Genomic DNA, 70,869 nt, shown 5'->3' with positions numbered 1-70,869 from the left:
CTGGCAACCAATGATGTTTTCTTTTCCAGTAAATTTTCCTTTTCCCGAAAATCATACAAGTGGAGTCATAGAGTACATAGCCTTTCGAGTTTGGCTTCTTCACAGCACAGAGCACTAAGGTATATCCATCTATCTATAGTGTTTCTTTTTGTTGCTGAGTAATATTCCATTGTATGGATGTACCACAGTTTGTTCACCATATGAAGGAATTTCTGGGTTTTTCTTTTTACAACTCAAACTGCATTTATTTTTTCTAAATTTTTTTAATTGAGGTATAATCAGTTTACAATGTTGTGTCAATTTCTGGTGTACAGCACAATTCTTCAGTCATATATGAATATACATATATTCATTTTCATATTCTTTTTCACTGTGAGCTACTACAAGATATTGAATATATTTCCCTAGCTATACAGTATAAACTTGTTTATCTATTTTATATATACCAGTCAGTGTCTGCAAATCTCAAACTCCCAGTTTATCCCTTCCCACCCATCTCCCCCTGGCAACCACAAGTCTGTTTTCTATGTCTGTGAGTCTGTTTCTGTTTTCTATTAAGTTCATTTGTCTTTTTTTTTTTAAGATTCCACATATGAGTGATATCATATGGTATTTTTCTTTCTCTTTCTGGCTTACTTCACTTAGAATAACATTCTCCAGGGCCATCCATGTTGCTGCAAATGGCATTTTTATCATTTTTATGGCTGAGTAATATTCCATTGTATAAATATACCACAACTTCTTTATCCAGTCATCTGTCAATGGGCATTTAGGATGCTTCCATGTCTTGACTATTATAAATAGTGCTGTTATGAACATTGGGGTGCAAGTGTCTTTTTTTTTTTTTCATTTAAGACAGGGAATACTTTATTCAAGTCCATCAGAGAAATGGGTAGCTTGGGCCTGTAACAAAGTGTTGTGTTTTAAAGCATAGGTCAGTAACTGTATATGAAAGTATACACTGCTACATACAAATTAACTGATCAGATCACAACTTTTCATTGTTTAAAACCGAATAAGCTTCCCTGTAAAAGCAGTGCCTTTGTGACGTTTTAACTTGAGTATTCCTCTCCTTCTTCCTCTCCCTCTCCTTCAACAGAATCTACACCAACCTCCTCATAATCCTCCTCAAGGGCAGCCATGTCCTCACGGGCCTCAGAAAACTCTCCTTCCTCCATGCCCTCACCCACGTACCAGTGAACAAAGGCACTCTTGGCACACATCAGGTCAGACTTGTGGTCCAGGCGAGCCCAGGCCTCAGCAATGGCTGTGGTGTTGCTCAGCATGCACACAGCTCGCTGTACTTTGGCCAGGTCTCCACCAGGTACCACCGTGGGAGGCTGGTAATTAATGCCAACTTTGAAGCCAGTGGGGCACCAGTCCACAAACTGGATGGTATGCTTGGTCTTGATGGTGTCAATGGCAGCACTGACATCTTTGGGGACCATGTCACCACGGTACAACAGGCAGTGAGCCATGTATTTACCATGGTGAGGGTCACATTTCACCATCTGGTTGGCTGGCTCAAAGCAAGCGTTGGTGATCTCTGCTACAGAAAGCTGTTCATGGTAGGCTTTCTCAGCAGAGATGACAGGAGCATATGTGGCCAGAGGGAAGTGGATGTGAGGATAGGGTACCAGGTTGGTTTCGAATTCTGTCAAGTCAACATTCAGGCCTCCATCAGACCTCAGGGAAGCAGTGATGGAGGACACAATTTGACCTATCAACATATTCAGGTTTGTGTAGGTTGGGCGCTCAGTATCAAGGTTTCTATGACAGATGTCATAGATGGCCTCATTGTCTACCATGAAGGCACAATCAGAGTGCTCCAGGGTGGTGTGGGTGGTGAGGGTGGAGTTGTAGGGCTCAACTACAGCTGTGGAAACCTGGGGGGCTGGGTAAATGGAGAACTTCAGCTTGGACTTCTTGCCATAATCAACAGAGAGACGTTCCATCAGCAGGGCGGTAAACCCAGAACCAGTTCCCCCACCGAAGCTGAGGAAAACCAAGAAGACCTGTGCACTGGTCAGCCAGTTTCCGAATTCGGTCCAAGATGAGGTCAATGATCTCCTTGCCAATGGTGCAGTGACCGTGGGCGTAGTTATTGGCAGCATCTTCTTTGCCTGTGATGAGTTGCTCAGGCTGGAAGAGCTGGCGGTAGGTGCCAGTGCGAACTTCATCAATGACTGTAGGTTCCTACCCTGGGCACCTGCTTGCCAGCGCCTGTCTCACTGAAGAAGGTGTTGAAGGAGTCGTCTCCTTCCCCAATGCTCTTGTCACTTGGCATCTGGCCATCGGGCTGGATGCCGTGTTCCAGGCAGTAGAGCTCCCAGCAGGCATTGCCAATCTGGACACCAGCCTGGCCAACATGGATGGAGATGCACTCACGCATAGTTGCTCTTTTGCGGCTGCTGAGGAGATGGCGGAGAGGAGGAGGAGAGGTTGTTGCATCTTACAGCGTGACTCTTAAGCGGTCGATGTGAGAGAACCTGCCGCAGGTGTCTTTTTGAATTCGAATGCTTATGTAGGCGGGTGGCCTTTTAAAGACTCCCACAAATCACTGCGTACCGAACATGCTCCTGGGCACTTGATGTCTCCAAGCCAGCCTCCAAGATGACTCCCAGTGACTTCTGCTTCCATGAATAGTCCCCTCCCACACTGAATACGACTATGACAGGAAATTGTGGAAATAAATGTGTGACTTCTGATGTCAGGTCATAAGACAGTGTGGCTTCCACATGCTCTCTTGGCTCACTTGCTCAGGGGGAAACCAGTTGCCATGTTGCGAGGCCACTCAAGCAGCCCTGTGGAGAGGCCCGCAGGATGAAGAACTGAGGCCTCCTGCCCACGGCCAGGACCAGTTCGTCAGCCACATAAGTGTGCCCTTTTGGAATTGGGTCTTTCAGCCCCAGTCAAGCCTTTCGGTGACTGTAGCCCTGGTCAACATCTTGACTGCAGCCTCATGAGAGACTCTGAGCCAGAACAGTGCAGCTAAGCCTTCCAAATTCCAGATCCACAGAAACTGCTAGAAACAATAAATGTTCGCTGTTGCTTTAAGCTGCTGAGTTGTTAGTCATTTGTTACCCAGCGGTAGATAATGAATACACCCTGAAAGACAGGTCCACATCAGTCCATTGAAAGCAGTGTCATTCTGTTTAATGCCGGACAAAGATCCCATGGGCGTATTTTAGTCCTTGATTGAATGGGTCTCTGAGCAGCCTGAACACAACCTGTCTGTCTCCCACTGAAGCATCCCTTGGCTTCACCCAAAAGACTCTCTCCTCACTTCCTTGAGGCCCAGCTCCCTGGTTCATATTCCCTGTGGGTTTCTATTCCACCCTTTAAGCCCTGGGGCTTCCTGGAGTTCTATCCTGGGACCCCTTCTCTCTCAACAATCATGAGCCATCTCAAATGACCAGTGGGTCCAGTCTCTCCCCAGCCCCTCATTATGCTGCCAGCTCCCAACCCCTTTCTCTATCTCACATCTCTCTAGAGCCCCAGATAATCATCTCCCTGGACAGGGGCATCCCACAGGAACCCCAGGCTTAGGAGTTAAAAACTAAATGTATCTTTTCCCCAGTCCTGCTCATCCACATGCAAGTATACCTCTAACTAAGAGATGGCCCTGCCTCCCACCTATAACCTGATTCCATCCCAGACACTTCCTTCTACCCAACAATAGCCACCCATCTAGCCCTGTGGATTTTGCCTCTTGGAAAGTTAGTTTAGCATTTCTTTCCTTCTCCTCATCTGTCCAGTCACCATCTCCTCCCACCTGGACCACCACAGCAGCCTCCTCACCGGTCTTCCTGCTGCTGTCTGCTCCATTCTCTGAATGGCAGTTGGAAGGCCCTTTAAAATCTACATTTGACTATGCTCCCTCCTCTGCTTAAGCCTTTTGCTGACTTCTCATACTTCCCAAAAAGAAGAAAAAAAATTCTTATCATGTCACCTAAGCTCCTCCTTGAGTTGGCCCCTGCCAGACTTTCTCCATCTCACTTCTGCCTTAGGACCTTTGCACTTGCTTCCTCTTCCCAGGACATGCTCCACTCAGATACTTTATGACTCACTGCCTTGCTTCCTTTAAGTCTCCACTAATGGCCATTTTCTCCCAGAAGCCTTCCCACTAGCCCTTCATGAAATAGGAACCCCCAACCTCTTAGCCAGCTTTATTAGTCCTCCTCAGCACTTATCACCTCGTGCATGTTATGCATTTATTTGGTTGTCAGTTTGTTTTTCTCTCTTTCCCACTAGAATGTAAGGTCCATGAGGGCAGAGGTTTTGTCTGCTTTGTTCACTGTGCCCAAAACCAGCACCTGGATAAGGTCCAGCATACAGTAAGCACTCAACAGATGTAATTAGTGAGTGAAATTCTTCCTTTTTGGACTCTAGTGACACTGTACTGCTTTTGGCTGTCCTCACATACCATGCTCTTTATCACCTCCATGCCCTTGCCATGCCGATCCACTTTCCGGGGGGGCCTTCCTCCTTTGCGTAGATATTTCTTATGTTATATGCAGAGATTTTTGCATAGATAGTTCATATGATGCCAAGATTTTGCTTGGGTTATCACCTCCTCCAGGCAGCCTTCCCTAATTACTGCCCGTCTGTCTGGTTAAGTACCCTTTCCTAGGTTCCTGTAGTATCTTGGACATTTCAATGGTAGGACTTTTATCACTGTGCTTTTGAAGGAATTATTTGTTGTTTGTTTGTTTGTTTGCTTCTCGTGAGTATCTAGTTAGCAAATCCTCCTTCTGGTAAATCCTTAACATATAACTGGATATAATCAGTGCTGAGTGAATGTTTTTATGACTGAATGAATGAATGAGTTGGCTTGGGTCTAGCCATAAAACTTGCTCTGTGACACTGAGCAAGTCCACTCCCCTCTGTGGACTGCAGTTTTTCTCAGTCTGTGTAACCAGGTGTCTCGCCAACCAGCTGCATTTATTAAAAATACAATTTCCGGTCCTAGCCCTGGGGGTTCTGATTCTGGAGAAGGGGACGTCTGCGTGCAATGCACCCCTGTGGGTCATTCTGATGTGGCAACAGCTGGACATCATGGCTTCTGAGGCCCCTTCTCGCTCTGCAGACCTGAGATTCTGCTTTGACAAGAAACCAGAAGTGGCACTTGATGGCCCTGGAGGACAGTCCCAGGGGATTCCTGAGGGGTGGAGGCGGGGAATGGTATGGAACACAGGCAGGAAGAAAGTGGACCACCCTCACCCCCACCCCCCCAATCAGAGCTGCAGATCGAAAGGGGGAAAAAGTAACACAGCTGCACAGGACAATTTAGCCCTTTCATTACGAGCAAGCTCTTGGCTGGCTGGCGGGGAGAGGCCGCAGTATGACCCTGGCCCCCTCCCTGTCTCCACTGCCTAGCAACATCTGCCCAGTTTTTTTCACAATGTCCAAGCCTTTTTACCCCAGGAAGGGGTCTGGGATGTCCTTGAGAGACCCTAGGGCCTTGAAGTGGGCCCACAGAGATGGAGGGGCCATCCTCATGAGAAAAGAGGGAGCTAGAATCTGGGGGAAGGAGACATTTCAGTGATGAGAATCCAAGGAATGGGGGTAAATCAGGTTAAACTGGCTGCTGAGGGCATATGTGTCTTGGGGAGCCCCCTTTCCTGTTTTTTTGTTTCGTTTTGTTTTTGCAGCCCTGCCACTCCAAAGTGGTGCGGGAGAAATTCTACCAGCCCTCTGAGCCCGACTTACCTTCTCTGTGAAATGGGTATCCCCACAGTGGTAGCGCTGATCATGCTGTAAATAAGCCTGTTGAGTGCCTCCCATTTCCAGCACCCTGGAATTTGTGGGGAGACCCCTGGGCTAGAGGTCAGGATAGTGAATTTGAATCCTGTTTCTGCCATGGACACACTGTGTGGCCTTGGAAAAGACTATTGCCCTCTCTGAGCCTCTTTGCAAGGTAAGTGACAGCAGAATGGAGGGTCTCTAAGGCAACTTATAACTCAATTACCTTAGCCTTGCACACACATCAAAAACATTTACTACCAACAGGATTTTATCACGGTTGATGTTGACCTTGATCACCTGGCCAAGGTAGTATTTGTCAGGTTTCTCCACTGTGGAGTTACTCTTTTTTCCTCCTTTCCATGTTGTGCTCTTTGGAAGGAAGTCACTATGTGCAGCCCACACTTTAGGGGAGAGGAGTTATGTTCCATCTCCTTTCCTTTCCCGCACTGAGAACACAGGTTCCCAAATCAATATACTTACTCACTTCTTCTGTCAGATAATATAGACAGTAGTTTCAGAATCATAACACCACTACCTCTGCCGAGTACTACTAAGTAAAGTTCAAGATTTCTTTGTAGTTCTCTCTTTGTCCTTAGAATACATCCCACTATGAGGTTAGGGATCGAAGTCCTGTGGCCAAAATTACTTAAATTAATTGTCTTCTTCGTGTGGTTATATCATGAATTTGACATACAATTAAGCTCATTTTTTTCTCTTTGTTTTCAAGTTTAGGGTTTAGGTTTTCACTTTTTCATCTAATTTTATTTTTGAAAATGTAAAATGTTTATATAGTTAAGAAGTCAGAACGTATGAAAATACATTTAGAGAAATTTTACTCCCATCTCTTTCTTCTCCATTGCATTGCTACTTCTCCTTAGGAGTCGCCATTTTTAGTAAGTTTCTTATTTGTCCCTCCTGCGTTTCTCTTGCACAATCAAATAAATAGGTACATGCGGAAATAATTATTTATTTGTTTGTTTATTTAGGGGGAGGTAATTAGGTTTATTTCTTTATTTATTTTAATGGAAGTGTTAGGGATTGAACCTAAGACCTTGTGCATGCTAAGCACATGCTCTGTCACTGAGCTATACCCTCCCCCCTGGAAATAATTTTTAAAAACTTTTCTTGCATGAAAGGTAGCATACTGTACACGATTCTTTACATTTTGGGTTTTAAAAAAATTTTTTTTATTTATTATATTACTTAATTATTTTTTATTTTGGGAGGGGAGGTAACTATGTTTGTTTATTTTTAGAGGAGACACTGGGGATTAGAACCCAGGACCTCCTGCATGCTAAGCATGTGCTCTACCACTTGAACTATACCCTCCCTCTCATTTTGTTTTTATTTTATTTTTTTTGGTTTAACAATGTATGTTGTCAATCACTCCATACAGGTTCATAGAGATCTTCCTCCTCGCTTTCATGGCTGCATAACATCCTCTTGTAAGGTACCAAAGTTCATTCATCCAGTTCCCTATGGTATTTCTAACATTTTGTATTTACAAACAATACCTCAATGAATAATCTTGTATATAAATTTTTAAATATTTGTGTAACTATATCTTTAGAATAAATCCTAGAAGTGAAAATCCTGGGTCAGAGGGTACAGCATATGTCACTGCTAAATATTATAAAATTCCTACCAATAATGTATGGGAGTGCCTGGTCACTCAAAGGCTCCTCAGCGTGTGTTGCCAAGCTTTAGAATGTCTGCCGATTGGATAGATGAGAAATGGCATTTCAGTGCAGTGGGATTTGCATTAAAACTTCTCATATGTGTCAGTCCCATTCGGATATACATTTCCCCAGGAGAAGGGCTACATCCCAGTAGACAGATTTCAGGCTGGTTGGTGGCTGTGGCTCCCATCATGCACAGGGGCCAGTGGGGTCTCCACAGAGAATTGTAGTTCCTCACTCCCCTTCTCTGGTTCCTCACAGCCACCAGCCCTTCCCTCAGCCCCCCACCACGCCAACTGCCTCCTCCACACAAAGAAGACTCTGAGTGAGGAGAATGACTTGGCCTTTGAGAAATGCTGAAGTCTTGACCTCCCCCACAGCTCAGAGAGCCAGCTGGGCCGAGGAATGACGAAGTCAGGGCCACAGGGTGCAAAGGATTGGGGTGGGACTGCTGCTTGAGGAAGCTGGATTTGGAGACACAGGGCACCCAGTCTCCCCGGGATGACTGACACAGCCTCTTGCTTACCTCTCAGACCTAAGGCTCATCAAGTCCATCCTCCCCTACCTGGCTGCCTGCATGACATGCCTACAACTTAGAGGTGGCCAAGGCACTCGTGTATTACAGACGTCTTTTAGCTTCCAGTTGGGATCTGACCTCTACTCATTTTCTGAATAGAAGCTCCCTCCTTCCCTTCTTATCCCATATTCATTCATCCTTTCATCCATCCGTCCACTCATCCATCCATATTAGTCAGATGCACAACAAATTACCTCTAGCTCAGCATTTGAAATGAAAACAAACACTTATTTTTTTACAGTTTCTGGGGATCGGGTGTTTGGAAGCAGCTTAGCTGGGTGGGTCTGGCTTAGGGTCTCTCATGAGGTTGCAATCAAGTTGTTAGCCGGGGCTGCAAAGCCCCAAAGCCTTGACTGGGCTGGAGGGTCCACTTGCAAGATGGCTTGCTCACACAGCCACCAAGTTGAGCAACATGGCTGTTGGCAGAAGACCTCTGTTCCTTGACACATGAGCGTTTCCACAGAGCTACTCGAGTGTCCTAACAACACGGCGGCTGGCTTCCGCCTCACTGATTGATCCAAGAGACAGCAAGGTGGAAGCCACAATGTCTTTTATGACCTAGTCTTACAAGTCACACACTATCAATTCCTCCACATTTGATTCTTTTAAAGTGAGTCTCTAGATCCAACCCACACTGAAGGGGGCTCTACTTTGGGAAGGGGTGAGTGTGAGGAAATTTGTGGACATGTTTTAGAATCACTGTGCTATCCATCCACTTAGCCAACAAATGTTAATTGAGCACCTGCTGTGTGCCTGGCCTTGTGAGCAGCTCATAGTCTAGAACCTTTAAAAGCATATCATTCAGATCAGAGATGCAAACTCAGATGTCTGCAGGGTAGCACGAACAAGTAAAGTGAACCAAGCAGGGACTCTGGTGAGCTGGCTACCACATGCCTGGATGCAAGGAGAGGTTGATGCCCTGCTTCAGAAGTTTATGTGATGCATCCTTATTTTTAGACACTGACAACTAATGTGGTTTTGGGTTTCTTTTAAAACTTCTGTATGGGTTTGGCCCATATGCCACCAGCTTGCAGCCACACGAAATTTCTCAATGTTCCCCCCAAATATTCATTTATTCATTCCACAAACATCTGTATACACTGAGCCCCTTTCACACACTACAGCAATGACCTGCAGTCACGCCCTGCACACTCTGTTTCCTTGGCCTGGAGTGCCTTCCCATCCTTCTCCCCATAGTGAACTTCTATTCCTCCTTCACAACCCAGGCCTGCGTCCCTGCCTCTGGGAAAGTCCCTTGGACCCCACCTCTAGGGGGTGTTACTGGTTCCCTCCTCCAGGCTCCCATCAGGTTTGTGTCCACAGCTCCATTATAGCACTTTCCTGTTTCCGGAGCTCCTGAGGGATGAATGAAAAAACAGGTGCTGCTGAGCAGAGCTAGGGAAGATCACCTGGGGCCACTGGGCAGGGCTTCCAGGAGGTGGCGGTCCTGGGAGGATGAACAGGACTTGCACAAAGGGGATCTCTTGGCACACGGAAGAGGATGAGCAAACCCCAGAGGCTGGAAAGCGTGGGTCGTGCCTGAGGCTGGCAGAGGACCAGCTCCTTCCTCCTTGGACCTCCCAGCAGCCGGCGGGCTCTTGGCGGCCTCCCCAGATGATGAGGGGCGAGGTCTACAGGCCCCGAGGAGCTCAAAGTAGCCGGGGAAGGGGAGACGGCTGGAATAAGAAACCCAACTCCTGGATGAGTCATCCATGGAGTCCGTCCCACAATAACAAGGGAGGGCTGGACCAGGAGGAAAAGAGAGGGCACAGACGGGTGGGGGCTAAGGGATGGAACAAGGGAAGCCATGGCCCTCGGTGCGCGCTGCATCGGGACCTCCAGCTCCAAGTTCCCCTGGGGCCTTGGCTCCTGGTTTCTATTGCTCTTGGAGCTCAGCTCTTCCCTAGCCCTCAAGAGCCCCTTTGCTGGTGGGTTGGTCTCCTTGCAGCCTCTGCCTTCCCTCTACTGTGTCCTCCACCCAGAGCTAGAGGAATCTGGAAAAAAAAATGATCATATTACTTCCTCTTTAATTCCTTCCCTCCATGGCTTTTCATGGTTCTAAGGAGAAAATTCAAGCTCTCTGTGATCTGCAGAACCTGGCCCACCTCTCCCACTTCTTCTCGTGTCCCTGTCCCTCTCACTCTGCCTCTTTTCCCTGTCCCTCTCACTCTGCCTCTTTTCCCTGTCCCTCTCACTCTGCCTCTTTTCCCTGTCCCTCTCACTCTGCCTCTTTTGTGCCCTCAACCTGCTCTCCTGCCACAGGACTTTTGCATGTGCTGTTCCCTCTGAATGTAATGCTCTTCCTTGACTTCCTTCACCAGTTGATTCTTCCTCTAAGGCCAGATCTCAGCTTAAGCCTTCAGGGCAGCCTAGAATCTTCCTATTCTTTAATAGGTATACTTTTTTCCCTTTGACAACTGTATCACCATTTATATGATGCACTCGTTATTAAGATTCGGTCCCTTCCTTACCACACTGTGAGCTACACGAGGGCTGCCAGTCGTGTTCACCCTGCTATTCCAGCACCCAGCACACACACTGTGCCTGGAAGAGAGTGGGCCATCAATCAGTGCATCTCAGGAACTGCTATCCCATGCTGGACATGACAACTGCTCGTGGCTATTGCCTCACAGCAAGCAGGGAAGGAAGCCAAAGCAGAGGAGGTTATTAGTTCCATTGTACAGCTGAGAAAATTGAGGTTCAGAGAATTTAGGCAAAACCCCATGATCTCCCAGGGAGGTGGTGGGCAGACAGGGACTTGAACTCAGGGCCCCTACATATATATCACGGGCTTCTCTACCAGGAAGCAGATTTTTTCCCCCACAATATAAAAATATTTATTAGCAGGGGACTGCATGTGCATCTTGCCAGGTAGTTGTCCTGGCTGGGCAGTGTGACACAGTGCGAGTCACCCCTCTCTGGGTAGATCTCCCTGCTGTAAATTAGGACAGTTGAACAAGTTAGGTTTTAAGTCTCAGGGGTGATAAGAGGTTTTGTTCTCACGGGTTTGGGCAGCCTCCCCAAATCTCTGTCCCTGCCACCAGATTGTAGGCATCCTAGGAGAGGGTGGGACGGTGTCTGAGGTAACTGTGTATCCATGGGTGTCCACCACTTCCGTCCCAACACCTGGTATCAGGGAGCTCAGTGAAGCACCGTATTTTCTCCTGCAAGAACAGAAATTCATTGAGGGAGAAAACCATGTCAGTTCCATCTTTTTTCATCCCAGTATTTATGAAGTGGGCCATGATCATCAGAGCTTTTGTTAGCTTAACCTGTGTTTCCATCTTCTTCTTTCTGGTTTCTTTCAAGAACTTCTCCTGACTCCACGGAGTCCTGGTAGAGCTACGATCACGTGTTCCCACCTAGGGGTGAGCATAGAATCTCTTCTGGCCAATCAGGGTATCCTTGTTACCCTGACTATACTGATTGGTTCAGGAATAGACACGTGACCCATGCAAGGCCAATCAGGGTCTTCTCTAGAATTAGTATATGGATGTAGGGGGAAAATGTTGTCATTGTACCAGGACTGCAGAGCTGAGACCGTGTAAGCCTGGAGCTCCTGGAGGCCGTCTTCCCTGGCCACAGAGGAGAAACTGCCAGAAGAATGATGACAGGGCTCTGGCACCAGTCTTATTTACTTTTAAGACCTCAAAGTCCTTTTTCACTTAAGCTAGGTTGAGTTGAACTTCTGTCACTTACAATCAAGAATCCTTGATGGGTAAGGCCAATTTCATTCAGGGGAGGCCATGGGTTATGTTACTGTGCCCTTCAGCCTCCCTGTTCTGGGTCGCTTTTGGCCCTCAGCACTCACAATAATCTCTGTGCCAACCACTACTGTCACCATCAGAGAGGTGGAGCAAGCCACTCCTTTCCAACCCAGACTTACACAACTCAGTGCTGTGTTAGTTGCAGCCTCTGAGAAGCAGAAGCCAAAGACAGAGTTAGAAGTACAAGAGATTCATTGGGGGTGATGCCCATGAGGATAAAGGGGAGAGGAAGCAGGCAAGGAAGAGCCTTCAGACCACAGGTCTGACATCTGTGAAAGGAAAGGGGCAAGAAAGGAAGACTGGGTAGGAAGAACTTCGGACTGAGGTGCAGCACTGAAGAAGTCTCTGCCAGCCCAGTGGGGAGCTCTGGTGCAGACGCTGTTTATGGAAGAACCCCACATCTGGCAGAAGTGGGGAACCCTCACACACGGTGTGCTCAGTCGGCGGCTGCCCAGCAAGCATGTGTTCTCAGCCACAAGCTGTATCCTGAGGCATCCCCAGCTCACTGAACTCCCTGCAGCGGGCTCTCTCATGAAGGGAGATGTGAGAGGCAAGCTCCATGGCTGATACAATGTCTCGGTACCTACTCATTTTGTAAGGGTATATAGGGGCTCCTAAGGCAAGATTCAAACCCAAGTCTTCTGCCGCCAGAGTCTGTGTCTTCTCCAATGTCAATCTTCATTATACACTAGGGACCACAGACAGTTAAAAAAAAAAAGCATTGTCTCTAATGCCAACTCATACTGATTGGTAGCAGCTGCTGGGGCTCTGTGTTGAGGAGGATTCTGAGGCTGCCTTCTAGGTTCAGCAGCAAGTTCCATGATTGATTAGTGATGTCTACCAGGTGTCATGGGTAGGAGAAGTGTGCACATACACGTGTGCCAAGTATTTAGTATCCTGATAGTAGGAAAAAATACACATTTGTTGAATGAATGAATTCTGAATCCCATGACATTCTTTTAAATTAGGCTACTCTCTTCCCCCCAGTAAGACTGTCCTCTGCTGAGGTGTTCTGGCACCTGGCCCTAGGAATCTCAGAATCTTAGGGAGAGCTGCCAGGGACCTATTATATGCCAAGCACTATGTTAAGCCCTTTCAATGCATTATCTCACTGAATTCTCACAAAAGTCTCGTGAAGAGAGGCTTCTAACCTCCGTTTTCTGCCGAGGATACCGTGGCCTCAATCTGTGCAGGGCTACACAGCAAACCAGGAGTAAAGTCCATCCCGCCATCACTTCCCCATTTTCTCTACTCCACCATATGTAAGACCGGTGATGGATTTTGTTATTTCTCCAAATTCAGTGCAGCAATTGGAGCAAGATTCGGTTATTCATTTACCAACGAGAGAGGAAATGAATACTTGAATAGTCCTTGGAAAACCCTCTGGAAAGTTCCTGAGTTAAGGCTGTGTATTTAGAGGCTGATTTCACAACCATTGGCTCCTAACATAAACAACACCATTTTAAGTGTTGTATATTAATTCTACAGGGCACCAGACACAGTGCAAAGCACTTTACACTCATTAACTTATTTAATCTCCTCCGTAGTCCTATGAGGAATTAAATATTATTCTGCCTTACGAAGGATGAATCGGAGGCTCAGGAAGGCGAACCTACTTGAGGTCACACACAATATGAGGCCAAGGCTGTATGGATAAATGCGTGTACTTTTTGGTTGCATGTGGAATTGTACCATATAAGTAGGAAGTATTTTTGGAAGTACATGTGATGGGAATAAAGTTGCAAAGGATGTCAAGAGGCCCAAGCAATGAACTTTAAAATGAGCACTTGTGATTTATAAGCCATTTCAGACCCATCCCACCCTTTATATACAACCAAATTTCCCTTTGCGTGACCAACTATTCCTGAAATGTTCAGTGTTGGACCTTGGGCACATGGCCCAATGAGAATCTCTCTTTTAAGTCTTTGAACCTTTTGAGGAGAGCGCTCGGCTTGAGATTCATTCTGGTAGCACAGGAAGGTAGCTCACACCATAATTTCTGGAAATGGATAGCCTTGTCTAATTCTGGACTCCACAGTTACCTAGCTGTCCAACAATGAGCAAGCTGCATAACCTCTCTGTGCCTCAGTTTCTTCCTCTGTAAAATGAGGACAGTAATAGAATCTACTTCATAACTGTCACATGCTTACAGAAGTGCCTGGCACATGGAAAGTTCTACTTTGGTGTGTTTGATTATCTTGATGTAATTCCTTTAGTCTTCAAGTGTTTACAACTCATTCCTGCCAAGGAGACCCCTGGAGCATCTCGCTTATCTTGTGCTTTTCAGAGATGGACCCCAGTCTTCTCATTGATTCTGATACTCCACCAATCCTCCACTTCTCTGCTTAACTAACACAGAGTCAGTCTGTGCTGTCTGCAAACCGAGAATCCTAAATGTCATGTCAATGCTGTCTCACTGCAAAGTTGGAACTCTAGAACCCCCAAGCCATGATCCCCCCAACTCCCACCAAAACCATCCAGACTGGCTCCTGCGGGTTGGAGAGGGTTTATTTGACTGCTGAATACATACCACTGAGGGATCCTCCGGGCTGGATGGCATGGTGGAGCTATTGTTAGTCCTGAATTAACAATGAGCAAACGGTGGTCCAAGGATGTGAAGGAACTTGTTATAAGTTACACAGCAAATGAGATGGCTCCTAGTTCGTGTTCTTTCTGCTAAAAGACTAATTCACCTTTGTGGGTTGGGAGATAGGCTGTGAATGATGCTTGGACTTTGAACTTAAACCTTTCCTACTCTACGTGTCTGTTTTCAGTTTTTCACTTACTCTCAATTTCCTTAAGCTTAATACACTATCTCAGGGCCTTTGTACATTCTGTTCCTTTTGCCTGGAACTCTGTTACTCCCACCCCCACCCCCCATCCCCCACTCTTCATTTATTCCTTCTCCCCTTTCAGATCTAGACTTCTCTCCCACTTCCTAGACCACCAGCGGTAAGTTGATCCCCCTACTGTGCCCAGTGTTAACATCTGTCTGTTTCCTTCGTAACAGTTTCCACACTCAGGTTTTTTTTTTTTTTCCAGTTTTTCTGCTTCTTGCCTATCTTCCCTACTAGACTGTACATTACCTGAGGGCAGGGGCTCTGACTTGTTCTGGGTCAATGCTTTACACAATGTTTTGACAAAGGAATGGATGAATCCCAGAGTCATCTAACCAGAAGTAACTTCAGCTGTCATCTGGTTTCCCAGTTTCTCCCCAAAGCTGAGGCCTAGGAGAGAACAATGGCTTGGCCACAGTCACACAGCCAGTCACTATCTGAAAGAAACAAGACCAGAACTTGCAAACAGCCAACATCATCTCAGGTGGTCATAGTGGAGTGTGGGGTGGGCTTCACAGAGGAAGGGGGTTGGGACATATGCTTACTCCTCGCCACCAAATCTAAGAGGCAGGTACTGTCATCACCACCACCATCATCACCACCATCATCCCGCTCTTACAGGTGAGGAAACTGAGACATGAGTTCGTGACTTGTCAGAATCCTTCAGCTGGCAAGTGGACGAGGAAGAGGCGCCACCCCAGCTCTGGCTGCGAAGTCAGCTTGGGCTCCACGCAGCGCCTGGACGGTGGCGCGGGAGCCTCTCTCTGCCAGCCTGCACGATGGGGGCTGCTGGGACCGGCAAGCTGCGAGGCGGAGGCTGGAGCGCGGGGGAAGAGGGAGGAGCGGGGCCGGCTCAGCTCCCCTTGGCAGCCGGCGCGGCCCTGGGCCGGGAGGGGGGCGCCTGGTTCTCATCACGCGCTGCGGCGGGCGGGGCGGGGCGGGGGCGCGGCGCCGGCTCAGAGGGGCCGCCGCCGGCCGCCGCCGGGTCCCACGCGGGGAGCAGCCCCCGCCGCGCCCGCCCCGCCCCTGCCGCCGCCTTCGGTGGTGGCCTGGCCAGCCCGCCCGCGGCTCTCCCCTTCTCTCCCTGTCTCCAGTCTCGGTCTCCACAAGTCTATCCCACACCCCTTCTCTCCGCCTATCTCTCTCTCCGTCTCCCTCGCTCCCCTCGGAGATGAGGCCGGGGTCGGCACCCCAGGCCAGCCCGCTCAGCCCTCTCCAGGGATAGGCCGGGGCGGGGAGCTGCACTGGACAGACTGCACTGGACAGCTGCACCGACCGACTAAGCCGGAGCCCAGCCGGGGAGAGGAACACGCGCCAGCCGTGCCCCGTCACCATGGTAACGCCTGCCAAGGCTTGGACCACCTTGCTTTTTCCCCTTCTGGTGGGACACAGCCCCCAAGGGGGTGTCCAGGGCAGACCCCTACCTTTTACGCTGAGACAACCCTAAGTTCCTGGCCAGGGCTCTGTGCCTAACTGCCCCCACCAGCCAGGGTCGGGTGGAGGGTGCAGGATCCCATCTCCTCTCTCCTTTCCCGGCCTCCATCTGTCCACGTGTGAAGTGGATGGAGTAAGATCGGATGTCTGATAGACTTTGATCCTGCCCCATCCCATCACACAGGTCAGAGCTGGAATCCTAGCTGTGGGCTGTGGACAAACTTGGGGTGGTGTTGCATTTCAGACTTGGGCCGAGAGTCAGATATGCCCACTGTTGCCACAGGGGCTTGGTGAGGATGGGGATAAAATCTCTTCAACCCAGTCTGGCAGCACAGTCAAGGAAGGTTAAGGGTGCAGAATGGAGGGGAGGGAGTTGCTCACCAAAACTTGTGGTAGTTCTGCTACTTTAAACTCAGGGCAGCAAAGTCAAATCTGCACATTGTCCCGGCGTGAGATGCTCCATGGGAATTGGGTGGGGAGGTAGACCTAGGGGAGTGGGGAGTGGGAGGGCAATATCCCCACCCCGTGGTTTCCTGGGCTGGCACCTCGAGAAGGTTGAGGTGTTGTGTGTGTGTGTGTGTGTGTGTGTGCCACGATCTGGAAACAGAGAATGAAAGGAAAGTCTGTTTTCAGGGAATCCCAGCCCAGCTCCAGACAGGAGCCCCGGGTGGGTTCATAGGAGCGGTGGGGATTTGGAAAAGGGCTGTGAGGACAGGCCATGGCTTTAACCCCTTGACTGTGATCCACACGTTGAATTTGTGTGGTTTTCACTATGTGAATATGCACATATAGAATTCTACATAGACATGTTCACACACACACACACACAGAGCATCAAAACATGCTCCTACTAACTCACATGGCTGCACACATGTACCCTCTTACACACACAAGCCTTGTCCACCTGATCTCCCAGACCACTAACATGTGAGCATACACCTGCTTACACACCACAGACATATTGCAAAACAGGCTTCTAAATCCATACCCCACAGGGCAGATGTACACACACGTTGCTCTTGGAGCTGTTTGACAATAATCATAAGCTAATGGTTATTCACCTCTCTCCGCAGGCAAGGCCCTGAACTAAGCTATTCACATGCAGGAGATTTTGTAACTCACGTCAATTCTAATAATAAACCTGCTGGTGTCTCCACCCCACAGATGGAGACCCAGAGCTCTGGGGGCTTAAGTGGCTGCCCAAGGTCACTCTGCCAGGAGGTGGCAGTTCGGACAGCCTGAATTCTGAACCTGAACTCAGAGCCCACCTGCCCCAAGCGATGTTTGCCAATCTTCGCCCAGTTTCAGACCTATCCCAGTTACTAGTTTCAGAATCCAGGAATTCCTCACAGAGGCTTAGACCCTCAGATCAAGGGCCAGGTGCTTGGTGGCTCCTCTCAAAGAGTGAACAATTCTTTCCTGAATGGGAGTGATGGACAGATTTTCCTCCCACCTTTGTCTTTAGCTATTAAAGGTTGTCATCTGCCTGCCTCTCTGGCCTCACCTCGGTACTTAGTACTCAGGCGCTGCAAACTGGTCTGTACTGGCCCCTGCCCAGCCCTGGAGCGGGCAGAGCAGACTGGCCCCAGGTACCAAAGTCACTCTGACTTTCATTCAGAACCTCTCATGTTTCATGCTGCCTGCTGCCACAGGGCCTCTGCACATGCTGTGCTTCCTGGGTGGAACACCTTCCCCTGCTGAATTCCTATTCGGGCTGTAATTTTGTGGGCTGATTTGATTAGTGGCTATTTAGTGTTCTGGGGCAGCCCAGTGTCAGAGCATCTTATGACAGGGCCTTAGAGTTTACCCAGTCCCTCGTTTCTGGAATTTCATTATCATCATAACAATTTTTGAATATCACCTTACTGGATAAGGTATTACAAAGAAACGATAAAATTTGCTACTTATTATTTGCTTAATATTTTTCTTTAAATCAACTTACTTTATAAACTGAAGAATATGTTTAAATAGGAAATTTCACATCATGACAGTGATAATCAGTATTCATTGTCATAAACAGAAAGTAACTGTAAAAATATATACCATGTAGGCAAATCTACATCAGAAAATCCTGGCTGAATCTAAGTGGAAGTGGATGATTCTAAGCCCAAGAACTATTTTCTTTTTCTTAAAAGGAGTAATAGCTAAATGTTGGAGAAGGGTTCGAGGAAAACTGGCACTGGACTATCCCTTTGGTGTCATCAAGAGGACTGGGAGAGAATTGGGGTACCTTTCTTACTGTGATTTCACATCAAGTCCGCTTCCTCCCCCAAATCGTCCTGTGATCCCATCCCACGTTTTGAGAAAAACTGATTGAGTCCAATTCAATTCATTCAACGTTGCCGAAGTACCTATCTCATGGTGGTCCCCCAAAGTACCTACTGTGTGCCAGGCCCTGTGTAAGGACCGGGGCATGGAGATAAGTAAGCTCTGGTCCCTGCCCTGGGGGCTGGCAGTCCGTGGGAAAGGCAGACCACTCACTGAGGGCTCTCCCCTGGACCCCTTTGCCTGGAAGCACATGCATCATGAAAAGAGAAGAGATGTAGGTCAGGCAGGGCTCTGAAGGGTGGGAAGGAGCTCATCCCATCTGGGGAGGGGTGCAGAGAAGTTCTGGTAGTGCTTCCCAAAGTGGGGAACCAACCGTGGGTCCTAGGAGGGGAGACTTTCAATGGCATTTTTTTTTACAATATTTTTTTTTACAGCTTTTCATTTTATTGAGTGTTAGGAAGTGATTTAAACAGCACAAATGCATGATAATGAATACAAATAAATTTAAGTTGAAAATGAATTGACAAAAAGATGAATATGAAATAAATAATTAACAGTAAGGAAACAATAGGTGAGGTGAACAGCAAGAAAAACTCATAAATGCAGTGCATGGGACATTGAGAAGCCCGGAGCTGGAGTGGAAAGTGTATTAGACACAGGAAGGGTGTGCTAAGTGTAGACTAGGCTGCTAATGCCAGACTGAGTTGCTCGGGCAGTGGGGAGCCACTCAAGATCGTTGAGTGGTGGAGGGTCCAAGTTGGATCTGTGTGTTAGAAAGGCCATTGTAGTGGCCAGAGGGGAGCCTGGCCTGGTGACAGGGAGCCTGAGGAAGGGGCAGAAGAGCTGGTAGTTGTGTGTGCAGGTTCGTACCCCAGCTCTACCATTCACTGGTGGGAGAACCTTGGGCTCAGTTTCTTAACCTGTAAAATGGGAATAAATATACCCAGCCCATAGAATTGTTAGGAAGGAACAAACCCAAGTCTAAGGCCCAAAGAGGTGAACTAACTTCCTCAAGCTCATACAGATGACATATAACAAAGCTGGACTTGAACGTGGGTCTTCTAATGCCTACTCGCTTCTCAGTTCACTGCATCTGGGTTGTTTTTCCAGTTTCTGAAAGTTTTTTTTTTTTTAAACAAGGAGCCAATTCTCACTCATACCTCCACCCACACAAAACTAATAAGGATTTAAAGAGGGAGATGCTTTAGTTGGATGTGAGCAACAACTTCCTGGCAGCCAGAGCAACAAAACGCTGGGTTTGGACTCTCCAGCCTGGAGAAGTTCAAGAGGAGAGTCTGGGTAGTTGAGCCTGGTGGTCACAATCTAACACCCACTGGGCTGCATTTGGCTCACAGATGTGTTTGCTTTGACCCACCTTTAACATATTGGGAGGTTCAACTAAAATATCAATAGACCTGGCAATGCTGGCCAAAGGCAACACTTGACAGGAGCTGATGAGATGGGGTGTGCACCCCAGGCCCCACTGCTCCCTGTTGCTTCCCTGACGTTGAGACTGACTATCAGGGGCCACTCACCGAAGGGCTCGGGAGCTACTTCCTCACACTTGGACCAGTTCTGTCTTCCATGTCGACTTTCAGGCCCCTGTAGCACTTGCCTTTGTGGCTGCCAGTTTAGACCCTCCCTGGGCCTGAGTAAGGAGATGGATGAGACAGATCTTTGTAAACTTTCTCACCAACTGAGGCTTAACTGATTTCATTTGGGAACCACATACCAGGTTCAAACCTTCCTGAACCTGATTGTGCCTTGAATTCTAGAAAGACCCCACTGGACGGGCCCTTAGAGACAGATAAGCCCAATGCCCCTATTTTACAGATGAGGAAACTGAGGCCAATATGATGCAATGCATCAAGGGTGAAATCTCCCCTTACCCGGGCATTCCTGCCATGGAGGAGCGCAGGGGTTGAAGGCAGTAGCCCTAGGACCCTGCCTGCCTCAACTTTCCTTAATCCTCTCTCTTCCCAAGCTAGGAGGTGTGATACTTGGTGATGCTAACATTTTTGCCTGTTGGAGTAAATGGATAAATCTGAACCTTTAAGAAGAACTCAGCCCACATCTCAGAAGGCCCAACTAACAACATCTGGTGAGACCATTTAAAAGGGAACCAGACTTAAAAAAAACATGCACAATCACACTTTTATTCCACCCTCCCCCCCCCACCCGCCCCCAATTATAAAAGCTCTGTAGGCTGGTTACAGAGTTTGGAAAATCCAGCAACTATGAAGATAATTAAAACTGTGACTTACAAGGCCCCTGCCCCTCGCAGCCCTCAGGGGTAACTGCAGTTAACACTTTATTTCATGGCCTCTTGGCTTACATTTTTACACGATGGAGATCATACCGTACAGGAATTTTTCTTTAAAAAAAAAATTCCAGTGGTCAGAAGAGTAGTTACCACTGGGGTGGGGAGTGGTCTGGGAGGGGGCCTCTTTCTGGGGTGGTGGAAATCTTGTATTTCAGTCTGGGTGGTGCTTACAGGCGGGATGTACAGAGGTAAAAATGCATCAATCTATGCACTTTATATTTGTTTTGATTCATAAAGATAAGACTTAAAATTGTAATATGAATAATGCCTCATTGCAAAGACATTGAAACAGAAGTTGACAAACCCCCGTCCTCCCCGCCCCGCCCTTATCCAGACAGGATTGCTGGGAACAGACACTTTTCTATGTCCTTTGGCACCATACATGTTTCCTTGGATCGGTCCAGAAGGTCTGTGAGCATCGTTTAGGCCCCAGCCCTGTGGGCCAGTCGTGTGAGCTGGTCTTGTCAGCCCCCTTGGTGGCCTCCTTCTCTGGATTGCAGGGGAGGGGGCTGGAGGGCTGTAGACTGGCTCTGGCCTGTGACACCCTCTTCCTTTTCAACTTCACGATGTCTCCTGCCTCAGCTCCCGCCCAGGAACAGTTAAAGGCCCAGACAGGCTGCGCTCACTGGGGAAGAATGGAAACACGTTGATTAAGTTTCACGGAAATCATTTTAAGGGGCCCACGTCTGGCCGACGGTGTTTGGGTTCCTGTGGTCCCAGGCTGGGCTGCCCGGTTGATTTGGAGTGGAGAGTGGCCAGCTCTCCTCCCTGCAGCCGTCACCCTGTGCTTCCCCCCATACTTGGACAGCTTTTGAGCCCCTGGGGTTCAGGCCCACCGCAGGTAATGCTCTGGCCAAGAGCTCCGAGACCCATTAACTCGGAACATTCTTCCTTTTTCCTGGCTGCCCCTTATATGGTTACAGTGTGCAGCCGGCCGAGCCAGTTTGCAAAAGCCAAGGCGTCCCAGTATGTGAGCCTTGGTCTGTGAGAGGTAAACAGCATCATTAGGCCTCACTCGAAACAGTGCAGGACAGGCAGCGGGGAAGGTGGTCCCCAAGGCTGGTGACTGCTGGTGGCCCCAAGGCAGATGAGGCACCCGTCTTATTTATGCTCATCTTACTTTAACTCCCTCAGCGTTAAATGGACCCAGAGCTTGCAACCAGTCTGGGGCAACCAGAGTGGCTTTCATCAGGCTTTTGAAGAGTTGAAAATCATTCCGCAGGGATTCTATTACCATCTCTGGTTGGGAACCTGAGGTCTTGTCCCACTTGCCAATTTTTCAGATGGAAAAAGTGTGATTCAGGCAGAGCCACTTTATTCATCCTTTTACATTTCCTGAGCACCTATTTCGTGCCAGGCACTGAGACCCCGGAGGAGAAGGAGCCAGTGCCTGCTGTGTTAGTTTCCATTGCTGCTGGAAGAAATGATCCCCAATTTAGTAGCTGACAGCAACATCAATTTGTCATCTTGCAGCTCTGTAGATCAGAAGTCCAACATGGGTCTCTCTGGGCTCACATCAAGGCCTTGGCAGGCTGCGTTCTTTTCTGGAGACTCTCAGGGAGAATCTGTTTGCCTTTTCCAGCTTCTAGGAGCCGCCCAGATTCCTTGGCTCTGCCTCCGTTTTCAAAGCCTGCAGCATCGCCGCTCTCTGATGATTCTTCCACGGTCATATTTCCTTCCAACTCTCATCTCTTCTGCATTCTCTTCCCCTTTTGAGGACTCTTGTGACTGGATTGGGCCCACCTGAATAATCCAGAATAATCTCCCTGTTTAAGGCCAGCTGATTAGCAACTTTCATTCCATCTGCAACCTTAATTCCTCTTTGCCTTGTAACGGGACAGAGTCCTGGGTGCCATAGATTAGGAGGTGGGTGTTTGGTGGTGGTGGTGGGGTGCATTATTCTGCTTACCACCCCTGTCCTCAGGGAGCCCGGGATCCATGGAGGGGGATAAAATCAGTGTGGGAACCACCGGGGAGGCTTAGAAAAGGGGACATCTGACCCAGGTCGGACGGGAGTGGGAGATCAGAGAAAGTCTCCTGGAAGAGAGGAAGGTTGATCTGAATCTTGCAAAAAGAGAAGGAGTCAGCAGGTGACAAGGGAGTGGAAGGGGAAGGTATTCCCAGGGGAAGGAACAGCCTGTACAGAGTCCCGGAGGTGAGGGAGAGACTGTATGACTGCATGGGTCACTGTGGGGGAAACCTGGGGAGAGCAGTGAGGCTAGAGGCAAGGCTGGATGCTTTCTGAAGGTGGTGACACATCCTTGAGCAGGTTTTGAGCAGGAGGCTGACCAGGCCAGATTTGCATTTGAGAAGGGTCACTCTGGGGCCTTGGTAGAGAGACATGGCTGGAAGTGAGGAAGACTAGATTGGAAAACAGTGAGGAAGGGATTCAATGGAAGAGGTGATGGGAGCCTGGATCAGGGCGGGGCAAGGGAACAGAGCAGAGGGAATAGGTTGGTGAGCTTTTGTAGGTGAGAAGACTGTAGAACATGGCTGAGGGTTGTTTGTGGGCAGGGGAGGCAGGAGGAGGTGGCAGGATGATAAGCAGATTTTTGACCTAGGAGTTTGGGTGGTAGGGCCATCACTAAGGTAGGGATGCAGCAGGGAGGAGTAGACTTAGAGAGGTATTGCATTGGGTTTATGTGTTGGTGTTCTGTGCCTGATAAACATCTAGGGGGAGCATCCTGGAGAGATGAATATGGAGCTCATATATCAATTATATCAACTTGTATCAGTTAGTTATTGCTGTGTAACAAACCAACCCAACTGTGTGGTATAGAAGAGCAATCACTTATTATCACTCATACATCTGCATGTGGTTTGGGGCTTGTCTGATCTAGGTTGGGCTTTACTGGCAGCTTAGCTTCAAACTGCAGGTCTGCAGGTCAGCCAGGTGGTGGGATTTGGGGATGCTGACCTCCCTTTTCCCCTCTGGTCCTGACCTGGGTGCCTTCCCCAATTCTTCTACTCCACCTTGGACCAGCAGATGATATGTGAGCCAAGATCTGCAGGAGATGAGGGAATGAGGAAGTCTTAAGGAGGAATGTTGTATGCAGAGGGGACAGCTAGTGCAAAAGCCCTAAGGTGGGATTGTGCCTGATATGTTTGAAGAACAGGAAAGCAGGCCATTACGGCTGGAGGGAGTGTGTGAGCCGGAGGGGGTTGGAGAGGAAGTCAAGAAGTTAACAGAGTCCTCAGTCAAATGGGGCCAGGAAGGTCATGGGGAATGACCCTATCCTTATTATTATTGTTGCTATCACTTTTTATCCTCTCCTCCTGTCCCCACAGGACCCCCCATCCCTGGACACAGCCATCCAGCACGCCCTGGCAGGCCTCTATCCCCCTTTTGAGGCCACAGCACCCACCATCTTGGGTCAAGTGTTCCGTCTCCTGGATTCTGACTTCCGGGGCGATGGGCTGAGCTTCCTCCTGGATTTCCTGATCCCTGCCAAGCGCCTGTGTGAACAAGTGCGTGAAGCAGCCTGTGTAAGTCTGAAGGGACATGGGGCCAGGGGACAAGCTCTCCCAGAAGGCCAGGGGCTGGAGGTGAGCAGAGAAGGAAGTGGGCTGGTGTGTGTCTTGTCTCAGAGCAAGAACTGAGGACGTGAGTTCTTAGGTATAACTGCTTCCCCAAAAAGAGACTTCCAGCACCACAAATGGACAGGAAGGTCACTTGGCCCTTTACCCTCTGACATCGAGGAGTCAATCATGTTTGCACTTTGTCTAGCAGGGAGGGAGGCTTGGATAAAGCACCCTTGTGGGTTCCCCAGCCCCTGCGAGCTGGCACTGTGGGCATCGCCAGCCTGCCTTGGCTGAAGTGGAGCAGCTTCGATGGAAACAGCAGAGAATGTCCCAGACCTTCTCTGGAGCCCCTGTAGCATCAGGAATCTTGCTTTCTTCCCTGGAGACTCCTTCAAACCCAGAGCTCAGGGAGACCTCTCCTGAGGCAAAGTGGAAAGAAAAGTGTTTCAGGCAGGACTCATTGGCTGCAAATGATAAACCCTTAGTCAGACCAGGACAAGGTGATCCGGACCCAGACCCAAGCTGATCTACTGATCAAAACCCCTTGAGGACTTTCTGTCTCTTGTCTCCACTTCTAGAACTTGCCAGCATCATTCTTATAGGCTGAGTGTTCCCACAAGGCTGGAGCCCAGGGCAGCACTGGCATTAAATCCTACCCTGGAGAGGAAAACGAACACTTTCCCATTAGTTGCAGATTGAAAATTATAAGGAAGGATCCTGATTGGCTGGGCTTGGGTCCTGTGCCCACCCCTGGACCAATCACTGCAGTGAGAGAAAGGTAATAGGACTGGCCAGGCTTGAGTCATATGCCTACCTCTATAGTCAGAGGGTGGAGATTGTTTTAAGGAAAAGGGCAGGGAGAGGCCTTTGGAGACCAAAGCCTCAGATGCCCACTGCTGGAGCTTTCCCACACCCTTCACAGAGTTGCTGACTGTGCCCTGCTCTGCTGTTGTTCAGTGCTCACCCACTGCTGCCCCTGCCTGAAAAATCACTAGGAGCATCTTAGGCTCCACCAGCTTTTCCTGAGTTGCTCGTGCTTGTCAAGGACCTGGCCCAACAGGAGCACAGAGTAAAAGGAGGGGACCATGCACATCATTTCAGTGATAGAAAGAAATTGAATGTAACAGCTAAAAGTTCAGGCTTGGGAGCCAGAATTAGAGATAATTGGAACCAGAAGGAAACAGATCATTCATTTAATGTGCTTAGCACAGTGCCTGGCACATTGAAATAGCTCCTTACCCATTCACTGTTCTTGTAGGAGAAGGGTGAGTCTCATTAAAACACTGCCGCCAATTTCCACGTATCCACGTTAACATTATTTAACCCATATCCCTTCCCCATCCTTATTTCTTTTCCCTGACAAGCTATGCAACCACCTGCTTCCTCTATTTGGCCATTAAAACTGCATTTGCACTGTTCCTTTCCACATTTCTTCCAGAGACAAGGGTCACAACATTTTGATTTCTCTATTTTTAATTACAGGCAACTTTAGTTGTAACTATAGGTGAATTCACATCACTTCAGAGCAAGGGGTAGTAGCATGGGATTAATACATGCCCTCAGAGGTCAGGTGCCCCAGGGTCAAATCCAGTCTCCATCACTGTGAACTTGTGGGATCCATGTCACCTCTCTGAGCTTCAGTTTCCTTATATGAGAAGTGGGAATGTTAGTAACCCAGGACGTACCTCGCCGAGATAATATACACAGCTCAGCACGGAGCCTGGCATGAAGTAATTGCTTAGTAGCTGCTGCCTGTTACTGTCTCTTTTCTCTCTCTGCAGCAAGAATATGCCAGCCTCAAAGTCTGCCTTTGTAACCGCCAGCACCCAGACAGTCAGCCCCCATCAATGAAGTCTAGTGGGGGCTGGGGACAGACACAGCCAACTCCAAACGTGAAGGTCTAGGCACAGTCTTGCTTTTGCTGCTTTTCAGCTGGGTGACTATGAGCCAAAGCTTGCACCTCTCTGAGCCCCAGTTTCCTCATCTGTAAACAGAGAATAATAATCCCCAAGCTGCCCACCCCACTGAGTTACTGTGAGTCAAAAAGGATGATCACAACAGTCATTCCTATGGTGCTTTGCTATTTGCAAAATACCGCTGGGCCGTTTCATCTTCACTGAGAAAGTGAGGGAAAGGATGTTGTAAACACCAGAGGGCTAAGTGAAAAGGAGGGACTCACTCACAGACTCGTGAGGTTTATAGATATGAAGTCCCTTGGAGACAGCCGGATCTGCAGTGTAACTGAAATGAACTGGTTTATCAGCGTGATCAGTACAAGTATGGTCGAACCTCATTATTTCCCCAATTAATAATTCTAGGAAACACCCGCTTAATTAGCAGGAATTTCAGTGTCACTCTGTGGAGGTCTCCCACATACACCGCATCCACATCCAAATTTTATAAGATTATCCAGGACTTATTCCATTTACAGGAATCGAACTAGACTCTTTCAAAAGTCAGGTAGAGATAGACCTGTTGACAGTCCGCTGGAGCTGTTGTTTCTGTTGTTGCCACATGGTGTCACTGTTGAAGACTGGGCCTCCACAGCCCTTGAAGCACCACTGCGTGGAAGGAGGCTGGCCGGGGATGACTGACTGTGTCTACCTATACAGAGAATTGCTGGCATCTTCTGTTTAAAAGGTTGACGTTCAGACCCAGAAGAGTGGAATGGCTTTTTCAGGGTCATCTAGCGTGTTAGTGGCAGGGTCAGATTTCCTAACTTCCCACTTCGTAATGTTTCTACTTCACTCCCTAGTCTCTCTACTTTACAAATTAGAGACTGGCATGAAGGCAGTAAATAACCTTTTTTTTAAAATGGAAAATCTGAGAATTTTTCAAAATATTGCCAAAGGGAAAGAAAATTAAATATTTATTGAACTTCTATTTATTATAGGTTATGCACTGTGTTGGTTTTAAAAAAATAGATGTATTAATTTTTTTAAAAATTTGGGGGGGGGAGGTAATTTTGTTTTATTTATTTATTTAAGTCTTTTTTTTTTTTTTTTAATGACAGTACTGGAGATTGGACCCAGGACCTCGTGCATGCTAGGCATGCACTCTACCCCTGAGCTTTACCCTCCCCCACTTGAAAAATATATGTATTTATAATCTCAATCCTCATCCCAGACCAATAATACCAATATGTATCATTATTCTTGTTTGCAAATAGGGAAGCTGAAGCTCAAAGGTGTTACGTTGTTTGCACAAATGAACTGTTATTCAGACCTTAGGAACCTTGTCTTCCTGGCCCAACAGCGGCAGGCTCAGCTTGAGCTGGGTTAACAGAAGCTCTGATGGATGGAGAGAAGGGAGGCAGCAGGACCATCTTCATGGGAAAGGCGCATGCTTACTGGTGCCTGGTGCTCAGAGCTCTTCTCCCCCAACCCAGTAGGCCAACAAGTATTTACAAGGTCAGGGCCAAGACTAGGGTGAGGCAAGAGGCACCGAAGTCACAACATTTAAGAGGGGTGCTCACTCTTGGACTGTGTGACTTGCAGGATGCTGAGAGGGGGGCGTCCTGGGATGCTGTGTCCTAGACATCTCTCTTGCCTCACCGGGGTCCTCGACCTGTTCAAGTTTCCTTTCAGGAGAGGGAAGGAAGCAAACCCACTGGCGGGGGGCTTTCAGGGCCAGATTCTCTAATGCCATCCCCTTCTCTCCACAGGCTCCCTACTCACACCGCCTCTTCCTGCACGAGGGCTGGCCGCTGTGCCTGCGGGATGAGGTTGTGGTCCACCTGGCACCCCTCAATCCCCTCTTACTGCGCCAGGGGGACTTCTACCTCCAAGTTGAGCCCCAGGAGGAGCAGTCTGTCTGCATCATGATCAAGTGCCTCTCTGTGGACCTCCGCACAGTGGACACGAAGCCTGTTCCCGTGCCATCCTACCCTGTACTTTTCACCCAAGCATGGCTGGAGGCCATCAACAGTGACTTTGAGGGAAGTCCCCTACACAACTGCCTGGTAGCTTCAGGAGACGGGATTGCCCCTGTGCCCTGGACCAAGATAACCAGTCCAGAGTTTGTGGATGACAGACCCCAAGCAGTAAATGTCCTCTCCTCTGCTTGGAGGTCCCTTCAATTAGAAGCACTGGATTTGAGCAGCCCTCAAGAGCTGCACCAGGCCAGGTCCCCTGGCAGCCAGGTGCTGCTCACTCAGAGTTTAGCCAAGGGCAAGGGCAGGACATGTGGGAACAAGTACCCAGGACTCATCAAGGTGGAGCAAACAGGGCCTGGGGAGGTGGCCTTTAGGATGGATGATGTGACCAGTCAGGACTTGGAGGGAGATTACGTGGCTCTCCTGGACTTTTCCCAAGAGAGCAGAGGAGGTTCTCCCAGGAAGGAGATGGAGACATCCAGTGGGTGTCGTTTGGGGGCACTGGTAGAGCTATCTGGAACAAAGGAAACCGCTTTCTCTCAAAGGATTCTGCCTCTCTCAGGGGCCAGTGGAGGGCATTCCTTGGGAAAATGGGCTTGTGAGAAGCCAGCAAGCTCGGAGGAGGAACTCTGTGTTTTGGGCTTGAGGACAAAGGTTAATCATGAAGTCCCCACTCAAGACTCAGAACACCAACCCCAAGAGCCCTACCTCAGCATCCTTGTAAACCCACTGCACTGTGCCTCTGGCCTCAGGGTGGGTGTCTCAGAAAAGCCTGCTGCGTCCAAGACACAGGGACCTCTGGGAAGCCCAGAGAGTATGGTCCAGTTCAGTCTTGGACCAAAACAAGCATCCTCTCCCCGGCTGCGCCCATCTTTTCCTCCTGCTGCTCCAGCCCCTGAAACCAAGATGGAAGAGAGGACCAAAAAGGGAGATGGGAGACTCCCCAAGCCTGTGACCAGCCCCAGTCGAAACACTTCCTCTTTTAGTTCCCCTGCTCCTGGGCTCAAACTCTCACTCTTAAAGGGGCAGAGGCAAGCCAGTGCGCCCCCGGAAAAAGTCTCACTCCAGCATGATGGGCCCTGGAAGGTCTTGTGTTCGCTCTACTCTCCCAAACCCAGCCGAGCCAAGTGCCTGGGGAAAGGTAAGATGCCCACTCACTCAGCTGGACTGGGGAACTGTTCTCTGGATGTTTTCAGGTGACAAGGTGGTACAGGCTGTTGGGGACAGAAACACACCTGAGCTGGCTCAATCTCAGAGGTTTAGAGCACGGGGTGGCATGTCAAGAAGCTTGAAGTTTCATGGGCTTGGAATTGAGCAAGGTGCTGTGACCATGTTGAGACAGCCTGAGTCTACACCCCAGCTTGGCCACATGCTGGCTGGGTGACCTTGATCAAGGACTTAACCTTCCTAAGTCCAGGTCTCCCTCCCTGTGCAGTGTGGATCTTGCCTGCCTCCTAGAGTTGTTTTGAGGTTCAAAGACACAGAAATAAGGAGCTTAGCACAATGCCTGCCACACAGAAGGAGACCAGTATTGTCAGCTAGTCACATTAGTCAAGAGAAAACATTTTCTCTGGGAAAATCCATCTTTTGCTTAACACTCTTTTTTTGTTGTTGTTGTTGCTTTTCCCCAGCTGGAACAACTCAGACCAAAACATCTGGCCCAGACGCTGACTCAGACCCACTGACTGAGCAAAAGGCTGGCTTCCCAGAAGCTTTGGCAGGCCCTCCAGAAAAAGGCCCCACTCTGACGGAGGAGCCCCCAGGGCCTGAGCCCAGGATTGGGACTCTGAGTGTTGAGATCTTCCATTCCAGGATAGCATGCCTGCCAGGTTCTCAAGGGTTGTAGGGGCAGGGGGAGGGGGAGAGGAAGGAGCAGTGGGGGTGGGGGTGGGAGTCCCTGAGCATCCTTAGATGCTGGTGGGTGGAGGGGAGGTAGGGAAAGTCCGGGAGGCCTGTGTTCTGGACCAAGCCTCCCTGGGATTCAGATTCCTCATCTTTTCAATGAAGGAGTTGGCTTATATGAGAGCAATGTCTAGGTATTCATCCATTCAACCTTCCATCCATCCATCCATCCGTTCATCCTACCTTCAGTGAGGGCATCAAGATAGATGTCTTAGGTCAGGCTCCCTAGAAGCAGAGCCTAAGACAGGGATATTTGGGAAAGTGATTTGTTTCACGGAAGGTGGCTCTCAGGGGAAGGGGAGTGAGGAAAATTTCCTCTTCTTTTAAGGACCCCAGTCGTATTAGGTTAGGGCCCACCCTCATGGCCTCATTTTAATTTAATCACCTCTTCAAAGACCCTATCTCCAAATGCAATCACATTTTGAGGTACTGAGGGGTTCGACCTTCAACATAGGAATTTTGAGTAGGGAGAGGACAGCCTATAACCCAAAGTGTAGGAAATGAGGTGAGAAGAGCATACAGATCCTGGGGAGACTTAAGTACCAGGTTGGGAAGTTTGTCCTTTCTGCATGAGGCCTCGAGGAACCATGGAAGGTTATAGATCAGGGGAGTGGCACCACGGGTACAGCAGACAAAATCTCTCTGTGTGGCCCAGGGTCAAGGGCTGAATCCGTCATGACCCCCACATTTGTTGGCAAATTGGGGCTTGGATCTGTGGGATTGGAAAGCTGCTTCCCCACTCCAGGCCTCAGTTTCCTCATCAGTAAAATGGGCCCAGGGACATGAGGTAATATTTCTTGACCTGAGGAACCCAATGGTTCTAAGAGGATTTCAGAAGGGTCTAGACAAACATCTCTAACTTTGTAACTTATGCAATTTTTTTTTATTTTAAAAAAATATTTTAATTATTTCACATTTTAAAAACTTTCTTTCGTGAACAATTTCAAACATACAGAGAAGTAGAGACTACAGTATAATGAACACTCATATATCCAGTCCTCAGATTTAATAAATCTAAACCTTTTGACATGTTTCATCTTTTTTTTCCTGAAGCATTTTAAAGTAAATTACAGATCTTCATATTTTACCTGAAATATTTCAGTGAGCATCCCTTAACTAGAGGACATTTCCCCTAATAACCACAATGTTATTCAATACACCTAACAAAATTAAAAATAATTCCAAATACTATTCAATACCCAGCTCATACTCAAATTTCCCATATTGTTCCCAACAAAATGTTTCCCTTTTGGAATTTATAAATGAATATTAGGAAAAATCAAATGCATGATATCAAGAAGATATAAAGTTTATCTGTCTATATACACACACATAAATAAATATATATATTTGTGTAACATACAGTTATATATATTAATGTATATGTTTTGTATAAAAAATATATATGCAAATGTAGATTTTAAAATTTTTAAAATTATGTGAAATTTCCAAACCTGTGTGAAACAAAGAATGTTCTAGATGGTTGCACCCCTGTATAAGGCAGCACTTGTGAAGGTGGTTAAGTTTGTCTCAGGCTTCATGAGCTACAAAGGGTCTTACGTGCTTACACACTGTGGAGGGTTGTGCCCACAAGGAGTAGGTGGCAGTCCTTGCAGGGTAGCCCTGAGGGAGGTGCCTCTGGAGGGCAGGGCTCCGAGCCCAGGCTGCAGGGCTGGCCCTGTTTCCAGAGGCCTGGGCCTCTTCCCCTCAGCTGTAGCCAGGCTATGGGCCCCTGTGGAGAGAGAGGGGCACACAGCCCTGATTCCTGGAGCAGGAAGTAGTCTGCGGAGAGCTCACGGCTGGAAGTGGGCAAGAATAGTCAGCCGGCGGCCAGAGGCTGCACACTCACCTCGTGGGAGGCCAGAGGCCAGGACAGAGATGATGATCATTGTAACAAGTGCTGTTTATTAGGCCTTTGCCGTGTGTTATGTGCTCCTCGGGAACTGTAAAATTTAATCCTCCAAACAACCTAACAAGCTCAGTATTTTATCTTCCCCATTTAACAGATGGGGAAACTGAGACTCAGAGACACACTCACTTGCCCAAGGAAACACAGCAAGTCAGTGCAAAGCTGGGACTTAAACCCCTGTTTGTGTGACCCCAAAACTCATTCTGTGGGCTTTGCTCCCCAGGTGCCCAGTGCAGAGGGACTCCAGGGGAGGGTGAGGCTGCCTCTGCATGGAGGACAGTCTCTGGAATGACTTTCCTGAGGAAGTGGCTTTTGAGCTGGGTCTTGAAGAATGAATGGGTTCAGAGTCCACAGGGGACAGAAAGGGCATTCCGGGCAGAGGGAGCAGTGTGGGCAAAGGCCTGAGGCCACAGAGCAGGTTCCCATAGTGGGGCTCCACCGAGGTTCTCACTGCTCACTTGTGCCCTCTCTTCTCCAGGCGGTCGGGACAGGGCGGGGCGGCCCCTGCTTCTGGTGTCCACCACCAAGGGCCCCTGGGAGGCGCCATGGTGCACGGCCTCAGAGGTCACCAAGCTGTTCTCCTACCTGTGCACCGTCCCCAGGTAAGGGGCTGGGCCAGTCTAACTGCTCCATTCCCCCTCAACCTCTCAGCCCAGAGTCCAGGACCAGGTACCAGATGGAGAGACACCATATTCTTAGGCCCCGACCTCAGGGCATTCCCAGGCTGGCGGGGGAGATGGACAGCATGCAAGAAAGAGAAGTGGACAAGCATCTCTCAGGAATGTTAGTGTGGTGAAGGAAATAGCGGAACATGTATCTGTGGTTTGCAAACTCAAATGTGCATCAGAATCACATGGAAGGTTCTTAAAAATGTTCTCTGGGCCCCACCCCTCAGAGTTTCTGATTCAGTAGGTCTGGGCTGGGGCCTGAGAATTTACATTTCTAATATGTTTCCTGCAATACTGATGCTGCTGGGCTAGGGACACATTTTGAGAGCCACTGTTGTAGAGTGAGAACAGTGGGGGACTAGTTTCAATTGAGAAATCAGGGAAGGCTTCCCTGAGGAGGTGATAATTGAGCTGGGAACTGAATTCTAAATATTTGTTGAATAAATTAAGGAAAGAGTGAATGAGTGAGAGAGTGAATGAGTGAGAGAGTGAAAGAATGAGTGAATGATGAGTGACCAGGCTGATTTCTAACACCGCTCCTCCCCTCTGGCCCCCATTCAGACTTTATGTTGGACTGGCTGGGTAAGAGGCGCCATCTTCCCTCTGAGTCCCAGCCCCCAGCCAGGGTGGTCTCAGAGGTGATGTCGCTCAGGACTTTGGCTGTAGATGCCAACCTAGAGGTTCTATGCTAGGGGTAGGGGGTGAAGGGAATTATGGAACCCTTCGGAACCTTCTCCATGCACTCCACCCCGAGGGAGCCACCACTGCCACCTGCTGGCCATTGAGATTTTTCTTCCTCTTGTCCAAGGTGGACTGGCTTTTCTGGCCCGAGGGGAAGATGGAACCCACCTTTTTGTGCTAAGTGGCCAGAGTGGTAGACAGAATGCTGGAATCCCACCAACTTGCCGTATGAACTGGGGCTGCTAACCCCCCCTCTCTGAGGCTCACTTGAAAAAGGGGGATGATCAAATGGGCTCTTAGGACCAAGGATAGTCACTAGAGGTGGGGGTGAGGTGCAGTGTGAACTGTACGTGGGGTTCTCGTGGACTGGGCTTGCTTCTCCACCCCTGCTTTGAACCACCATTCTTGGGCAGCTGCCTTGGTCGCAGCTTCGTGTTGGACTATGCTAAGGACCCAGATGCTCCTCCACTGGGCCCTGCCCTCTAGGGGACTCCAGGCTGGTGATGGAGGCAGGTGTGGAAACAAACCTCTCTCCCAGCCTGCGCATAGCCAGAGGCAGATGAAGAGTGGGACACAAAGTCAGAGATCCGGCCTCACCTCCGAGAGCCTCCTCACTGTCCGCCATGTGACCACCCTGTTTCCCCTCCTAGGATAGTGATAGCAGCACACATTTACATCCCTGTTACTCCGTGCAGTCACTGAGGACCTCGCTGTAATGAACCCATCAGTCCTCACCACAGCCCCCTGCAGCCCGCCTATTATTATCCCTATTTACAGACGGGAAATTGACTCCCCGAGAGATGAAACAATGCCCGCAAGTGACTAGACACTGTGGCAGTGTCACAGCTCCACCCCCACACTAGCCACCTCTGGTTTTGTCTGTGAACTGGCTGGTTGTAAGGCTTGAAGGCAGTTGGGGGTTATTTTCCCAACCTGGCTGAATAGCCAGGGCACTTAGAACCACAGACCCCCTGGCTCCACCCCCTACCTGCTGGACAGATTTATTGGGGGACAGAGTCGGGGTGGGTGAGGAATCGGTATTTTAACAAGTCCTGACAATTGGGCCAGTTTGAAAAATCTTAAGGTAATCACTGAAAAGTGCACCGTGAACCAGGGAGTGTGTTTTGGCTACAAGTAAAAAATTCCAATTCAAAATGTCTTATCTGATAAGAAAATGTATCATTCTATGTCTCTGACTTATATTTCTTTGTAAGAACTTTTTAAAGGAGAGAATGGCTTTCCCAGAAGTCCCTGGCAAACTTCCCCTCACATCTTATTGGCCAGAGAATGTCACATGGCCCCTATCTAAACCAATCATTGGCCAGGGGAATTGGGTCACAACTGTTGGCCTCAACCAATCAGAGACCAGCCCTTGAGGGGCAAGGAAGATGGTTATATGGAGGGAGTTGGGTTCTTGAACAAAGTGAGCCTTCTGCCCACACAAAAGGGGTGGATGAAGGTTGGGTGACTTACCTACCGCACCTGGGGTAGTGGCTTATAGTTTGTGATTATTCGGTTGAAAGAGAGGGCTGTGTGAGGTACTGTGGGAGTACCAAAGAGAGAGCAATGTATTATGCCTGGAGAAGAATCGTGGAGGGCCTCCTGGAAATGGTGTATATTGCTGGGGGCAGGGTGAATACTTTGTCTTGCAGGATAAAGAGTTCACCAGTAAACCCAGGCTTCTAGCAGCCAGTTTCCCTCGCCATCCGCTAAGTCCTTCTGCTGGAGAACCCTGGTTTATCCAGCAAGACTGCCAATTCTATTTACTACCCACAGGCCTGAAGATAAAACCAAGGGGCTGGCGGTTGTGATTGATGCCAGGAAACAGCCCCCACATCCTGGTCTGGTCAGTGCCCTGCAGGCCACCCAGGTGAGTGGGAGGTAGACAGCCTCAGCCTAGCGAGTCTTGGGAGCCCCAGATATTCACGGATCCTGGAGGGGCTCAGAGCTGGGACCAGAACCCCAAGCAGGGACTCTTGTTGCAGATAAGAGAAACCCCAGCCAAACATGCTTAAAGACAAAGGGTGTCCATTGGTTCATGTGACTCAGCAGTCCAGGAGTTAAATCCACCACGTGGACCCCAGCCAGCTGCCTAAGTATGGTTTGATTCAGGGGCTCAAATATCGTCACCAAGATCTGGTTCCTCTCTTTCCATTTCTGGCCCGTTCTCATGGGAGAGCGCCATTTGCAGCCTGGTCCCCCTCTTGGTGGAAGTCTGGTTCCAGCAGCTCTAACTTCGTATGGTTTTCCATTTAAGTCCAGCGATTCCTTTCCCTGAGGTCCCAGCAAAAGTTTCTTTGTGTCTCTTTAGCCCCAATTGGCTCAGGTGTCCATCTATCACCCAATCTCCGTGGTCAGAGAAATGTGACACGATGATTGGCTTAGGCTGAGCGCAAGTAAACCTCATGAACTGAGAATGAGGGAGGGAAGGGATTCCTAACTGACCACTGTGGGCAGCAGAATCAGTGGAAGTTTGGCGTATGCTCACATCATAGTCTGACCTCCACCTCCTCTTCCTCCTCCTTCTCCCTTTACAGATGGGGAAACTGAGACCCAGAGGGGGCGGGACTCTAGGAAGTTTGCAACCCAGCTGGGACCTGCTGTTCTCTTGACTTCCAATGACTCCCAATAAGTCATTTATTTGACTCACTCTCCAAATAAGGATCCCAGCCCTCCATATCACATAAGGATCCCAGCCATGGGGAATCTCCACTCGTGTCCCTGTGGCCCATTTGCCTACATCTTAGCAGAGATGCTCAGTGAAGGACTAGGCAGATCAGCCCTAAAACGGTTCTCTCTGACAGGCTCTGGTTCCAGCCTCCATCCGTGCTATGCTATTCCTGGGGGAGAAGGAGGCTGCTCTCCAGCTGGAGGCATTACCTGACATCCAGGTGAGGGGTGGGGGGCAGCATTGGCTGAGGGGAAGAGGAGTTGAGCTTGAGCTGAGCACAACTGTGCTGGGAAAGAGCCCAGCTCAGAGGGAAGGAGTGTCTGCCTCGGGCACAGGCTAGGAGAGTTGCAGTATGAATGCTGTTTATTTGCCATTCTTTACAGGACCTGGTTCTGAATTTTGATTTGTCAGAGTTTCCAGAGAAGATCCTTTGTCCAGAAAGCAACTCTTAAAGCCAGGACTAACCTTACTTGTGGGAGGTGGAGTGATGCTGGGCCACGGGTCTGGGTAGGACTTTTCTTAAACGTCTATCTCTACATTGAGTCCCCTAGTCCTTCTAACTTGCTTCTTTTGTCTGCAGGTAGAGGTGCTGACCTCACTGAAGGCCCTCAGTCACCACGTGGACCCCAGCCAGCTGCCCACGGCCCTGGAAGGCCCCTTCCCCTACTGCCATGGCGAGTGGGTGCAATTCTTCCAGGTGTCTACCATCACAGCCTTTACCCCTCACCTTCACCCCTTCTCTTTCTCCCTTCACTGTCCTGCCTCACAGATCTATTGAGTTTATTGGGTTCAAAATTAGTCATTCAACAAATGCTTACAATAAGGGTACAGAGTGGAGTGATTGAGAACTTAGGCTCTGGGGCCCAGCTGCCTGGGTTCCAATCCCAGCTCTGCTGTGTGACCTTGGGTAAATTATATACCTTCTCTGAGCCCTTTTCCTCAACTACAAAATGAGGGGTAATGATAGTACCTCCTCATGGGGGCTGATGTGAGGATTGAGTGAAGGGGGTTAAAGTACTTAGAAGAGTGTCTGGCACAGCTCAGAGCTATGTTAATCGTAACTGAAAAAAAATTTACAGACATCTGTGCTGTGGATTCATACAACTCACGGAGCTTGGGGGCTGGTGGAGGAAGCAGATGTGCTCCCTCCTGTGAGAGGGAAGAAGTAGGGACATGGCCAGGGCTGGGCTCCTTTCCTGTGTGACCTCAATCCCTCCTCACCACAACCTCTCAAGGGGGCATCTCATGCCCAGTTTAACACCCACGGACCCACAGGATGGGCATGACTTGTGCACCGCACACAGGAGATTACAGGCTTAAACTGCACCAGGACCAGTGCCCATAAATGCCTGCCCGGGGCTTTCTCCGGACCAGGGTGCTCGACCTCAGCGCTATTCACATTTGGGGCCAGATAAACCTGTTTAGTGGGGAGCTGTCTTGTGCACTGTTGCATGATTAGCACCGTGCCTGATGCACCCGTCAAATTATGACAACCACAGATGTCTCTAGACGTTGGCAAATTCCCCTGGGGGGCAAAACCACCCCCTACTGAGAACCACCGGTCTCCAGTCTAATGTGACCATTTGTTTATTTGCTTTTGGCCTGCTGTTCTTCTTGTAAAGATTGTGTGTATTTTTGAGTAGACTGTATGTTCAAACTTCCTGTGGTCCAAAAGGGTATATGTTGAAAAATCTCTTTTCCTCCTTGTCCCTTCTCCAGTTTATCCGGTGTCTTTTGAACTGTATTTTCGCTTTTTAAATGAACTCTTACCTGTAGTCCCAGAATGTGAGACTGATCATGATGATGCCTGCGGTGCTGAGTGCCTGGCATACGTGATCCCATTTAATCCTCATACCAGCCTCTGGGGCAGGAACCACTCTGGCTGAATTTTGCAGAGGAGAAAGCAGAGGCACAGAGAAGTTAGGAAACTTGCCCAAGGCCCCGCAGCTTGTAAACTGGGCTGAAGCGGGACCCAGCGGAGGATGTCTTCCTACCCTGCCCTCTCCCTCCCACAAGGGCAGCCCCGCTGGCCTGGGAGTAGGTCAGGCCTATCTTCTTTCTTTTTCTCTCTCATTCCTAGCATGAGTGCTTCTCAAACTGTGGTCCCAGGACCAGCAGCAGCATCAGCATCGCCTGGGAACTGGTAAGAAATGCACAGTCACAGGCCCTGCCCCAGAGGAACTAAACCAGAGACTCAGGAGGAGGGCTCTGCGGCCTGGGTTTTAACCAGCTTTCCAGGTGATTCTGATGCAGCTAAAGTTTGAGGACCACCATCTAATGTCACCACATGTCCTCCTGATGAGGGAGGGAAGGGACCCTCGTCACTGGCCCAGGCTGACACCCCTCCTCTGGCCTCCTGTCCTGCAGAAGCTGGACCCTTTCCTTGCTGACCTCCGCCAGGCTTCCTCCCTGCTAAAGGCTTCCATCAAGGAGTTTGAGAAGTGCGACCCCCCTGGAGGGGTGCAGGTGAGCCAGAAGCACGAGGCAAGGAAGCCGCACCACACCCTGGCTTCCACGGACCAAGGGCTCGGTGAAGGGGACTTGTTTTCCTTCATTCATTTGACTGATATGTATTAGACAGTCACTAGGTGTCACGCCCTGGAGACCCAGCCTGGGGCAAATCGACTTGTCCCTGTCCTCATGGAGCTCCTGGTGCAGTGGTAGAAGTTGCCATTAAAAAAGCAAACAAATAAATGGACGTTTAGCAGGGGAGGATAATAGCTCAGTGGTAGAAGCCTATGCTCAGTATGCACGAGGTCCTGGGTTCAATCCATAGCACCTCCATTAAAAAATAATTTTAAAAAGGAAGAAAAAAAGAAATAGACGTGTAGTTACAAGTTGTACTGAATGCTACAAAGTAAGATTGAGACTAATGGGGAAGGAGGGAGAACCTGCCTGACGAGGTGGTGTCGAAGTTCAGCCTTGAAGGGTGAGACGGAACCTGCCATGGGAAGGCACTTTGTGCTTGATATGTTCAGCTCTTCTGGACCATGGGGCTGTATCAAGGAGTAGGTAGGTTGGGATTTGATTCTAAATGGGCAAAGAAACCACTGGGAAGTTCTAAGCAACAACAGAATGATCAGCTTGGTACTTAGAAATCCTTCCAGTTGTCATGCAGAGAATAGACTGCAGGGGGAGCCACAGTGCTGTGGGGAGATCCATGAAGAGCCTGGGATGGGTGTCCAGCAAGAGATTGTGGCCTTGGACCAGTGAGGTTGCCATGGAGATAAGAGGAAGCTCAGCTTGAGATGTTTTTAGAGATAGAAAGGATACACTTTCTGTAGGACCTTGAATTTCAAACTAGGGGAGTCAGGTGGGGAGTGCCGGAAGATTGTAGGGAGAGAATGGGAATTGGCCTCAGGCCACCTTCCTACCCTGGCAGGAGGCCTCTAGGTGTCTGAGCAAATCCAAGGAGCTGATGGAGGCCGTGCTGAGGGACCCAGGCCTCCTGGGCCTCCAGCGGGAAGGTGGAGCCACCCTGGCCAGGCTGCGGCAGGAAGGCAGCAGGCTGGACTTCAACCCGGATGTCAGGTATGGACATCAGGCTTTTCCACTCCCACTCCATCCTGTTCCCCCGGCTGGGGCTTGGACTGGGGACACATAGGGTAGGCACCACGGATGCCCAGAGTGTGGTGTTTGCAAGGCCCATATCCTGGGCTGAGGCCTGGTCACAGGCCCTCACCCTGTGTCTTGGCAAATTTCCATTCCCTTCTCTGCCCGTCCTCAGCCCCAGCCATCTTCAGCCTGGGGTGGGCATCAGAGGACCACTCTTGACCATTTCCGGTCACCCTCGTGGACCAAGCACTCTCTCTGACCCAGACACTGGGCTGAGCCCTTTCAAGGACCCACCTCCTTTATTCCTCATAAGACCATGTGAGGCTCACATCTTCCTATTTGACTGATGGACACCTGAGGCTGAGTGAAGAGAAGTAACAGCCAGGCCATCAGAGCACTAACCTCTGCACTGTCCTACCTTCCCTGGCAGGGCCGGGAGGACCTCATGGTGTGTCAGGGTCTCCGAACCACAGAACAAACAATACACATTCCTAGAAAGTACCAATTTTCTTAAATTTAAGGGCGAGGGGAATCAAATCAATAATTAAATCAGCCAGTAATTGTAAATATTTTATCTCTATTAGAACAAACACAACTGCAAGGTTTGCATAAGCTTCCAAGAACATTTTGTCTATTTAACCAACCTTAAATAGCACTTAGTATGAACAGAGCATTGTTCTAAGGGCTTTACCAATATTAACTTGTTTAATTCCCCACCCCTACAGAAGTGGATCCTCGTATTTTCCTCGAGTGGAGGAGCCTGAGGCTTAGAGAGAGATTAAGTGACTTGCCCAGGGTCGCACAGCTTGGATGTGGTTGGGGCCAGGACTTGAATCCAGGCAGGCTGGCCCAAAATCTCGAATACACCACTTGGAGCTGTGCCCGCAGACAGATTCACACTAATGTGAGCAGTGGGCTGGATGCTGGATGTGGAGTTGTCCTCCTGCCCCTCATACGGCCTGGCGGCGGCTGGCACTGGGCCCCTCTGGTCCACCGTGGGCCCCTCCAGACCGTTGGCCACCAGTATTTCCACCAGGGGGCGCTGTTGTCCCATGTGAGCCACTCTACGTGTTTGCTCTGCAGCTCCTGCCTGTTGGCCCCTTCCTCCCTCCCTCTGCCTGGCATTTTCCATCCCGTTCACGTACCCTGCCTGCTCACCCTTTCCCTGGAAGGGCAGTGACCCATGGGAAGCTGCAGTCAGACAAAGAGGCTCAGAGCAAGTCTCCCTCCAGGAAAACAGATTCTCCTTCCATCTCTTTTTCCTTTTCCTTCTAAAGGACCCATAGGGCAGAGATGGGTGGGGTGGGATTTGAGCAGTGTTGAGAAGACCCCAAGGTTCCTCCCTTCACCCAAGTGTCACCACACCTGAAACCCCATCTGCACCCCCTCATGTATGTCTTGCTGGCTCTGACCATTTTTAAAAAAATAATGTGCAGAAGAGGCCATGAACTGGGTTCCGATTCAGGCTTATGCATGCAAGTCAGTTCCTCTCTCCAGATCTCAGTTTTTCCATCTGTAAAATGGAGACCAGAGTGGAGAGGTGTGTTACAACCACTCACCATCATTGTAACAGAAATAACAAGCACTAACAACATTGTGGGCTGGACACTATGTTAAATATTCTGAGTGCATGAGGGCAGGTTTGCACTGATGTCCAGGCCGCACTCAGAGACAGACTTCGGTGGCCTGGGTGGGGGAGGGGCCTGGGCTTTGAGATTTTTGAAGCTCCTAGAGCAAGTTCTAATGTGTAGCCAGGGTTGAGAGCCAGAGGGTTAGATCATTTAATTCTCACAAGCACCCTATGAAGGGGTTCTGTTATCCCCACTGTTTATAGCTGAGAAAACTGGGATACAGAAAGGGTGAGAAGTTTGCACAAGCTCCTAGTACTAGAAGGTAGCAGGGCTGGAATTTGAACCTAGACCTGTCCAGCTTGGCTCACATCTTCCCAGGGAAAGGGAGGGTCATTTGGTTTCTTGCTGTGTCCTCTGATCTTCCCAGTCCCATGGAAGGCCAAGACTGAGGCCCAGAGAGGTGTAAGGACCTGCCCGAGGTCACACAGCAAGTCAGCAGCTGTAATATGCAGGCCAGGGCCACAGAGTTGTTGGGCGTCGGGGAGGCAGGTCTATGCTGAGCAGGAGCACTGGGGGTGGGGGACGGGGGCAAGCACCTGGGTTCTCTCTCATCCTCCTTGGCCTCCCAGGAGCCACCTGGCTGAAGCTGCCGCTCTGTACAGCCTCGTGGATGAGCAGCTGCATGTCCTCGTCTCCGCGTCCAACCATCTCCTGAGGAGGCTGGAGCTCCGGGTCCGCCTGGGCCGCCTGGAGGCTGCCATCCACCAGGTGAGAGAGAAGGCTGGCCCAGGGACGTGGGGGCTTGCCTGTTCTGGACCCTGCCCCAGCCAGGGGCTTTGCTCTGGTATAAAGACACCAGGCTGTGCGAGAGCCAGGCAGGCATTCTCAGGACCTGGCCCCGGACATGCACCCCGTAAGCTTAGTGGGTGAAGACAGAGCTCCAGAAGCTGTATTTATTAAATGCCAGCTTTGTGCCAGGCCCTGGGTCAGAGCCTTTGCGTACATCACTGCCTTCCAACCTCACCCCTGACCAGTGATGTGGGGATGATGCTAGGGTTTCTCCTACTCACTGATGAGGAAACAGGCTGGCAGACATGCTGTCACCTGCCCGTGGTCACACACCTGGCGACCGCTCTGTCCAATGGCCAGTGCCTGGAACCAACACATCCCTTCACGGGCGGGGCCGTGGATCCCAGCATGCCGGAGCCAGATGGCCTGGGTTCTAGTCCCGGCTCCAGCACTTACTAGTGGTGTGAATCTAAATGGGTTATTAAACCTCAGTCTCCTCATCTGTTAAATGGGGAATAATGTTAGTGCCCACTACATGGGCTTTGTGAGGATAAGCTGGGTGATGCTCTTTGAGACACCCCAGAATATGAAGAGAACTTCTGTTTGTGGGGTCAAGAGCCATCTTACCCTCTCTGTCCCTCTTCGAATCCTCACACCTACTTCATTTTGCCACAGAATAGACTGATGCCCAGAAAAGGGGAGTGGTTTGCCCAGTTCGCTTGGTGAGTTCACCGCAGGCCCATGCACCTTCCTCTACAGCAAGCAGCTTTCTCCCTCTTGCTGTTTGCATGCCCCTAGGGACAGGGAGCTCATCACGCCTGAGGCTGCCCTCTTATGGCTGGGCAGCACTCAGTGGTTAGAGTCAGCCCGAATTTGCCATCCTGTGACTTCATTCTGACAAGTATGCATGGAGGGCCTACTATGCACATGGCTCTGGCTTTCTAGGGTCCCATTTAGGGAACCCTCTCTTCTTGAGTTATTTGAAGAACATGACAGTGCACACCCTCCCCCAGCTGTCTCTTCTCTTCTCCTCCCCAGAATTGGGAGCACTTCAGTCCAGGCCAGTGGGCACAGGTCTAGCCCCTGAATGACTGAGGACAGGAAGACCTCAGCCTCCCAGGAAGGCGGGTAGCTGGCCAATGGATGTCTCTGCAGTAGCCCCTCATGCGCAAACCTCCCTCCCCTGCCCCAGGTCAGCAACTGGATAGAGCAGGAAGGAAACCGGTGCCTGCAGGTGCTGACCCCCAAGGACGGAAGCTTGGAGACAGTGGAGAAAGCCCATGCAGAGTTCGAGGACTTCTTCCTTCAGGCTGCGGTGCGTTCCTGAAACGAGAAGCAGGATGGGAGCCGATGGAGAGGACGGGGCAGGGGGTGGCACTGCTAGGCACAGGTGAGGGGGTGGGAGAGTGCAAGAAGTCTTCCCAAGACAGGGAGGAGAGCAGCTTGGATCACAAAGTGTTCAGCTTAGATATCGTCTCCTCCAGGAAGTCTTCCTGACTACCGAGTCCAAAGATGATCAATCTCAGAATCCCTGGAGGATTTCTTAAAATACACATTCCAGAATCCTATTCTAGTCCTGCTGAATCAGCATCAGCGAGCAGGGGCAGGAATCTGCATCCTGGATGTGCTGGGTCCTGGGACACAGGGTGATTCAGCCTCTGTTACAGCCCTCTAGGAACTCCCAGGCCAGTGATGGGTAGAGGTGGGGGACCAACAGGGAAATAACCAGAAAGGGAGAACTGTGGGGACACAGATGAGGAGCCTCTAATTCAGACCCTAAGGTTGGGGAGTTTTTCTGGAAGGAGGTGACACCAAGCAGAGTCCCAGCTGGGCAAAGTGAACCCAGGGCTCCCATTTTATAGATGAAAAAACTGAGGCTCAGGAAGTCTCATAACTCAGCAGCGGGGCAGCAGGAGGTTCTTGACCTCTGGGGGAGACCTCAGCCTAGCTGTGAGCTGAGTAGACACCCCCTCCCTCCCTGCTCAGGCCCAGTACCGCCATGGCCTGGAGCTGTCCAAGGAGGCGGCCCAGCTGGGAGCCGCAGCCCGAGGGTCTGGGGAGGCAGGAGGGACGGAGCTTCCGGAGCTGGTAGCCTTCTCCTTCACCCAGCGGGCCTTCCAGGCTAAGCTGACCCACTTCTATATGGCGGCTGAGCGGCAACGCACCGACCTGGAGACCCTGCTCCACCTCCACCACTTCTGTAAGAAGGTGAGCCCAGTGTCCCACACGTCCCACCCGCATAGGACTTCCCCTGCCCCTGCCATTAGCACCTAGGAGGTAGGGTGGGGACAGGGAGTGGCAAAGACGCAGCCCCAGGCTCTTTGCCTGATTCACACCCCAGCCCCAGGATGGGGAGAAAGCATGACCTGCATTTTCCAGAAGTGAAACAGGGTTTGAGAGGTTAAGTTACCCTCCTAAACCAGGCCTGGCTGATCCCTGTCCCCAGCTTGTCCCGCAACACCAGGCAGCCTCCCCGTGACCTGGACGTAAACTCTCAAAGGACTCTCAGAAATCACCTTGCTTCTTAAATGTTGGGATTAAGGGCAGAGCCTGGGGATTTCCATAAATTGGGTCAAACCTATAGACTTTTCCTCTATACACAGACCTCTGCAGACAACTTCACAGGGTCCAGACCAGGCTAAGAACCTTGATCTTGTCCCACTCCTCTGTTGCAGAGCTGGGAAAACAGGTTCAGAGAAGGGCCATCACTTAGCCAAGGGCACACAGCAAGCCACAGCACCATTCTTGTACGCTTTCCCACGCCCCACCTTGAGCCATGCAGATGGGGGGATGGGGCGCAGCTGGGAAAGGAGGGACAGCTGGCTGAGGACGGGCCCTGAGGCTGCTCTGAGCCCCCTCAGAACAGAGGCCTCAGTGCTCGCCATGAATTCAGAGTTTGGCCAGGAGGGAGGAGGAGAGGGTCGGGTTTCTGGGGCAACGGTTTGGGGGAGGGTGGGCAGAGATGAGGTCGGAGGCGAGAAGAAGGCCATCGCTTTGCATCTGTTGTCCCTTGGCAACCCGGTGTGGCAAGGTTGACCTGCCTCATTTCACAGATGAGGACGCTGAGGCCCAGAGGGGTAGCACCTTGCCCAAGGCCACACAGTTAGAGGAAAGAACAGCTAGAATTTGAACCCAGATGCATCCATATGTTATGTTCTTCGCCAAAGGGGAGCGGGGAGTGACAGTTCCCGTGTCCAAGCAGGCGAGCTGATGATGGTGATGGAGATTAGGTGACTATTAGGGGGCAGCCCATGTTACTGACACTGTACTCCACGCCAGACCCTCCAGACCTTGCCTGATTTAATTCTCACCATCTCTTTCTGAGGGAGGAGCACCAGCGTTGTTTCTATTTTACAGATGAAGAAACTAAGGCCCAAAGAGGAAAGTGGCTTGCTCAAGGTCCCCCAGAGGGCCAGTGGTCGGGCAGGATTTGACTTAAGAGTCCCACCCCCCACACCTCCTAAATCCCTTTGGCCAAATCCTGCATTTTTCCTGCTGGGGAAACTGAGGCCTAGGTGGCCCAGGGAGCAGCTGGAGGGAGCTGTACCCAGATGCGATGAGAGCACACACCTCTGGCCTGGGCCCAGTGCCCTCAGCTGCCCCAGAGTGTGAGAAGAGCCTGACCCCAGCCTCCCAGCTGTCAGGCCAGCCAGCACACAGGGGACGAGAGCACAGGATGCTTCGGCGGCAGCGAGAGGAATGCCGGTCAGCTCCCACCCAGAGCGCTGGGAGGACAGGCCCAAGCCAATCTCTGTCTCCCTGGGGCGGCTGGCAAGGGAGACAGATGTGGGCAGAGGCAGTGAGGGTTCCCGGCTCCTAGCAATTCAGAGATTAGAGAGAGAGACAGTAGCAGGATCTGAGACGTAGAGTCAGGGCTGTGCCTGCCCAGGCTGTGTGACCTCAACAGCCTTCTTCACTGCTCTGGGCCTCAGCTCCTTGTCACTGGTAATGATAGTGATGATGATGATAATAATAATAATAATAATAATAATAATAATAATAATAATAATAATAATAATAACAACAACAACCACCACCACCACCACCACCACCACCAATGCTTATGTACAGAGTTCTTATTATATACCAGGCCCTGTTCTAGTCATTTCATATAATTTTATTGTGACATGAACCCTGTGAGGCAGGAAACACAGAGAAGTCAAGTAACTCACCCAGGGTCACACAGCTAGGAAGCAGCATTGCTGAGATTCAGACCCAGGTCATCTGGCTCTAGTGCTGGCCTTGCAAGGTAGTGAGAGAATTAAATTCAGTGTAGGTACCCTCCTGCCTCTACCCTGGACTTTGTTCAAATTGGGAATTATTATTTTTAACACCCACATTATTATTACTATTAGGAGAAGGAGTCATGCCTCATGGGTTAAGGGTATCTGGAAGCTTCTCTCCCTTGTTTACTAATTTTAGCCAGTTTCAGCCCCCTTGGCCTTCCCTGGAGAAACCAAACCAGCTGCAGCTCTGAGGCCTTTGCACAGGCTGTTCCCTCAGCCTGGAAAGCCTTCCCCTCAAGGGGCTGGCTTCTTGCCCTTTGTATGACTCAGCTCACAAGTCCCTTCCTCACAGAGGCCCTTCCTGACCCCCCAGCGCCTGCCCCTTCTCTGCCTTCACCCTGTGCTGACGACTGCATGACGCTCTTTGTAATCCAAGATTATCCTGTTACTTCATCACCTGCTCACCTGTCCCTTATCTGTCACCTGTGAACTGGGCTCCCCGAGGCAGGGAAGGGGTCTGACTGGGTCCTGTTCTACTGCAGCACCCAGCACAGGGTCAGCCTCTAGAGGAGCTGGGTAACCGGCCCAGTGAATGGAGGAGGAGTGTGGAGGCCCAGGCGGAAGGAAGGCTGGAGTACGTGTGCCAGGGCGGAGTCTGTCGCAGGCCTTACAGGACAGGAGGGGGCGGCCTTGACCCTGAGTCCCACCTTGGCCATCTCTCGCTGTTCCACCGGCCCCTTCTCCTTTCTGGCCCTGAATTGTAATCCGCACAACAAGGGGTTGGGCAAGATGATTTCCAAGGTGCCATCTGCCTCTGACCAGCTCGGCCTGGAAGATCCAGTCCCAGATAGACAGACAGGACGGCTCAGTGCTGGGCTCAGCCCCAGAGGCTGGCAGCAGCTTCGGCACTAAATAATAATAACCCGACTGTGCCGCTAACGGAGATTTATGGAGCCCTTTCCCAGCCATGAGCTCAGTGTGCTTCCGCGAATATGAAGCCATTTATCTAAAGACAAGTTCCCTTAATCCGCGGAAAGATGGTTTCCTCGGAGAAAATGGTTCTCCAATCCTCACCGCCTAACAGCTCGCTGTCGGCTTCTAAATTAATGGAGAGAAAGATTATGTTTTTCACGAGCTGCTGGGAACGTGTTGGCTCCTTTGCAGCCTACAGACATTTTGTGGGTGAAGTGGGGACAGGCAGTATTCCCCAAATGGGGCAGAGGCCAGGCCAGAGTGAGGAGGCCTCCGGGCCTGGGCTGGCTGACAGTCTCGCTGTGTGACTGCAAGGGCACTGCCCTGCCTGGGCCAGTTTCTCCTGTGCAAGGTGATGCTTGGAAGATACCCTCTTGGAGGCTGGACAGAGCTGAGTTCAAATCTCAGCTCCTCCTCAACTTGCAGTGTGACCTGGGGCAAGTGATGTCATGTTTCTGAGCCTCAGTTTCCTCCTCTGCAAAATGGGCTGCTGGTTCAGTGTGATCATATATGAGACGCACAGAGCCTAGCAAACAGTCAGTACTCCATATATAGCAGCCGGACTCCTCCCTGTGCACCACGTATAAAGGAATTCCTACAGTCTGAGAATCCAAGTTTTCAGCTCTCAAATTTTCCTGATTATCTAGCACACTTTACCGAGGGAGAAGCAGCCCTAAAGAGGTCCTTGCTGGCCCGGAAGTCTATGAGACTGTGCCTGAAGATCTCAAGGATGCCGGGCCTGTATCCTGGTGGGCGCTGGAGGGCGGTATTGCCTGGGGAAGAGAGGGAAATAGTGTCATCATCGTCAGCGCAGAAAATCGCGACCACGTTGATTGGGCGTTTATTATCAGTTCAGCCTCGCAATGCTTATTCTCCAAGCCCCGCCCCCACCGATCTGCTTGGAGAGGCACATGGCTGTCCCCACAGAGCCCCCACCTCCCTCTCTTTTTGTCTCCCAGGTGACCTGGTTCCACATGGACTGTCAGGACCTGATGGCCCAACTCAGGCTCGGCAAGGCCCAAAAGGCCAGCCCTGGGGACCAGCGCCGCCTCCACCGTTACCTGCAGCGCCTGGCGTCTGAGTTCCCTGCTGAGAAGCTCACAGCCGTGGGGCTGCAGGTGGCCTCTCTGAGCCAGGAGGGTGTGGGCCGGGACCTGTGGGAGGAGGCCCGGGTGAGACACGAGGAGATCCAGACCCTCCTGAAGAAGGCGCTAGCCCACTGTCCATGCCCAGCAGGCCCCACTGCCCACCTGGCATGCCTGGAACTCAGAGGCGTGGCCATCAAGGGCCAGGGGCTGGAAGGAGAAGTCACTTGCAAGGGAAGACGGGACCTGCCCCTCCAGAACTCACCGGGCCTGGATCATTCACCAAAATCCTGTTGGCCTCCTTGGGTGCCCAGACGGGGACAGAACAGAAATTTCCGGGCAGACCCTCCACCCCAGGAAGCTGGCCAGGCTGTTGAGGCTGGTGAAGGTAAAAGCACCCCCAGGCCCCTCGATTCTGCCCCTGAGCGTTTTCTGGCCACCCTCTTCTCCTGGCAGCGGCTCCCCAGGCAGAGTCAGATCCCCCATCCCCCTGGGGGCAGCTTCTCCTCGGAGGGGACAGACTCACAGACGTCTCTGGAAGACTCACCACAGACAAGTCCTCCCGCGTCCCTCTAGCTGGGAGCGTCCCTCCACCTGGAGCAATCACACCAGGCTCCCGGGTCAGGGGTGGCTGGGGTGGGGCCCAGCTACAGAGAAAGCTGGGAAGCCCTGGACGGTCCATCGAGACTTGGCCACTGAGTTTGGCCTGTGCTGGGAAGACAAGTCCTGCACCTGCTCCCGGCCCCCGGAACCTCCGGGAAGACCTGACTCCACACATTCAGAAGAGTGAGAGTGGAGGTTGGCGCAGGATGCGGTAGAGTGTGGGATTGGCTCCAAAACCCCAAACTCTCACTGTGGAAAGAGCTATGGTACAGACCCTTCCAGAGGTCTTGGATGTGTGCAGGCCAGACGCCCACCTGGAATTCAGGGATATGCGAGCGAGCTTTTGGGGCATGAGGGGCAGGTTGCCCTCATACGGAACACCAAGTGGGCAGACTGGACAGTGGCTTCTTGTCTTAAGGTCTCACGAAACAGACCCTAGACAAGGATTCGAGTGTGCATTTATTTGGCAGGGATCCCAGGAGCCACTGGTGGAGGAGCAGGGAGGTGAGGCTGGGAAGGAAGTAAAGGGTGTGCTGTCAAGCAGATTACCGCATGTAATTTTTTCCGCTGTCACCACTGGCCTCGGGCAAAGCGAATCACCTGCTGGAGGCAAGTGTGTGCACAAGGGACGGGGAAGAGTGGTGGACTGTCTGCTGCATCTCTGCTGTGTCAGTTGGCTCGTCCAACTGCCATGGGCCATCAGTCATGAGTTCAAGGAACCCCAGGGAGGACCCCCTCCCTCTCCCATGATCTCTGTCTTCTCCTCCTCCTCACCACGGCTCCTCGGAGCCTCCATCCACTCTCCCCACCCCCAAGCCCCCTCTCAATTTAGGCAGTCTCTGGTGCCCAGTGTCTTCGGGTTCTGCTGTGGTTGGGACTGGGAGGGGGCAGTCTCCATCCAGCAGGTGGTGTGGGGAGACAGCGGGAAAAGGCCTTTCCACCTCTGATCTCAGAGCATTTGGAAGACAGAGAGCCTTTCCCACTGCCCAGAGTGACCCTGGCTAGCGCCTCCCCTGAATGTCATCATCCTGAGAGTGTGCGCCCCCTGCCTCTGCCTTAGGATGAGACCAAGATGACTTCTGGCAGCCTAGTCCTGGAATTTTCCTGGCTCCGGGGAGAGGGTGGGGCACACATCCTCCCACAAAATGAGGAGGCAGAAGGAGAGGGAGGCAGGACCAGAGCGGGCCAGGGAGGACAAAGAGGGTTTCTCAGGAGTTTCCTTGGCAGAGAGAGCTGCACAAACCTCAATGCCCAAAATGTCTTCAGGAATCTTCCAAGACTGAGTATTTCGTCAAGAGTGGTCTGGGGCCTGTCTGTCTCAGAACCACAGGCAGAGCTCATCAAAGGTAGCTTCCTAGGAGATCCCACCCCAGATAATTAAAATCAGACCCTTCGGGCCAGGGGTGGCTAGAATCTGCATCTGTAACCAACTGCTCGGGTATAACCCATGCAACACAGTGAGGTGGGGGTGCTGTTGGGAAACGCTTGGGGCTGAGGTCTGAGCCGGCCCCCCGCCCGGAGCCAGCTCTGATGCTCCCATTCCACTCTCCTGCCTTCTGTCCACACAGGCCTGAGGATGCAGGAGGCATTTGATCAGCCCATCTCCAGCCATGCCTGTTGCCTCAGAGGGGGGCCAAAGTCTCTTCAAATGCTGTTGCCGTAGCAACAGCATCCAGCCAGTGGGGACCACAGGCAGGGAGCCAGGGTACCTGGGGTGCAAGTATGAAAACTGACTTCTAAGAGACTACAGCTACATCTAGGGATGAGGGGGGTTCAAGCACAGTATGGATAATCCAAGAATCCTTGGGAGGGAGGGGTCCCTGAAGCCATCTTGTGCATCTCTCTGTCTCCAAAAGAGCCAACCCTCAACAACCTGTCTACTCACAGCAGCCCATGGAGGAGGAGGGGATGCAGAAATGAAATATAATAATATTAATAGTGAACATTTACTCTACATTTTCTTTGTGCCTGGCTCGTTGCTAAGCCCTTTAAAAACTTGGTAGGGCTTGTTGCATTTTTCACAACAATCTGATGAAACCAATACTAATTTCACCCCATTTTACTGAGGAGGAAACTGACACTCAGAGAGGTCAAGGTGATACCTTGCCTAGTGTTATGTAGCGAGTGGCCAAGCTAGTACTTGATACAACACTGATCTCAGGACTCACCCTCAGACAAACCTGGGCTGATCGCTGGTTCTGCAGTGGCCACGGGCTTTGTCCCCTCAGCAGTCCTGCTACGCCTGGACTGTGCCCAGGGGCTTGGGCTGGGCAGGGCTTTGCCCTTTGGGCAGTGCTTACCCTGGCCTCCTGTACCCAAGGCAGTGTGGCGCAGCGGTCAGTCACATGGTTCTGGAGTCGGATGGACAGGTCCCCAGCCCAGGCTCCGTGACTTACAGGCTGAGTTCTTGGCCAAGATATGCCCCGTCCCTGCGCCTTGGTTCCCTCACCTGTAAAATGAGAATCATCAGACCCCAGAGGCTTGCTGTGAGTATTAAATGAGTTAATATGCGGAAAGCCTTAAAAAGGCCCCTGGACCACAGTAAGTGCTCATTAAATGGTATGTAGTATTATACTTTGGCTCCAACCCAGCCAGCCTGTGCTTTCATTGTCCAACGAATCAAGGAAGACATTTCTCCAGAGGCCACCAATGAATTCCCAAAGAGTTTTTCGCTCTTTGAATCATGTAGATTCCCTCATTAGCTTTCAGGATTCCCCAGTTGTCTCTCAAAGGCCAAAGAAACCCAACTGATTGACTTTTGCCCTGACCTGCCCATGGAGGGGGCATGGCGTGGCCTCTGCAAAAGATCCCCACTGGGCCCAGAGGCTGCGCTGAAGAGATGGCGGTGTGTCTCTTCGTCGGATCTTTTAAGAAAGTTTGCAGCCTGTTCTGGTGGGAAGAAGTTGGGGCTGACAGGGGACCCCAGGTCTGCCAGTGACATGACTGGGAATATCCCACAGTGATGGGAGCCCCCTTTTCAAGCTCCAGGGGTTGGTGGGCAAGGGGTGTTGTTAGGAGGAGTATGGCCTGGGAGCCAGGGACCTTTTGTGACACTTCTGCCCTGTTGCTGACTGCCTGTGTGACCCCAGGCGGGTTGCTTCCCCTTTCTGGCTCTCAGTTTATCTTATCTGTCCAAACAGGTCATTGAATGGTTAAGGATCTTTCTCTTCTTTGGAATCAGAGAAACCGGCCTTCGAATCCTAACAGCCTGGTGACCCTGAGCAGATGGCTGACTCTCAGTTTTCCCCATCTATCTAATGGGTTTGTTAAGGCTACTGGACCAGGATAAGAAAGGATCCCTGAGCTCTGCACAGGCCTTTTCCTCTCCAGAGGGGTGGCCATCATGTGAAGTCTGAGAAGTCCACTGGGCAATAGCTTGGGGCAGAGATAGGACTGAGCCCAAATAAAAGTTTAGGCAGTTTACAGTTTACAAAGTACTTTTTTGTCCATTCATTTCTTCACCTGGTATTCCCTACAACCCTGAGGGCACAGAAGTCATACTCTAAGATGTCTCCATTTTACAGCTGAGAAGACTGAAGACTGGAGAGAGGGGTGATGTGCCCAAGGTCACACAGCAGGAAAAGGCCTAGAGAAGGGGAGACCTCAGATCCGGGCCTCATTCTGGTCCGTGCCAAATCCTGGAGAGCAGATGTCGGCCACTCTGAGGTGGGCACCCCGCATCCTCGTGCCTTCAAGTCACCCACACCAAACCCAGACAGGGAGGCTGGCCAGAGTCAGGGCATGGGCTGCCCTCATGAGCTGAGATGTTCTATTCTCTGTGAGCTGTGAACTGGCTTCCAGCCCAGAACAAAACGATTAGGCCCGAAACCCCACCCTCTCCCAGTTGCAAAATATCTCTCTGAGGCCAAGCCAGTGGGCCCCCTAGAGAATAAACAAGTCCTCGGCTGGGCAGCAGGACCCTTGGATCCCATCCCCTCAGGTCTGGGGCATGATGGGGACCTGGAAGAATCACTGCACTTCCTTAGGCCTCATTTTCTCTTTCTGTGAAATGGGGGGATTGGGCATGACCAGGGATGGCAAACTGATGTGGTCTGGCCTGTGGAACTCCTGATCTACCCTCCCAGTTCTGCTTCCCTCTCTATGCACTGACCATCCATCCAGGCACCCAGGCTGGGAACCTACAAGTTGTCCTTGAACTTCCCCACAGCTCCTAAATCCATGCCCTCTAATCTCTCCTTAATCTATTTCTCTCTCCCTCCAGCTTCCCACCCTTATCCCACCCTCCATCCCCTCTCCCCTGGACCATTGTAACAGCATCCTTGAGGGTCTTCTTGTAGCCACGTGGGCCCTTTTATCCATCCTCCACACAGAGAGGGACCTTTGCAAAATGTAAAATGATGACAGTCCCCACTTAACACAGCCCAGTGGACCCCATGGCTCTCCAAATGACCCCCACCCCGTCCATGGCTGTGATCTACAAAGCTCTGTGTGGTCAGGTCTCTGTGGTCAGACCACTGGAGCCTCTCCTTACCCCCAGTCTCCAGGTTCTCTGAGTTCCAGCAACACGGACTGCTTTTTAGTTCCTCAGCCATTCCAAGCCCTTTCTGAAGTCTAGTTCCCCTAGAAGTGGACCTGGCAATGAGGATTCAGGTGCAGGTGATTTGCTGAAGAGGCGATCATGAGAGAAATCATGGGAAGAGGGAAACAGGATGGAGAAACGAAGGAAGCCAAGGTGTAATTCCAGACCAATGCTCAACCTCGCCTGATCACAAGAGGAGCTCTGGAGGGTATTTTTACTCCTCCAAGGCACTGCACAAAGTCCTACCTCCCAAAGCAGAGTCCAGGAACTCTAGGGCAGTGTTTGGAGAAGGGTTGCAGGTGTGGACCGAAAAAGATAATATTCTGATTACAAATATTCAGCAAGCTCTCACCACTAAACTTTAATAGGTGAAGGATGTGAATAGGCATTTCTCCAAAGAAAGTACACAACATGCCAATAAGCTTTTGAAAAGATGCTCAACATCATTAATCATCAAGGAAATGCAAATTCAAACCGCAAAATGCATATCCTAGGATGGCTAGAATTTTAAAAGTCCAGTAATAAGTATTGACAAGAAGGTGGAGAAATTGGAACCCTCATGCATTGCTGGTGGGAATGTAAAATAATGCAGCTGCTCTGGAAAACAGTTTGGTAGGTCTTCAAATGGTTAAACATCCAAGTTACCATACGACCCAGCAATTCCACTCCTAGCTATATACCCCAGAGAAATGCAAACATATGTCCATAAAAATTTCTACATAAGGTTTGTAGTAGAATTATGCGTCATAGCGCAAAAGTAGAAGCAACCCAAATAATGGTCAACCAGTGAATGGATAAACAAAATGTAGTATATCCACACAATGGGATATTATTCAGCCATGAAAAAGAATTAAGTCACTTTCTAACTTATTCTGTGAAGCAAGCATTATCCTGATAACCAAAGCCAGATAAATTTTTCACAAAAAGAAAATTATAGACCAATATACCTTATGAATCTAGATGCAAAAATCCTCAACAAAATACTAGCAAACCAAACACAATAGCACATTAAAAGAATTATACAGTGTAACCAAGTGGGATTTCTCCTGAGAATGCAAATGCAGTTAAACACAAGAAAATCAATCATATTAATAGAATGAAGGGAGAAAAACAGGATCATCTCAATTGCAGAAAAGACATTTGACAAAGTATAACAGCCTTTCATGATTAAAAACAAACAGAAAAGAACAAAAACAAGAACAAGAAAAACTAGGACTAAAAGGGAACTTAACGTGATCAATGACATTTATGAAAAACCCACAACTAAGATCAAACTCAGTGGTGGAAGACTGCAAGCTCTCCCCCTAGGATCAGGAGCCACACAGGATGCCTTTTCACCACTGCTATTCAACATTGTACTGAAGTTCTAGACAAGAAAACTAGGCAAGAAAAAGAAATAGAAATCATCCAATTAGACAAGAAAAAGAACAATTAGCCGCCCCCACTCAAAGAAAGAAAAGGTATCCAAAATGGAAAGGAAGAAATAAAGTTGTTTCTACTCACAGATGACATGATTCTGTGCATAGATAATGCTGAATAATCCACAAGAAAGCTACTAGAGCTAATAGACAGATTCAGCAAAGTTGCGGTCAACTTTGCAATCAACACACAAAAGTTGTGTTTTTACACAGCAGCAATGGACAATCTGAAAAAGGAATTAAGAATGCAATTTCATTTCCAAAAGCATCTAAAAGAATAAAATACTTAGGAATAAATTTAACCAAGGAGGTGAGAGACTGATACAGCACAAACTATAAAACATTGCTGAAAGAAATTAAGCAAGGCTTAAATTATTGGAAAAACATTGTGTCCATGGGTAGGAAGATTTAACATTGTTAAAATGTCAGTGCTACCCAAAGCAATCCCGATTCAACATAATCTCTATCCAAATTCCAACAGCCTCTTTTGCAGAAATAGAAAAGCTGACCCTCAAATTCATGTAGGATTGCAAGAGGCCCCAAGTAGCCAAAATAACTTGAAAAAGAAGAACTTGGAGGAGTCTCAGTTTCCAATCTCAAAACTTACTACAAACTTACAGTAATCAAGAGTGTGCTACTGTCAGAAGAACAGACATCGAGACAAATGAAATCAGCATAAACCCACACATCTACAGTCAATTGATTTTCAACAAGGGTGCCAAGCATTCAATGGGGAAAAGAATAAGCTCTTAAATGGTGCTGGAACAACTGGGTTTCTATATGTAAAATAATGAAGTTGGACCTCTGCTTCACACCACCTATGAAAATTAACTCAACATAGATCAACAACCTGGCAAATTTTATGTTATATATATTTTACCAGAATAAAAATCTTTTTAAGGAAAGAAGTACTGATATTTGTCACAGCGTGGATGAACCTTGCAAATTTTAGGACAAATGAAAGAAGCCAGTTATGAGACACTACATATTGTATGCTTCAATTTATAAGAAATGTCTGGAAAAGGCAAATCTAGAGAAACGGAATTAGATTTGTGGTTGCTTAGGGCTGGGAGTGTGGAATGGGAGCGTATGAATCCATAAAGAACAAAGCGGTTTATAAACAAGAAGTTCATGCTGTATCGCTCAGGGAGCTATATTCAATATCTTGTGGTAACTTATGGTGAAAACGAATATGAAAACGAATATGTGTATGTTCATGTGTGACTGAAGCATTACGCCGTACACCAGAAATTGACACAACATTGTAAGCTGACTATACTTCAACAAAGCAAAGCGGGTTTTTTTTGAGGTCATGAAAATGTTCCAAAATTGACTACAGTAAAGGTTGCATGTATTTGTGAATATACTAAAAACTATTGATTTGCATATTTTAAATAAGTGAGTTGTATGGCATATGAACTATATCCCAATAAATCTTTTCCTTTAAAAAAAAAAGTAGACAGAAGCCAGGGGAGGGATGCAGAGAAGCAAAAAAAATGATCCTAGTTAATCTGGGTGAAGCACTGACAATGTCTGCTTATATTTGCTTTCTTGTCTCCCACTTTTCAGTTAGTTAAGCTCCCTGCTCATTTCAGATATCAGCAGCAGGGTCAGGCTTTCCTGGCTGCTTTGAAAGAGTCAAAATCCCCCTTTATAAAAACCTTGTAGTTCTCCTTCAGAGCACTTATCTCCATTGCCATTTTGCAATATTTTATTAATGCTCATATTCTCCACTGAACTCTGAGTTTCATAAGAGCAGGAACTGAACCTGCCTGTTCAATGTATCCTTGGCACAGGGAAGAAACTCAACACAATTTGCTAGATGAGTGGATTAATGAATGAATGCCAACTTTGATCAATTAGTAGGGACTGCCTAGAGCACCTGGTTGGCTCGGAAAGAAGACATTCTATGACTGATTAATGATGTCTGCAGGGGTAGAGGTAATAGATATATCCTAAATTTGCCATCCCTGAGCTACACAGGGCCATGCCCCAGGGTCCCCCATCAGAGGGCTCTCTAAAAACAGTCTCATCTCCCTCAGTTCCCAGGAGGGGAGTGCTGTTGTCATTCCACCTAGCCTTGATAATCAATCACACAGACACGCGGTGCCCATTAGAATTTGTCACTGAGCCACATCCAGGTGCACCAGGCAGGAGCAAGCGGGCTCATTTGCATCTCATCTACATGGAAATTTGCATACGCCTCCACAGCTTTGGCTCCTTGCAATTTTCAAGCTAAAATGTCATTATCACTCCTGTGAAGCCTGTTATTTCTTGATTTCATTCTCCCTGCTCCTCTACCCCGACTCCCTCCTAAGCCCCAGATACTCAAGCCTGGGCTGGAAGAAGGAAATGGATTTGAGCTCTGGTTCTGCTGCTGATTCACTTGTGACTTCCCTCTCTGGGCTGCATCCGTGCTACTAGGAACAGGGACAGGGCTGGTCCTGTGGGAGCTGCCCGTTAAGCAGCCACAGGAGGGATGCCACAAACAGCCACTCAGGGCTCTCTACGTGAAGCTTCTGATTTTCCACCTCTAAGCCTTTGACCATGCTGTGCCCTCATCCTGGAAAAGCCTTTCTCCCTTTTCTATAGGGTGTATGTCCCACGTCTCATTCTTTAGTTCTCTGCTCATAACGTGTCACAGCCCCTTGGTCATAAACCGGTTGGATGAAGAGATAGACACGTGACCCAAGCTCATCAGTAAAGTTTCTTTCCTCACATTTGGATTTGGGAATCACAGATGCTAGACATTTTCTGAACTGAGAGTGTAAACTTGAGTTCAAAGGGCCGCTGTGTCCAGCTGTGCCATAGAAAGCGGAAAAGTAGTTCTTGGTTGGGGAGGACCAAAACTGATGGGCTGAGAGCCAGGTTCAAGAGACAGAGACAGCAAAGGTCCTGGTTCCTGGTCCAGCCCCCACCCCCAAGCCTCAGCCCCACAGTCAGACCACCCTGCCTATAACTGGTTCCAACACCCAGCACCCCCGACCCCCGCCTGCTTTCATGCTCCAGCAAGCTCTAGCACCTTGTGTTCCTTGTGACTGGGATGAAACAATAGGGTGGAATGTGAGCTCAGGGACCCCAAAAGGAAGTTTTGTGGCAAACGAATTTGATATTTGACATCTCCAAAAGAACATGTGAGTTGTCATGAAAAGAGCAAGCAGAACATAGAAGAACTTTCTTCTTTGGTGTTTATACTGAGAAAAGCGGGCATCATAAGTTCTTTAGAAACAGGAGCTATGACTTTTTCTTTCTTTTTAAAAAAATTTTGTTGAGGTAGACTTGATTTACAATATTATATAAGTTTCAGGTGTACAACACAGTGATTCACAATTTTTAAATGTTACATTCCACTCATAATTATTGTAAAATATTGGCTATAGTCCCTGTGCTGTACAATACATCCTTGTAGCTTATTTATTTTATACGCAGTAGTTAGTGCTTCTTAATCCCTTCCTCTTCTTCTATGTTCTGCTTGCTCTTTTCATGACAACTTCCATGTTCTTTTGGAGATGTCAAATATCAAATTCCCCTTATCTTGCCCTCTCTCGTTCCCTCTCCCCCCTGGTAACCACTAGTTTGTTCTCTACCTCTGTGAGTCTGCTTCTGCTTTATTATGCTCACTAGTTCATGTATTTTTTTGGATTCCACATATAAGTGATATCATACAGTATTTGTCTTTCTCTGTCTAAATTATTTCCCTAAGCATGATACCTTCTAAGTCATCCAAGTTGCTGCAAATGCCAAATTTCATTCTTTTTTATCTTTTTTATCTTTTTTCATTCTTTTTTATTAAAAAAGTATTCCATTGTGTGTGTGTGAAACTTTTTTATATTTATTCACCTGTTGATGGACGCTTGAGTTGCTTCCATATCTTAGCTACTGTAAATGATGCTGCTATGAATATTGGGGGTACGTATATCCTTTTGAATTAATGTTTTCATTTCCTTTGAGAAACAGAAGCTAAGATCTTAATCTTCCAAAGAGCCTGGGCCATGAACCTTCCAGAGGCTGCCTCCGCCAGGATGCTCACTCTGATACCCCCATTCAAGTCATAAAGACCCTCCCGAGTCTCTAAACCCCACAGCCCTCCGTCTGTCCCTTCATGCCTAGCACTCACTCCTTTAACCTGGCCTTCATTCCCAAGGGACTGTGTGTGACCAGAGGGCAGGGCCCCATCTGAGGCCTGGAGGTCTGCCCACCTTGCTACCTGACACTGTTAATTAATAATAATAAAATGAATACAAAATAACACTGACCTTTTATTTATTGAGCATTTCTTCTGTGCCAGCATTGTTGTGGATGCTTTACCTGGGTTATATCATTTCATCCCTCACAACAGTCCTTTGCAGGTAGGTTGGTTTTATAAAAGAGAAAACCGAGGGTCAGAGAGGTTAGGTAATAGGCCTGAGCTCACACAGCCCATAGAAACAGGGTGCAAACCCAGGCAGTCTCATTTCAGAGTATGTGCTCTGACCCTTTACACATAGATTTGAACCTCCCTCCCAGGGATCCCCTATGATTTGAGGAGTTCTCAAAAATACACCTGCCCCAGAAGTCTTCTGTCCTAGCTTGTGGCTCATGCCTGAGTGTCTGACATTTGTGCTTCTAATACTTTGAGTTAAGCAATGATCCATCAGTAGGGTACCGAGATATCTGACTCGGACAGTCTCAGTACATGCTGTCCCCATATAATTATTAATAGCACCCCAAAATGTTCTAGTTTGGACAATAAATTATAAGGTCACCATACCATCTGGTGCATTTCACTGAAGAACAATGCCCCTCTGGGTGTTGTGCCCCTCTCACTGCTGAAGAACAAGGCTGGAGCAGGGAGGCAGAGGGTAGGGCAGTGTCAGGGCCACTGGGATGTGGGGATGAGTCATGGGGACCATCTGACCAGCTGAGGTCTGCAGGGAGGGAGCTGCTGGCTCATCCCTGTTCCTCCATCATTCCCACGCATCCTGCTCACCCTGGGGAAGGAGCCGTGGGAGGATGTTAGCCAGGATCCAGCTGCAGCTTCGGCTCTCCACCCTCAACTCCTCCAGAAAGGAGGTGACCTGGTTTTCTCTCTGGACCTCAGTTTGCCCATCTGTTACAATGGGGAAAATTACTGGCTCTAACTGCTAGGAAGCTGGGATAGGATGGCTGGGGGCTGGGATGCCTGTAGGGCCCACCTGCGTTCGTACACCTCTCCCCCAACCCCATGAACTCTTACTGAATAGCCACATCTGCCTGGGGCTCCTGGAAGTTCTAGTTGCCAGTGGCCTGAGATAGGAAGCTCCAGTGCACCTGAGCAAGGGCTGGGAATATCCCGGCATTCCCAGTGCTCTCAGGATGGGCCAGTTCCCTCCCTGTAAACGTGCACCTGAGCGTGAGGGCTGGGTTTAGGATCTCATCTCACTCAATCCGTTAATCCCCATAAGTCACATTCCCTCCTTCGGAAAGTGGGGTTGCCAGTAAGAGTTCCTACCCTTCAGGGCTGTCGTGGGGTTGGAGATGCACGTGCTGCTCAGCATTGGAGGGCTGTGAGTGGGAGGTGGCGTTGTCATTAACAACTCATTTACAAGGGATTCAGAACCCTGAGAGGCCTCTGCAGGACCCTTCAGTGGAATGAGGCAAGGACTAGGGTTTGAGTCCCAACTGGGCCACTGGTTTACTGTGACCCCAGGCAAGCCCCTCTCATTTTCTAAGCCCCAGATTCTCCTCTCATTGCTGGGGAGGGTATCAGATGGTGGAGGAGGTGGAAGTCTGGACTCATCTGGATCAGGGAACTGTTAATGTACCTGGGGGCTGGTCAGGCTCTTGTATCTCCCCCCGGAATCTCAGCAACCCTGATCTCAATGATTCTTTTCACTCTGCTCATGGCCATGTGACCCTGGGGGTGCCCTTCAGGCACCCTATTTCAATCACCTGCTCTCTGAGGGTCTCTGCTCTGTGGATCCAGTCCAGAATCCCAGCCTCACCCTCCAGCCCTCAATCCATAACCACATCCTGGGACTCAAGGAAGCATTTCCCAGCTGGTTTTGTCTCAACATTTCCCCATCTGCTTAACCAACTGTCCTGCGAAACCTGGGTCACCAGGGCTGACAGATGCATGGGTGGGGGTTTTGCTTTTGTTTCCTTCAATATTTATAAGAAAAAGGCTTAGCAACTCTGACTGTTAATACATTCTTGCTGCAGGAATGGCCCTGTGATTAGCTCTGGAAGGAGCCTGAGCATGAGCTGCGTTTGACCAGAACAGGCACAACTGGGTCTGAGGGAGGGGTCTGAGCCACATGGTCTCCCAGTGACAGGGCCAAAGAAGCCTTGAACCAGGAGATCCAGGGCCCAGACCCCACTCGGGGGCCCTCACATCATTATATGGGGCAAACTGTAACTTCCCAGGGTGGCCGCGACAGCATCTACCATCTCACCTGCTTTTTTTACAGTGTGACCCTGACTTTCCTTCTGTTGAGCAGTGAGGTCTACTTCCTCCCTTTTGTGGCTGCTTTGACCAACAGAGTGTGGCCAAAGCAGCTTCCAAAACTAGGTCATAAAAATGCAAATCTACTCGACTCTCTCTGTTACTGGAAGCAATGGGTCTGTTGCTTGGGGTGCTCAGCCAACAAACACACCAAGTATTTTCGATTAAAGCAGAAGCATTTATTACTTGTGATGAGTAAAGAGACAGGGAATTAGCTCTCAAAGCACTGTCTCCCCACATAGCAAGAGCAGGGGAGTTTTAAGCTAAGGGTGCATGCATATGCATGGAAGGGTGAGTGTGGTCTTCCACGCAGAGCTGGAGCTCTAGATGAGCTTGTGCGGTCAGACGACAGGTTCAAACATACCTTGCCTGTTCAAAAATGGTGGCCATCCCCACCCTCGGGGTGAAGATTTTAGCGTCAAAATGATGCAGCGCTTACTTCAGGTTGACAAAAGCCAGACACTATCTGAGTGAAGCCACGAGGGTCAGCAAAGTTCAGCATCACCATTCCTTAGGCTCCAGTTAGTCTGGTGGTTTAGTGCTCAAGGGGGTCTGGATCCTGCTAAAGGCTCAAGAATGTGCTTCAAGCTGATCTTTACCTTTGAAACAGAACTGGGAGTCTTTGGGATTGATTTATTATCTTGGCTTTGGTTACTTCTTTTGCCTGATAACAGTCATTTGTTCCTGCATTTTATTCTTTTTAAAATCATTAATTACTGAGACCTATTCTTTGTTTCCACATGAAGACCTAGGAGGCCTTCTCCCGATCATCAGCAAAGAGAACACAGAAGGGTTCTGAAATTCATGCTCTGGTTCTTACCTGAAGCTTGTCCAGCACATGTTACAACTTCTCTTATTGCCTGATATTTTATTTCAGCAAGATATGACATAGTCTGGTTTAACCCCACCCTTTCTTTATTACTGTCTCGCTAATATCTTGGAACCCAGCCACCATGCTATAAGGCAGCCCAAAATAGTCCACATGAAGAGGGACCACCGGGAGGGGCCCTGTGTAGGCGACGGCCCCACTGAGCTCCTAGCTGACAGCCAGCATCAAACTCCAGACCTGCAAGTAAGGATGCTCCTGCACGACTCCGCACTCCAGCCACTGAATCACCCTTCAAGTGCTCCCAGCCGACAACATGGATCAGGACAAACTGTCCTGAGCTGTGCCATGTCCAAATTTCTGGCCCACAGAATCAGGAAGCATCATAAATTGGTTGTCTTATACTAGGAAGTTTGGGGCGGTTTGCGATGCAGGGATAGCACCAGAACAGCGGCCTTGCTGGGGGCCGCCCTACCCGAGGTTCTGAGCCCCACCCTCACCGTTGTGGGTCTCAGCCCCCTCTCCTCACTGAACCTCACTCAGAACCTTGCCCAGAACATCTTTTTATTTAGGTAAAGAAACAGTTTCAGGGGGACCAGGGACTTGCCTGGGGTCCCACAGCCTTCAGGGGCTAGCTACCCTGTTGCTGGGGAAGCTCTGATTAAACCAGACCTCTTAGAGCAATCCACCAACTTGGCCATGGGGTTGGCCCACTGTCTGTTTTCATGAATAAAGTTTTATTGTAACAGCCTTCCCTACTCATTTACATAGCTCTTGTGGCTGCTTTCGTACTGCAAGAGCACAGTTGTGAATGGTCCACAAAGGCTAAAACGTTTACTACTGGGCCCTTTACTGAAAGTTTGCCTTCCTTAAAGACTTGTGGAAGCTGCAGCCTCTCCAGGAAGCTCAAACCTCCCCAGGGGACTAGTTGGAAAATATGCAGCAAAAAGCTCTAAGTTTAACCCTGGGAGACCTGGGTTCTAATCTCCTCCTTCTCTCCAGACCTCCTTCCATAAAACAGAGCAATAGCTGGTCCTGCTTCTGCCAGGTGCAGGGCGGATGGAGCAAGTAATGAGGGTAAAAGCCCTCTGCCTATAAGCCCTGGCACGTGGCTGGGCCCTCAGTCCTGTGAGCACCTGCCCAGCCCCTTCCCTTCCCTCCTTGAGGAGTTTCTGGTTTGCAGGGAAGGGCAAGAATTGAGCTGGAGCCTTCAGAGAAATTAGTTCCTGGGCCCCGTGGCTTCACCTCATTTGTGATGTTAATTGCATAGATTTGCATAATGTGCTCACTGAGGTGTTATTTCACTTGCACATTTAAATCATTTAATCATCTGTGTTTTCCCCCTCTCAATCTTGAGATGCCAAGATGAGAAGGGGGAGGAGAAAGAAAGACAGGAGACTGTAAATGCACTCCCAAATGCAACCCCGATGTTCAACACGCTCTCCATCTCCAAAACTGGACTCCAGCCACACTGCCTCAAGCACACCCCTGCCTCAGGACCTTTGCACTTGCCTTCTCCTCTGCTTGGTATACCCTTTCTCCAGATATCCACACAGTTCCCTCTCTCACTTTATTCAGGTGTTTACTGAATATTGTCTCTTCAGGGAATAAATACTTCCTTGACCTCCTTGTCTTATTTAGTAGCTTCTATCCTTTTTGCATTTTCCTGTAAAGCACTAGTCACCACTCGACATTGTACATTTGTCTGTTTTTCCTTTGTCAACGCCCTTAACAGAATTCGAGCTTCACAAGGGCAGGGTCTGTTTTTGTGTTACTTTGCTGGTTTTTTGTTTACTGTTGTCTCTCCTAGTGCCTAGAACAGTGCTTGGCACATAGTAGGTATGCAGTAAATGTTTGTCAAATTAATGAACACACATCGAAGGCTCAAAGGCCCCAAAAGGATAAGATATGATGACTGCACAGTCACAGTTGCCCAAGGACACACCCTGAGGCACTGTCAGCTGAGTCCAGGACTCAGGTTTGCTACCAGTGAGGCCAGGCTTTCTCCAGAAATGGAGCTGTTTCTGGACGTGCTCTCGAAACCCTGACCCCAGGTCAGCCTCGCCCTGGGGGCTGACATGCCCTGGGCAGGCAAGCACAGCCGTCTGGGGTTTGGGCCGAGGGAGTCTGTACTAGCAGCCTTCTGGGGAACTGGGCAGTTGTTTTGCAACCCGAGTGTCATCTGTGGCAAAACTCAGGTCAGACTGATAAGCCCCGAGGTCCCACTCTGACCGCAAAGGCCACTAGAAGGAAGGCTCTGGGTCACAGGAACAGAGGTCACGGAGATTCCTGAGAAGACTGGTTTCCTCTTCTCAGTGGATATTTTGAGCGGAGAATCAGAGCTGGAAATTCAAGCCTCCTCTGTACCATTGTACAGATGAGGAAACTGAGGCTTAGCCCAGGGAATTGGCTTGTCTGAGTGTCCTGAGCAGGACTCACCTCCTAAAAGAGCTCCTGGGTGGAGAGGCCTTGATTGAGGAAGCATCGGGCACTGTTCCCACTGCCTGTGTTGCATTCCTTCCTCCTCCAGAGCCTCCTCAGATGTCACTTCCTCCAGGAAACCCTCACTGATACCCCGGCCTGGGATATAGTAGGTGGGCGAACAAATGTTTGGTGAACAAATGAATGAATGAAGACATCAAGCCACCCTCAGATTTACCATCTAAGTTGGTAGCTCAGATGTCAGCAGGGGGTGGATACAACTGCTCATTGTAGGTTTATCTGGTTTGGGGTTTCATTTCATTTTCGGTTTTTCTTTTTCTAAGGAAATGGTTTCAGTCCCCAGGGGCCCTGTCGTAGCTCTCTCATTACCAGGAAATCATGGGCCCTGGCATCATGGGAACATGTGGCTGGTCCTGGGGAAGCTACTGACACCCTCCCCTTTGGGGTTTTCCCAGCACACACTGCACTCTCTTCGAGCCTCTTCCCACCTCCTCTGGGAGGCCTTGCAGGATGTGGAGAGCTGGACTCGGGAGTCAGACAGATCTGAGTTTGAGTCTCAGGCTTGTTTCTCTGCTGGCTAATTGACCTTGGATGAGTCACCTCCCTGATCACTGCCTCGATCTCCCCACCTGATAAACGAGCATCTTAGAAGTCCTTGTAGGCACTCCGGGGCTCCTCTTCTTGTCTCTTAGCCCTGGGGGAAATGAAGGACCAAAACATGTGCTCAGAGAGCAAACAGGAGTCTGTTTTCCGAAGGGTAGGCTGGAGCCCGGGACCAGGCTGGGAGCCTCACACTCTTGGAGCTGACCGTTCTGCCAAGTGCAGCCTGGGTCCCGGGGAGGGCGGCCTTGCTACCAGGTTCCCAGCATGGCTGGGCAGGCTGAGCTGGCAGAGGGAGGAGTCTTGTTTTTCAGGACCTGACCTTCTCTGGGGCAGCCCCTCCTAAGCCTCAGGGCTTGGCCCAGCCCCCGTTACAGCCAGGCCTCAGCTGGGATGGGAGGTACCAGGGGGCGATCCTCGCCTGGCCCCACTTTGGCATTTCCTGCTTTTCAGCCTGGATATATCTTCCCTGGAGGCCACCCACAGGGGCCTGGCTCTCCTAGATCAGGGACCAGCAGTGGTGAGGACCAAGGGGGCTGCCTGTAGCAGTGACCAGAGGGATCCACCAGGGCGAGATTTCTGGACCAGCATAGCATGGCAGTGAAGGGCCTGATGACTGTTTTTAAATTTTTGCCGGGGGAGGTAAAGGGATTGAACGCAGGACCTCGTGCCTTCTAGGCACACACTCTACCACTGAGCTATACCCTCCCCCTTCTGATGTCTGCTTTTTAAAATCCCAGCTCTACCTTCTCACTTTGCTGGGCGTCGGTTTACTCATCTGTAAAATGGGACTAAGAATGGCATCCACCTTTTGGCGTGGCTAAGAGGATTGGATAAGTGATATTATATTCGCTTGGCACACAGCCGGTGCTTTATAGTCAGTCCGTACTCAGGTTCAGGGACCTGAGGGAGACCAGAAGTCCAGACCCTTCTCTGAAAATCTGGTTCATGGGGACCTAAGCAACACCAAACAGATGGGCAGCAGGACAGACAGAGTGTGCAGCGAGGGAGGGGAGGAGGTGGAGGGGAGGAGAGGGAGGCTCCCAGGCAGGGCAGAACATGGGGTAGGTGGAGAGGATCTTTGTTTGGCTGGGAGGATAGATCGCTTTGCTTTTACACACCTGAGGGCGTGTGCATGTGGGGAGGGTAGGACGGGGGTGAGGGTGATGCCCTGGACTGGGCAATGGCTTCCATCTCACCCAGAGTAAAAGACAGTGACTTTGGAATGTTCTAGAAGGCCTAAACAGTCTGCTCCTCCTTGCTGGCTCCTTACAGTGAATACCCCTGGGAGGTAAGCAAGGGAGGAGGGATTGCTCTCACTTTACAGAGAGGGAAACAGAGGCCTGGAGGATGGAAACTCGGTGCTTGGGCCACCCATTTCCGGGGCTCTGTCCACCACTCTGTTCTGGATGCCTGAGCAAGTGGCTGCTAGTGTCCAATCTGTTGGGCTGCCCAGCCCATCCTCTCCATGGAGTGCTGGCTTCCTGCCCACTCTTCAGAGACAAGCCAGATGACAAAACAGACTTGTGGACATGATGCCCTTGGCTGGGAGAGGCCCCTGGATTCCACCCCTTTTTAGGCCAGATCAGAGCAGTGCACTGTCCACGCCAGGCTGCGGAGTAGCCATCAGAGGAATGTAAATCTCCTGGGGCCCGGAGTGGGGCAGCCCTGGGGCAGCCGGCTGTACCTCACTCTGACTCTCCTTTGCAGAGTGACCTTGCTCAAGTCACTTCTCTGTTCTGAGTGGCAATTTTTCCACTCTAATGAAGTTCTGATGTTTAAGCATTCTAAGAATAAGCTGATGTAACATGGGGTGCATCCTGTGAGACCGACAAATAACCAGAAGCCAGATGAGGTCAAATACCAGCTCACTGTGGGCCCAAGGAAAGGTCTAGGGTGGAGTGTCCCAGGATTCTGTCCCAGTCCCATCCTGTTCAAGTGTCTATCCATCATTTTAAGGTGGAAAAATGGCTTTTTGCAGTGTGGCTGGGAGGGGCAAATGGGACATTGGATATCCGAACCAGGGTGTCCAAAGACCTTGACCAGCAGGACCATTGGGCTGACTATAAGAAGACGAAATTTAATAAGAGTGAATGTCAACCCCTGTAATTGAACCCAAACCCCAGCAACTGAGTTTGGGATGGAGAGGACAGGATTGAGATGAAGCTGATTTAAGCCAGTAGTTCTCTTGGGAGCATTTTACAAATTCATGATATCATTTTGGGCTGTCACTACAATTGGGGGACCCCAGTGACATTTACGGGGCAAGGACCAGGGATCCTGGTCAACTCATATGCACAGAACAGTCTCACACTATTGAAAATTGCCCCGCTTTCTTCACAACTTTCAAATGTCCACCCAATGAAAACTTGGGACAAATATAAACAGGTCGGGCTTTAGTGCATCATAATACCGAAAGGTTTTCATGAGACGTCATGAAGAAAACCCAATAACTTAGGAGAAGTTTGTTATTGACAAGGACACAAAAATGATGTAAGGACAGTAACTCAATTACTGACAACTATCAAATAATTTCCTCTTTCTGAAGTCTGTCACCAACTACATACCGACAAGAAAAAGTTTCCAGGGCATGGATGCAGTTACTGCAAAAACAGTGAAACCAACTCTAAATATTTAATAGAGGAGATCTATAGCTTTTTTCTTTTATTTTTTGGGGGGGTTTAGGGCCAGATATTAATAAATTAGAAATGCAAGAAACCTCACTGAATTTCTTTAAGAATAGTTGTTTCGAATCGATGTTGTGAAAATTACATGTTGAGATGATTTATTCGGGGGTTACCTTTTGTTTTTCAGTCTTACTCAGGAATTGTCCCCAGGGATGCACCACATGATTTCTCGATAGCATCAGATGGAAAGCTTTCTTTTGTGATCCATCTGTTCATTCCTAATGAGGGATGTGGTCGCAAAGGGCTTTTTTTTTTTTCCTTTTTTTTAAATTTCCGAAGGCAGAATGCACCCTCTGTTGAGGAGTGAGATTCTAAGGAGGACGTGTTTCTGCGTGGCCACACCCTTCCCCTGTCCGGTGCCCTAAGAGGGGAGTTATTATCACTACACTCAGATGCTCACCTTCCTTAATCTCTCCAAATGACAGGCTGTGATATGTCTTGGTGTGTTCTCCCTACTTCAATTAAGGTTCTTTCTCTCTTTCTCTTATCATACACAAATGGGTCAGGTCTGCTGTGTCTTGTCCTAACGATAGTTTTTATTTTAATTTTCACCTGCACCTCCTGCCCTGTCATTTCTCTGCATTTCTTGTGTGTAATGGTGTCTGATCTGCTTACATCTCTGGAATCCAAACTTATTCATTACGAGTAGATAGGGGTTATTATGTCTTTTTGGGTAGTTGTGCCCAAGAACATATGGTGATACACATGGTTTTATTATAAATGACTTCCTTTCATACCTCCTTTGTATTACAGACTGGGCATCATCTTGACATATATGTGTTTCAGTAGATTATCACTCACGAATTTCATTTCAGAAAATTAAGTTGAAAGGAAGCATAAAATCTTCACTATGAAAAAAGGGGCTTTGGCAAAATTACACTTTGAGGTTTATATCTGACTAGAATGTTACATATCATCAAAAGACATGGGCAAGAATGCTGGTGACAGCACATTTGTAAAAATCTAAACTGGAAACAACAGAATATCTGTCAAAGATGGATGGATGGGTGGATGGATACATAAACTGAGGTGAGCCACACAACGGAATCTTCCAGAGAAAAAAGAATGAGCTATTTGCAAGTATATGCAACAATGCAGATAAATCTTACCTGAACGTGCATTTGGATGAAAGAAGCCAGACACAAAAGAGGTCATCCAAAACAATGCCATTTCTAATTGTTTGTTTGTTTGTTTGCTGTTCACGGAGGTACTGGGGACTGAGCCAGGACCTCATGCATGCTAAGCACATGTTCGGCCACTGAGTTATACCCTCCCACACCATTTCCATAAAATCCTAAAACCAGCACTAATCCATGCTGTTAGAAGTTGGCATATTATACATACGTATGTGTATACACACACATACACACACAAACACATATATATATGTTAGTATAGACTAATCTATGCTATTAGAAGTCAGGATAGCGGTTACTTCTGGGGGGGTTAGTGATGGGATGAAAGCACAGGGGAAATGATGATTAAGTCCTGTTTCTTGCTTAGCATGTTCAGTTTGTGAAAATTCATCACACTCTACCTTTTTGTCCACTTCCTGTATATATGCTTGTATTAAAGTTTTCCAGAAAAAGAGAACCAATAGGTGATATATATATATACATATATCCTTCAACTGATTAAATGAGGCTCACCCACATTATGGAGAATAATCTGCTTTACTCAAGGGTTACTGATGTAAATGTTAATCGCATCTAAAAAAATATCCCCACAGAAACATGTAGAATACTGTTTGGCCAAATATCTGGACACCGTGGCCTAGCCGAGTTGACACATAGCAATGCTTTATCTCAATAAAAAGCTATTAGAGGGGGAGGAGGGGCATTGGACTGACGGGGTTGAGAACTACTAATTTAGCTGAAGCTCATAAGGAAATCTACATTATGATCAGTCATCATAGAGCCTATTCTACATTAAGTTGCATAAGTAGGAGTATTTTAACTAGATCAGGGGAGATGATTCATTCCATCTTTCTCTCTCCCTCTGTTGATCAGTCGTCACCTGGAGAGTTTTGGTCATTTCTAGAGGTTACCCGTTCATAGTGACACAGGTTGTCACTGGAATGATGTGGCCAAGAGAGTGACCAAAGGAAAATAACTGGGACGTCAAAGGGACATGATTCATATAACAAAGCAAAAGTCAAAAAATGGGTGAGTCCTCAACCTGATAAAGGGCTAACATCATACTTCCTGGAGAAAGATGAGATGTTTTCTGAAATCAGAAACAAACCAATGACATCTGCTCTTGCCAGTTATGTTCAATATAGTACTGGAGGTTCTAACCAGACTAATTAGTTAAGGAATATTATCTGGCAAAAAAAAGCAGTGAAATTCTGATTTTTGCTACAACATGGACAAACTTTGAAATGGTTATGCCAAGTGAAAAAGGCCAGTCACAAAAGATCATGTATTGCATGATTGTATTTATATAAAATGCCCAGAATAGGCAAATCCATAGAGACAAAAAGTAGATGGTGGTTGCCTAGGAATGGGAAGGAGGGTGGAGAGTGACTGCTAGTGGGTATGGAGTTTTTTTGGGAGGGAGTGAAGAAAATGTCCTGATATTAGATTGTAGTGATGGATCCACAACTCTGAATATGTTAAAAACCATGAAATCGTGCACTTTAAATGGATGAATTTTACAGTATGTTAATTATATCTCAATAAAATCATTTAAGCAAAGAATGAATCCTTGATTGTATGGTTAGAAAATTCATTCTGAGACAATAATTGTCAACAGGCTCAACATTGTAGTTTATATTATTCAGAGTTAAGTTGCAGGAAGCAGAAACCACATTTACGACTTTAAACAGAAAGGAAGTTGGGTTTTTGAGAAATTGTCAAAAGTCTTGGAGAGTGGGATGCATCTCCAGGAATGCCTCTCATAACATCCCCACTACACTGGCTATGCATGGGAGCTGCTGCCTCTACCTCTTCCTGGAAGCTTGGTAACAGCTGTCTTCAGAAATTTGTCACTTTAGCTTTCACCTAGGGGCCAGATGTTGCTGATGCCCCCATTCACATTTTTGGATACCCATGAGCTGGCGACTGGACACTGAGATCATGGCTGCAGAAAATCTTAAAGCATTCACAGTTGGCAGGAAACAGCCAAAGCAAGAAGATGTCTTACTTCCTCCACTTTACTTTGCCTTTAAATCTCACACACGCATTTAATGGGCATGACCGAATTGGTCTCAAACCCTAGCTGCAAGGGAGCC

The 70,869-nt window shown here is 49.2% G+C and overlaps 1 protein-coding gene and 1 pseudogene across 6 annotated transcripts; one reads left to right on the top strand and one right to left on the bottom strand.

Moving 5' to 3' along the window:
- Window positions 1–1,045: 1,045 nt before the first annotated feature.
- Window positions 1,046–2,450, bottom strand: LOC140687426 (tubulin alpha-1A chain-like; annotated as a pseudogene).
- Window positions 2,451–15,210: 12,760 nt separating this feature from the next.
- KIAA1755 (KIAA1755 ortholog) lies at window positions 15,211–58,818 on the top strand. Of its 6 annotated transcripts, XR_012061721.1 has the most exons (17): window positions 15,604–15,944; window positions 23,922–24,119; window positions 27,820–29,170; window positions 29,661–29,858; window positions 32,319–32,442; window positions 34,966–35,059; window positions 35,994–36,080; window positions 36,441–36,557; window positions 37,941–38,003; window positions 38,228–38,326; window positions 39,243–39,391; window positions 41,616–41,754; window positions 42,968–43,090; window positions 43,762–43,983; window positions 47,933–48,446; window positions 52,186–52,327; window positions 58,577–58,818. XR_012061721.1 is itself a non-coding variant. In XM_072944202.1 (16 exons), the coding sequence occupies exons 2-16, from the start codon at window positions 15,942–15,944 to the stop codon at window positions 48,632–48,634; spliced, it is 3,669 nt and encodes a 1,222-aa protein (XP_072800303.1). In that variant the 5' UTR covers window positions 15,211–15,229; window positions 15,703–15,941; the 3' UTR covers window positions 48,635–49,206. The 6 variants fall into 6 exon arrangements, 5 of the variants coding, with proteins under 5 accessions (XP_072800303.1, XP_072800305.1, XP_072800304.1 ...); XM_072944202.1 differs by lacking the exons at window positions 52,186–52,327; window positions 58,577–58,818 and adding an exon at window positions 15,211–15,229 and having other exon boundaries at window positions 15,703–15,944; window positions 47,933–49,206; XM_072944204.1 differs by lacking the exon at window positions 58,577–58,818 and having other exon boundaries at window positions 52,186–52,393.
- The last annotated feature ends 12,051 nt before the right edge of the window (window positions 58,819–70,869 follow it).

This window comes from Vicugna pacos, chromosome 19, assembly GCF_048564905.1.
Source record: "Vicugna pacos chromosome 19, VicPac4, whole genome shotgun sequence".
Classification (NCBI taxonomy): domain Eukaryota; kingdom Metazoa; phylum Chordata; class Mammalia; order Artiodactyla; family Camelidae; genus Vicugna; species Vicugna pacos.
This window is presented reverse-complemented; position numbering and strand designations above follow the sequence as displayed.

Bases quoted from the DNA above. Each gene is read 5' to 3' on its own strand.
- KIAA1755 (XM_072944202.1), top strand. The intron at 29,859-32,318 runs GTTCTCAAGGGT...TCTCTTCTCCAG, and splicing joins CAGGATAGCATGCCTGCCAG to GCGGTCGGGACAGGGCGGGG. The intron at 39,392-41,615 runs GTATGGACATCA...TTGGCCTCCCAG, and splicing joins GACTTCAACCCGGATGTCAG to GAGCCACCTGGCTGAAGCTG.